The sequence below is a fragment of the Bidens hawaiensis genome, unplaced genomic scaffold (genome assembly GCF_021521415.1).
Source record: "Bidens hawaiensis isolate Kalapana, Puna unplaced genomic scaffold, B.hawaiensis_p1.1 tig00026190_1, whole genome shotgun sequence".
Lineage (NCBI taxonomy): Eukaryota > Viridiplantae > Streptophyta > Magnoliopsida > Asterales > Asteraceae > Bidens > Bidens hawaiensis.
The window spans coordinates 216,356-288,444 of NW_027494212.1; the positions used below are offsets into that span (position 1 = coordinate 216,356).

The 72,089-nt window shown below is 35.9% G+C and overlaps 2 protein-coding genes across 2 annotated transcripts; one reads left to right on the forward strand and one right to left on the reverse strand.

The window, feature by feature from the left end:
- The first annotated feature begins 32,007 nt into the window (after positions 1–32,007).
- On the forward strand, positions 32,008–32,394 carry LOC143573051 (uncharacterized). The gene has a single exon (XM_077058032.1). The coding sequence runs from the start codon at positions 32,008–32,010 to the stop codon at positions 32,392–32,394; it is 387 nt and encodes a 128-aa protein (XP_076914147.1).
- Positions 32,395–42,702: 10,308 nt separating this feature from the next.
- LOC143573052 (PWWP domain-containing protein 1-like) lies at positions 42,703–47,650 on the reverse strand. The gene is made up of 2 exons (XM_077058033.1): positions 46,524–47,650; positions 42,703–44,897 (listed from the first exon to the last, which is right to left on the reverse strand). The coding sequence occupies exons 1-2, from the start codon at positions 47,554–47,556 to the stop codon at positions 42,919–42,921; spliced, it is 3,012 nt and encodes a 1,003-aa protein (XP_076914148.1). The 5' UTR covers positions 47,557–47,650; the 3' UTR covers positions 42,703–42,918.
- Between the last annotated feature and the right edge of the window lie 24,439 nt (positions 47,651–72,089).

A 72,089-nucleotide genomic window follows, 5' to 3' on the forward strand; every position in this document is an offset into this window, starting at 1 on the left:
GTTTCTGGTCAAACCAGTAGCATACAAACAATTATTCAAATGAAAAACTAGGTCAGATGGACAAGTAAAATGAAATACTCCAGTTGCCAGAACTGGTACTCTCTTCTCATCTCCAACGATGAGTTCCATGCTGCCTTTATTCAGTTTCCTCCACTTCTCAGGCTCCTGCAAGACATTAACGATGTGGTAACCACATCCGGTATCAAATACCCATGTGTTGCTAGAGACAATGAAAAGTTTAATAACGTATATGGAAATACCTCGAGAAGAGCCTTCACATTGGCTTTCTTCATCTCGATCTCAGCAAGGTATTCAGGACAGTTTCGCATCCAGTGTCCCATTTGGTTGCATCGGTAGCACTTGCGCTCCTCAGGAGGCGGCGGTGGTATATTTGGAACCCCTTTGTTAGCATTGGTGGCACGACTGGCAGCAATAGTGACATTCTTCTTGCCTTTACCCTTATAACCCCGGTTCTTGGGATTAGGCTTCTTGACACCAGCAGATTGGATCATTAGAACTTGATTGGTCCTAGAAGGAATGTTCATCTCAGCCGTCTTGAGCATGTTGTGAAGCTCCGACACTGTCTTCACCCAACCATTCATGTTGAAATTCATTACGAACTGGTCGTATGAGCTGGGGAGAGAGTTGAGGATGAAATCAGCTGCCATCTCATCAGGCAGGGGATAATCAAGTTTCTTGAGCTGATCGATGTGCCCCTTCATCTTAAGAACATGCGCACTGACAGGAGACCCTTCTGCCATCTTGCAACTAATGAGTTGTTTCATGGTGTCAAATCGTTCTTGACGGGCTTGTTTCTGGAACATGCCCTTGAGTTGCTCAAGCATCTCATAGGCACCAAAGTCTTCTAAGCCTTTAGCAAGCTCAGAAGTCATTGTCACACCCTCAAAATCCACTAACGGAGTTTTACCGTCAGAGGGTGTGAACTAACAGGATCGGAATCATTAGTTATAATCAAACCATAAAAACGTTTAAATGAAAATAAGTGCGAAAGCGTAAAACCATAAAAACCAATGTTGCGTCACGCAGGACGACTTAAAAACCAATGATAACAGTTTAAAATAAGTTTGCATAATTAAAAGTGTTTCAAGCAATGCATGATCCTAAACCGCGCGCCCGCCTCGGCTACCTGAGAATAACATACTAAAAGTGTCAACACAAGGTTGGTGAGTTCACAGTTTATATAAAATAAAGCGTTTAGCGTTTGCGTTCAACGTTTTGCGTTACAGCGTTTTGCGTTACCAGATAGTGTTATGTCAATTATATATCTATAGGTAGCTAGCCTATAAAACAAGTATCACTAAGTGTTCGACACCGAAGCTGACTGTTTATCATTTGCCTTGCCACCAGGTCTATCCCGACCATGGTATGTGTTTAGCCAAGATTACACCCACTCGACCTCCAGTCGAGTTTAGCGTTGGGTGGGGTTTGTCAAACCCAGTAGTACTACTCAACAATGACTCGCTATTATCCAATATTAAACGGTTCGATGTGAATGAAGGACTTTAGTTAACGCGTTTGCCACTTAGTTTTACAAGTGATATATAATCTATCTTAACAAAATCTTAAATGCGTTTCGGAGTATGTTATCTCCCCCAAGTGAAAAGCGTTTAAAAAGTTTAAAAGGGGAAAGTGAAACTCACTGTTTGCGAAGTATTTCCAAAATAATTCACCAAGATGCGCGTCACAGAAAAACTCTCTCTAGCGTTCTAAAACAATAAAGTGATTTTTCTAAGTGTCGGAATATTATCGAGTCTCTAGACCCGGCACATAATACCTATGCACATAACATGTTTCGTGTTTTGTTTGTGAATCGTGTGTGACTTTAACAAATACATTTGTGATACGATACGTGTGTGAGCAATTATTTATGTGTCATGTATTAGTGTACATCACTAGCAATTTCTCCCCGTAAGGGCAATTTGGTCACACATAACAATTAACTAGCAATTATTCCCCACAAGGGCAATTTGGTCAAAACACGACAACTATTTAGCAAGTATTCCCCGCAGGGGCAATTTGGTCAAAACATAACAATTATATAGCAAGTATTCCCCACAGGGGCAATTTGGTCAAAACATAACAATTAACTAGCAATTATCATGTTTCATGCATTTTTACAAAATTCAGCAGCTAGTTTCACCGAGACAGAAATTCTACTTGAAAGATTGTACTATTCCACCGATCATAGCATCTCAATTAATTTACCAAAAATCATCACTAAAGCATGCATGTGTTAGGTTTCCAGAACATATTTTATTTTATTTTTATTCCACCTAGATTTCTCATAATGATCAAAACACTACAGCAAGCTCATAACAGTCAAATTCATGCGCAACAGAATGTTATTTGAAATTCCCGTTAAACGAAAAATCCAATAAATGCAAGACCACTTGGGTTAGGTTCCTAACTCAACAAGTCAACTTCCAAAAGTGGAACCAACCCATTTGGCTTTGTAGTTCATGAGATATAATATTTACAAAACAACCTAACAGCAGGTCTAACAGCTCAGCTTTGCACAACGTTTTTGTAAAATCATAAAAGTTAACTTTTACACGTCCAAAAATTGCAAATTTATATTCTTTAGAAACTAGACTCAACCTAGTTTACTGTAGTATCAATAATCTCAACCAATTTTCACATTTACACTTCGTTACAGTCAATTAAACATCAATAACACAATCTGTTCAGAAACTGTTTGCATCCAAACTCAACATATTAACTATCTATGGACCATCATTCATTCATATAACACTCTAGACTCCATAATCACTATCCATGCACATCAATTACACATTACATACATGATTAGGGTTTTTGTTTGAATTCAAATCAAAGACACAAGCAATTAACATGTAACAATATCCATTCTAGGTATCATATCATCATCCAATCAACAACAATCATATGAACTACATACACACATAAAATCGGCCCCTAGGGTTTACAATTAACCCATTAAACATCAAAATTAAGTATAAAGGATGCATAGGATAGTCGTTTATACCTTCCTAGCACCTTAATCTTCAATCAAAAGCTTGAAATCTTGGTTGTATATGTGTGTATGAGTGGCCGCAGCCAAGGGAGCCAAGGGAGAGGAGTCCGATCGGGATTGTGTGAGGAGAGAAAGAGTTAGGGTTTAACATATTATAAATAATAATATGTTACACTTTGGCCCCTCCACTTTCGATTGTTGCTTTTCTAGCTTAACTAACTAGTTCTAGTACATTGAGTTAACGTTTATAACGATGTTATCACACAACACATAAGTCTAACACATAATTATCACATAATTACTGATTTGAAGTTTTTCGTTTATTCACCAATCGTTTGCGTCAACTCGTTTGCGTTTCGGTGCAATTCCCGAAAGACTACACATGTAGTAAGTGTTAAGCGTCATTTAAACCCTAGTTTAAATGTAATGAGGTGTGCGTTATAGATTCAGTGATCTTAAGTTTGAATTGACGGAGTTGAGTTAACGGAGTTAACCTGAAATTGACGATTGTCACAGTCATGGTGGCTAGCATAATACAGGAGACCTCAGCCGAGTCATCCTTATGCTTGTTAAGAACTTTTCGAGCAGCGGCTGTGTTGTTTTCAGGCTCGGTGGAACAGGTCCATCGAGAACATACAGACGCTTTGCCATGGTGAGAACAAGTCTCAAGTTGCGGTGCCATTCGATGAAGTTGGTACCGTTCAGTTTATCCTTCTCAAGGATAGTCTTAAGGGTGTAGGGTGAGTTTTAGTTTGACGACATCTGATTAATTAAGCAAAAGTAAATTTAATTAGTATTTTCGACGTTGTAGTCCCATTATTAATGACCCAATAACATTAATGAAACAGAAACATGAGAATCCGACTTCCAGTTATTAAAGGCAGTTGTAGCACACAACATTAATAAGTGGTTAGGCAGATTGACAACGATTGCCAATTGTGAATAGAGCACAACTCTCGGTTATGAGACCTATAAAGACAATGATTGTCTATATAGATACGTTTAGCCTCATCTTTGCCCACTTTAAGTCTCCAGACAGCTTTAGCACGTAACAGGAGAATAAAGTAATAGTTGTCCTAGTACCGTGACGTGTGAAAGGGCCGGATGTGTCAACGAAACGCTTTCACCTTGATGGGATAGGCTAGAAAACAAGTGCGGTGCTGTAGCTCCAAACACTCGAAATTTCGCAGTATGCCTCAAGTGTGACTTGTAGTAGGATTGGCATAAACTATTGGTTTTAAATTGGGATTAATTTTAAAATTACCAAATAGAGTAAAAGTCAAATTTTACTGTATTTATTATCGGGACGAATTGATGAACCCTTTCATCTCTCAGGACACTTAATTTTAAATAACCTATTAAAAACTAAGTTTGTCGCGATACGGCTAACCAATTTTAAGTTAATAGAAATCTATTATGTTATTAGTTTTGGAAATCAAAACGCTTTTAATTTGCAAAACATTATTGGTTAATAAAATGTTTATTTTCAAATTTATTTGGTATTAGGTCGGTGATATTATAATCCTATTATAAACAATCCAAGCAACCACAATAGCAAATAATAATATGTAAATCCTTATGGCCAAAAGGTGATCGGTCTCGCTAGAGCCAATTAGGGAGACCGATCGGGTCAAGGGGTTCACAACACAAAACAACCACAAGGATGGACTTCTTCGTGCATCCCGTCATCTTGCCCGAACTCCCACTAACTCCAAGAAATCCTTGAGCTCGTCCTCGGTTATCTTCGCGTCTTCTTTATTACAAATTTATAAACTAACAACAATTTGCCCTATTACAAATTTGAACCATCTTTATGGCCAAAAGAAAACCGAAAATTAAATAATAACCGTTTACAACTTTTGAACCATCCATACGGCCAAAAACAAGCTCAACAACCAAACACAACCAAACAAACATAGGTCGGGGCCGGATTTACATATTCAAAATAAATAAAATTTCGGGTCGTTTTAACTTGGTCAAATAAAATAAACAAAACTTTAACCAAATCTAAAATTACCCGAAAATAAATCTAGATCAAAACTTTAAACAATTTAAAGTTAAGATGTAGATCCGGTTTAAACGAACCGGGATCGACTCATACGTTGTAACCGCGGCTTTGATACCACTGTTGGGTTTCAACGGTGGTTCGGAACGAAAACGGTCAAACATTTTAACCCGTTTTAGTTAAGTATATTCGTTTAAATAATTATTAATCACATTAATAAGTAAAACGAACCCAAAAACGCAGCGGAAAGTAAAAGATTAAATCGAACCATAAACCGAAACCCGAACCCGGATCTGGTTACAACAATATACGAGTACGATGAAATAAATAATAACCAAAGGTAAAGGTTTAGGCTTTTATACCTCGGTTATAAAAAACCGGATGAGACACCGAGAAACTAACGAACTTCACTAGATGAATGACACAACCAAGATCCGACAGCAAATCCGGCACTGAGGTGGTTCACGGCGGCGTCAGACTTATTCCGGGGCCGACAGAAACACGGCGGCGGCGAGTTTTGTGGCGGACAAGAGCTGAACAGAATCAGAACAATAACACGACAGCAACACAACAGCACTCAACAATAGAAACCTCCGGAACCTGGTTCGCCGGAAAAACGAGTTCGCCGGAGAAAGGGCAGCAACGCGGAAACAAGAAGTGTAGATGGTTTCCGGCGGTGGTGCGAGTTCCGTGGTGATGTGGTGGCTGGGGTGATGATGCCGGAACTGGTGGCAGCTGCCGGAGATGGCGACAACGGAAGTAGTGGCGGCAGTAGCTCGATAATATGGGAGCTTGGGTTTTGTGTTGGTGATGATTGATTAATATATAATAATATTATCATTATATATATATAGAGAGAGAGAGTTAAGTGCCATTTTCGTACCCGTGGTTTGTTCAATTATACAACTTTAGTACCGTTTTTGAATTTATTGCAACTGGCTACTTCAGGTTTCAAAAACATGCCATTTTAATACTTTTTTCTAACCCCGTCTATTTTGACCGTTAAGTCAGGGGTAAACCGGTACCTTTATTTTTTAATACTTTCTTTTCTTTTAATCTAATTCCTCCATTTTTTTTACCTTCATAACCTTAACATCACCCAGATCGTCAAATAATCGATCCTTCAAAGCCTAAATTACCACTGGATTCGCATAAGTCCTTTGTTCATGAGTTGTTCCTAGTCATCTTTGAAACACTATTATAGTAACAGACATGGTAAGAATCTTGGTTGCTCGAAGTGAAATGAAGATGAACAAGTTGCAAACTGATATAATCCGCCATTTTTGAAGTTGTCAATGTTAACTCAGGAGAACATATAGTCACATCCTAAACCAATAGTTCTAGTATTACAAGTCAATTGTTTACATATTGGGGGAAATCAGTTTGGGGCTTAGGGGGTTTCAATAACTGTAGGTTTAACAACTCTGCAACAAGACTAAAATTAACATAAATCTTACGGTTACAGTGTTGATTAGGAACGATTTGATTGTGATCTTCCTCTAAATTCGCAACGCTATGAGAATAGATCTAAGCGCCGTTATGTCTACGGTGCCCGCAAACGTTTAGTTCATGCTTGAACCTTTTGAAATCAAAGCCACACCTCGAGTTCAGATCATCTTCAACCAAATAGGTCTCTTAAAACTCCATTTATCCAGTTCGATTCGATTAAGTGTCCGAATTAGTTTACATGGTACTGAAAATAAGAGATTTAATTAAACGAATATGAAATAGATGAAGTGATGGATACAGCCGGCGAAGAGGACGACTTCTGGCGGAGCCCGTCGGAGTTAGACACCATTGATGAGCAGGGGTGATGTTCTGATTTAGGGTTATGAAGATAAACAAATGGGGCAATTAAATTAAAATAAAAGAAAATATTAAAAAATAAAGGGAAATTACCAGTTTACCTTTGACTTAACTGTCAAAATAGTCGGAGTTAGAAAAAAGTATTAAAATGACATGATTTTGAAACCTGAAGTAGCCAGTTGCAATAAATTCAAAAACGGTACTAAAGTTGCGTAATTAAACAAACCACAGGTACGAAAATGACACTTAACTCGTATATATAAAATATTTAGGGTGTAACCATTCTTTAACCCAATGGGCTTTGGGCCCAAATCACCAAAACAAAAGCCTATAATCACCATTAGCCAAATTCGACGTGTCAAGCCCAGTTAACAATTAAGTGGGTTCGGTATTCGTTATTCTCGGTGTAACTCTTACCGGATCATAATTGGGTCGGCCCGCGTTGACTTGACCCAAACCGACCATAAATTCCAACAAGTTGAACAAATTGAAAGGCTAAAAAGTAGTTACAAATATATGAGGCTTCCAACAACTAAACGAAAGGGGGGCTAAAAAGTAAATTAGTTCTATAAAACACATATTCATACCCCTTCTTCGAGTGATCTATAGACAGGAATTCCAAAAAAATTGAAAATATTCACTTGGGTTTAATTAATCAAATCTCTAGGAGCACTAAACTATTGCATAATGGAAATCTAAACTTCTAACCCATATTCGAGTGATCTCTTAGTATTTTAACACTTTTCACCTAAGGAGATGGATGATAGATTGCAAGAATAAGAGAATAAGAACAGGCGACATTTTCGATGAAGGCAGACTCTTGGTTCAAGACATAGAACTTGACGCCAGATGCATTTTTAGCATCACGGTTGTGATACTTGGAATGGATGGGAGGTAACATACATCACATGTGCCAGGTTATAAACTCATGGGTTGAATAAATCCAACTTGTTGTAAACCAACCGCGTCTATCAAGACTGCCATTGCTTAAAAAATAATAATGAAGATTTAACAATTATAAAGTTATATTTTAAGATCAGATATAACTGAAATTTTCTTATGATTTAGCAAGTTATAATAAACTTATAATAGATAATCAAGGGTTAAGTTATTTTACAAAATGGAACAAAAATGAGAAGGATTTTTAGTCACATAAAAAAAACCCTCAAGAAAAATTTTTAAAAAAAATTAATAAAAATATCATAACTCAAAATTTAACAAAAAAAAAAACGAAAAAGGTAAAAACACAAAAAAAATTTCACCGTCTTTCTCGTTCTAAAAAAAAAAACCAATGGTGAGTGAAAAAAGTCGTAGTGTCTTTTTGTTTATCATTGTGTTTTGAGTTTGTTTTCGTCATTGATTGTGTCTTTTTTTCTTGACATTGTGTTATTTTTTCTTTATATTGTGTTATATTACTCAACATTGTGTTATACTTTGTTCGGCATTGCGTTATATTTTGCGATTTATTGTGTCTTTTTTTAGTTATAATTGTGTCTTTTGTTCATTTTCGTCATTGTGTCTTTGATCCGTGTTTTTTCGTCATTTTTTTTAATTTTTTTTGTATATTTTTATTTTTTTTTGAACGAGAATGATGGCAGAAACATTTTAGTTTTTTAAATTTTTTCGTTTTTAATTATATTTTTAGTTATGATTTTTTTTTATTAATTTTTTTAAATTTGTGTTTAAGGGTTTTTTGTGTGATCACAAATCCTTATGACAATTTTCATTTTTGTTTCGCTTTGTATTTTAACATTACTCTCAATATCTAATTATTTAAAGTCATTATTATTTAATAGGAAAGATATAAAAAAAACAAAAACCTAGACTTCAAGAAGTCCGACATGTGGCAACCCAATTTACTTATTTGTTATAATAAGATTATCTAGCCCATTGACAATCTTGAAACCGTGTATTTGTAGCTTCAACCGGTGTCAGTTTGACCCGGTAGCTAGTGGTGAGAAGATGATTGTGGTGGAGTGTCACAATTTCTTGAAAACATTTTCGTGACAAAAGATGAGGCGGACACCAAAACTTCTAGGCCGTTACGTTTCTAGTACCAGTGAGGTTAGTTTTTGTGTCAATTTGTAAATATGCATATTCTATTAATAATGCTAATTTCCACAGTATATAACAACCATGGTTAGTGCTACCCAGGATACCTGATCTGGGACTGGACCGATTAAGCATATTTGGTTACCTTAACTTTGGGGTGAATACGGGTTCGGTTGATCTATGTAATAACCAAAATATAAAATCTTAACATAAATATCCATATTTGGTCTAGGCCTAAACTAAGACCAACCCAACCCCTAAATGACTGAGACCGGTCCACCCTCCGTCTTCGGTTTTCATTAGCCGACATTTTTGGGTTGGGTTTCAACCCGAAGCACCCGTGGTGATCATACTTCCATAATCAATGGAAGATATGGGATTCACAAAAGGTTTAAATTTGTGTTTTCAATTGGTACAGTCCCTTATATTGTTTTTGGCTGAAATTATTGCTTTAAATCTTTAGTTCGTGTTAAATTTTTATCTATTAAACATCTGGTGGTTGTAAAATGAATATTGATATTGACATAAAGTAAAAATTAAATGTGAAATCACATATGTTAAAGTTACACAATTGAAACACGAGCAACTTTATCAAATATTATAGGTTACATAAATAACAAAAAATAAATTTGAAAGAAAAACCTTTGTTTTTTTTCTGTTTTTTTTTTTTTTTGAAAATGCAAAGCTTTCATTCCACCAAAAAAGTACAAAGCAAAGAAAGCCCAGCACCCAAAGCAAAAACGCCCAAAAAGAAACACCAATATTACATCAACACACCATCTACATTAAACTCTAACCAACCTCTCCATTCCCCAGCAAAGCCATTTGAACGGTTAGACATCCATAGAAAAGCCAACTCTTTAACATCTTCCATCAATTTAAAAATTGTAAAGACCGTCCCGGAGAAAAGTCATCATTTCTATATAACCAAAGCATCCACAATGTAGCGAAAACCGTCACCAAAATAATCCTTTTCCTTTTCGGAGTGCATGCCCAGTTAACACAACAAGTAACAACGAGGGGACATCAACAAAGGAGCTATTAACCGGAATTTTGACCCAAGAGAAAAGTTGGGTCCAAATCAACCTCGCAAAAGAACAGTTCACTAAAATGTGATCCGCATCTTCTATTTCACACAGTTCAGACAAGTAATGTTACCAAAAAACACCCCTCTCTCATAAAGGGCCTTTTTAGAGGGAATCTTCCCTTCGATCGCTCACCAAATGAAAAATAAAACCTTACTAGGCACCAAATTTATCCAGATAAAAGGGTAAATAGGAAAATAAATGCCTTTGGCAACCTCCAAATCTAGACGGACCGACTTAACAACGAAAGTATTCTTCATCCCGTTCCTCCAATGCCATTTATCTTCGTCATTCGACACCCGTTGGGAAGATAAATGGTCATAAGTTGTTGAAGCTCTGCCCGTTCTTCGACAGTAGACGGATTCCTTTTCCAACCCCATCTCCAACTGACATCCAAACCGGTCTTTTCATAACAATCCCTAACCTTAGCTTTTTTGAACCTGCAACATTAAAAAGACTAGTGAAAATATCACAAAAAAGGCCCAGAACGGTATAGTTGTCGGCCCAAAAGAGAACCTTGCTACTCGAGCCCACTGAGCAGCGGAGACATGAGTGAATGTCCAGACCATATTTCGCGAATTCCTTGTCAAGATAAGCAATATTTTTCCAGACCCCAGTCAACGATTTCTTGACCGGGACCGTCTTATACCACCACACATTTCCATGAAGGGCAAAAATAACTAAAGGCCAAACTTGATCACTTTGAAATTTTAATCGCCACCACCATTTACTAAGTAAGGACACGCTCATATTTTTTAATGCCTAACTCCTAACCCTCCCCTACACTTGGCCTCCAATATACGGTCCCAAGAAACCCATTTTATTTTGATTTGGAGACCCGATCCACCCCACAGGAACCGCCTTCTTATTCCTTCCAATGTCTTTAAAACCCTCTCTGGAGCTTTGAAGAGAAAGAGATAGTAAGAAGGAAGGTTCCCGAGGACTGCTTTAAGGAGAGCGAGTCTCTCGGCAAAAGATAGAGTTTTAGCCTTCCAAGACGAAAGTTTAGACTGGAATCTATCTATTACCGGCTTCCAATTTGCAATCATGTTCATATTAGCCCCAACTGGGAGTCCCAAATAGAGAAAGGGAAAGGACCCGGGCTTACATAGAAGCATTGACGCCATTTGGGACACCTCCTGATCAGTCACACCAATCCCGAACACCCGACTTTTAGACATATTTACCTTAAGACCTGTGATAAGGAAGAAAATCCTCAAAATTCTGTTTAGATTTTAAAAAATTTCTTCTGACCAAGAACCCAAGAATATGGCGTCATCCGCAAAGAAAAAATGAGACAACAACGGGCCTTGACACGGCAGCGTCACTCCTTCAAAAGCACCAGTAGTGACGGCCCTCACCATAAGATTATTGAGAATCTTTCCCAAGCAGGAATAAGACCGGAGATATAGGATCTCCCTGCCTTAAACCCCTAAAAAGACCAAATTCAGCAGATGGTGAACCATTCAGGAGGACCGAAGCCTTGCAAGAAAAAAGAATCCCTAAGATCCAATTTTCCATCTTGACGGAAACCCCATGTGAGTCATAACCGAAAGGAGGCATTTCCAATTCAAGGTGTCATAAGCCATTTCAAAGTCCACTTTGAAAATCATAATCCGTTTCCCATACCCCACTAGACCACCTCGTTGAGAACAAGAGGGCCGTCCAAGATATGCCTTCCTTCGACAAAGGCTGTTTGGGCTGGGGAGATTAAATCACTCAAAATCGGTTTGAGGCAGTTCAGAAGGACCTTACTAACCACCTTATGAATTACCCCGATAAGCGAGATAGGTCGAAAATCCCCCAAGACTAACGATCTCGCTTCTTAGGAATGAGAGCCACGAAAGACGATCCACTGCAACTTGGAATAGACACGTGCATAAAGATGTGAGTGAAAAAAATCCTCAAACAATGGACGGCAAAAAGACCAATAATGTTCTTATAAATTTAAAGGAAAAACCATCTGGCCCGGGAGACTTATCTCCACCACAATCCCAAATCGCTCTCCGAATTTCACCTCCATCAAACGGATCGACAAGGGAAATAATTCTTCCCGGGTTAATGGTTTGGAACCCAATGTTACCAATTAGAGGCCTTGACGGAATCGGCTCTTTAAATTTTTCACTAAACTGAAAGGTGGCCTCAGACTTAAGAACAGTAGGATCCGTGACCCACTCACCCTCTACCAATAGCCCGTTTATTTTGTTCCCTGCTTTCTGACAACTAATCACCCCATGCAAAAATGTCGTGTTGGCATCCCCTTTAGATATCCAATTAATTTTAGCTCTTTGACAAAGATATTTACATTTCAAAGTGTAATCTTCCTTTTACTTTCCATCCTCAATATTTTCTCCTCATTAGACAAAGCCCGAAGATCTGCCAACTCCTCTAAAGAGGAGATAGAGTAGACAACTTGTTTGATTTCCCTCTCTTCCTCTTTAACCAGAATTCTCCAGCTTTTAACCCTTTTTAAGAATGAAACTTAAAGTTAAGTTGTGTTTAAGGTCACCTACGCCTTCAGAAAAAACAGAGGCTACAACATCATCGAGCGATCTATCTCCAAGCCACGAGTTGAAGATTCGAAAAGGTGACGCGCCAAAGTAACTACTCGACATGATCAACACAAGAGGACAATGATCCGAGAGCAGTATTGGAAACACTTTTAGAGAAGCGTCTGGCCACATATTCATAACCGCTTCATTAACTAGAAACCTATCGAGTTTACTTAATTTTCACCATTGTCCGACATATACGTAAACCTTCTCTCCCCCATAGAGTACTCCTCCAACCCCGCACGACTGACAAAAGTCGAATTGGCCCGTTCATCAAAATCCCCAAGAAAAATCCACAGCTCGTCGTGATTGCCCATAAGGTCCACACCCTCCGTCTTGAAGGCGGGTCGTGTAAACATTGACAATGTAACAAACCTCATTGATGCCTTTAATATTCCCCACTGTAAGAACGAAATTCCTATCGAACGAGATATGGTCCACCGAAAAAAGATCCGGGTTCCACAACGAGACTAGCCCACCTGACCTACCAGTTGCATTTACTATCGCCCACTCGAAATCATTGTTACCCCCAAAATCTCGACACATGGTTTCTTGAAATCGTAGATTGTAATGTTGAGTCTCTTGGATCCCAACAAAATTAACTCTGTTGTCTCTTAACAATTTTATTAATCCACGCCGCTTTACCAGCCACCCCAACGCCCCTGACGTTAACCGACATAAAATTCATTGAGAAAGATTTACCTCCAATTCGGCCCGAACCGCCTCTGTGACTAGGTTCTCGTGTTCCCTCAGATTAACCCTTAAAATGTCGCCTAATTGAATAGTTTTTTGGGTCTCGGTCTCAACACCCTCAAAGTTATATGGAACTTCCTTTTCCTTATCACCTGCCAGAACCCCCTTTTCAATTCCCATAAATGAAGGCAATCCACCCGTACATGACTCGTTCGAACCAGCCACCCAATCTGAACACCCACTATCTTCCCCTTCCCCTACTTCACTTCTGGGTCTCTTGTGAGTGACTTCAGAATAGACTTAGAACACCTTTTGGATCTTCGTTTCCTTCTAGACCGACTGTTTTGTGAAAAAAAATCCTCCTAATGGATATCCTCGGCGGAACCCACATTCAAATCAGGCAACGTTGATCAGGTTTCCTGTTTCTAATACTCGGGCCTTCTTTATCAAACCCAGACTCGACTCATTCAGAAAATAAAGGAACGTCACTGTAGGGTCCGCCGCCATTGGGTTATGTTCCCCCATGCAAAATGGAAACATCGTCCCTAGGAGCTACTGATGAGATGTTTTCATCTTCTCCAAGAGTTTTTTGAATTTTCTCCGACTCCGGACTACCGCCAACCATAGTCACCGGAGCAACAAAATTGACCATCGGACCATTTACATGCCGAGTATCAAGAAAACTTGGTGCCCACATTCCGTCTTCTTCCGAGACCCAGACCTTGGAAGAGATATCGTTCCATTCCAACAAAAACGAATCCCGAACTTTGTCACCCGAAGTAACTTTAACTGCCACCTGATCGTTCCCATGCATCACCTAACCCGGCCTCCCAACCGTATCTCCGAGCAATCTGATCAAAAGTAGCTTTATTCCATAACCCTGAATTCTAAGCCAAGCAATTCGATCTCTCAATAGCGATAGCTTGGTTAACCCAAAGATCTAAGGAGGCGCCCCCCAATCGGTCTTCCAGAAAGCTTTCAAACCCCAGAGATAACGGAGTTCCAAAGTACCGGTGACCCCGAGAGATTTAATTTTCTCTTTTAAACTGCCCAGGCTCTTTATTTCTCCATGAGAGAGATCAAACGTGCTATTATTGAAGACGAATTTCTCAACCAGATCTCTCTCTTTTCAAATCTCCATGTTGCTTAAGAAAATCCTTTGTACCTAGAATTAATAGCTATATATTTCACATAAACCAAAGTATATAAATAAACAACTTTAATCTATTTATATTACAATTTTTTCAGTACCTAGGAGCTTAACATTTGTTAAAAGAGTGCTTGTCCGTATATGCTAAAAGCACAATTTCCACATTTAATAACACACACACACACTAGTGGAAAATGAATATATGACAAAGTGTACAACTCTTAATAGTTTATGATTAAGATTATATACAATTGGGTGAATACTGTTTAGCGGAGACATCAATTGAGTAAAGCAAAATGGTGAGCAACAGCAATCGTTTTACAAACACATTAATTTTAAAATTCAATACACACATAGAAAAACCTTTTTTTTGCTTAATTAGGTGGAGTAGCGACAATGGTGTCTATAAGAAGTTATCGGTGTGCAACAGTTATTTTTATACAAATACGCATGAACCAAATGTTTTAATGTTATATGGACATTAAAAGTTACACAAACACAGTTTAAAAGTCAGTCAAATAAATACAATATCCCAACAATAGTAGAATGGCACATTATAACCCCAAATCCGTTTGAAACATCGAAGTAGTTTTCTTTCATAGTTTATACTACAAGATGCAGTTTTTATCCCTATTAACGATGAGATCGCACTTTCCATAATTGCCCATACGTCAGCAAAATCAACATTAATCAAGCCCGGTATCTGCAAATTTACAACAACTCGTTTAATCTGTAAAAAAATTAGCAAAATGATTGATAACTTTAAAAAAATTCTTACTATTATTATCTCTGAGATGCCACAAACACCTGGTGTTCTAAGAATATCATCAGGCAAACTAAAAGCTTTTGTTACAAGTTTAGACAGTGAAACTGCATTTGTCACATAAGAAAACATCAACGTCATTGCATTTCTTCCTGCACGTTCAAAAGCAATCAAATAACGTCAACATGTAAAACATCAAGCTAGCTCGTTTATTTAAAAAAATTGTACATTTTTGCACATACTGATGCATGTTGATTAAAAAAAGATAATACTTTTTAACATACACATAATGCATAATTAGTAGGCCATAAAATATATAAATTATATGTATTAAAATTTTGGTTATAGTTTAAATATATATATATATATATTATGATTTAAATTTAACAAAGCCAATGAGCAAGCCAGCTAAACAAGCCTAACAAGCGAGCCAGTCTACCGAGCTTACCTTGGCTTGTTACAAACGGAGCTAGCTTTAGTCACTTAGAAACTGATTGGCACGGCTCATTTATCTTAACAAGCTGAAATGTTGATCTAGAACTCGCTCGTGATAAGCTCAAGCCAAAAATATTTTTTTATTATAAAACGACTCGAACTCGAGCTGAGCTCACGCCATTAAAATAATGTTTGATACTCGAGCCTAGCAGAACCTCATGTTAAAGAAAGGTAAATATATTTGGGCATAAATGCATAACACCTATAATAAAAGAAACTTACATTGGCTATGCAGCGGTCAAAGCTCTAAGAATATCTGAAGTGCCCAACTGAAACACCATTTGACCAACATTAGCCACTTTATTCTCCTCGCCTTCACCGGCTGCAAAAACAAACCTTTAAAAACTTGAATGCTAACTAACATGCTAAACAATTGCATTAATGGAAAAAAAGCTAAGAAGTTGACCGGTAATTTCAACAATATGTAGATTATCAACATGAGGATCCCCCGATTCAGAAGCGCAAGCATATGCGTTTGGAATTTGTGATGAAAGTCTAGTCGTTTTCCGAACCTCTGTAAAACCATATGTATATGTATGTATATATATATATATGTGTGTGTGTGTGTGCGCGCGCGCATATAATGAGTATTTAAAATTAATAAAGGTTTAAACAATAAAGGTTGGGGTGTAGACATCATTGCTACAACCACATGCAATATTAAAATGCAGCCATTAACAATTTAACAAATGAAGCTTATAATGAAAATCGGAACGATTAACTGATTAAGTTCTTACCGAGAACTTCTCTGATTACTTTGATGGCTAACTCAAAGCCATCTCCAAGCATCTGAAGCAAAAAAAAACTTAATATCCATGTTTATAGTTTCAGCGGGTGTATTATGCAAAAACAACTCAGTATCCATGTTTATAATATCAGTATGTGTATTATTAACTGAATATGATTCTTATGATGAATAATAATATTATGAAACTACAAGAAAGATTAATGATCTACTTGTGTAGTTAAGAGTGATATCATTCTCCTTACAAAATTATCTCTCCATGAAAATCGTCTATTTCTTTTCATATCTTAATCATCTCTTCGTTTGAATCCTTATCTTTAATAACCCTGGCATGAAATACCTGTATTCCAAAAGCAAAAACAATTCAATAAAAATGTTGACTTTTAGAAATGACTAAAGTAGTAGAGTTTCATAACATTTCAATCATTTCAAGGTATGCAGGGGCTGTTTAACCATTTATGTGGTTTAAAACATACATAATCTTTCAACTGTCCTATTTTCAAACTGTCAAATGACATATTATGATACTTCATTACTCAAGTTACTATTTGGCTTAAAAATCATAAAATATGTCAAAAAGAGAGAAAGAACCATGATATCTATAGTATCAATTCTTCATAAGATAATAACAAACAAATGTAACTTATAATATTATGAAAAATATAAATGCTTTCATCCCTAGCTACAAACCCAAGTTTGCATATATCTGTCAATTTTAGGAAAAATATATGTTTCTAGCTTCAATGCAAATGCAGTCTTTAACAGTACTCTTTAATTATAATCAAAAATCACAGAAGAGGAAAACCTAAAATCAAATTATAATTTACAAATTATCTACATATGACTACGATTTAACAGAATCATAACCGAATTGAAATTGAGATCTAATAATACCTTCAGTTTGATGATATAATCTCCCTCTTTCTCAACAAAGAACAAATTGAATTTCTCAACTTCTTTAGACAGATAAGGCATGTGGGAATCGGAAATCAGAGCTAGAGATGAATAAACGACCTCAATTGGCTTGGAAAATGCCTGATCTGCTCATCCAAGGGTCTAATTTATGTAAGGTTTCGCTCCATTGTGATAATAACTGTGAATTGTTTTTTTAGTTACTCTACAATCTGGTTAATTTCCTTTAAAATATGAATTTTTTGTAAATTAAAAGATTAACTTGTTATGAACTATTTAATTCAATTTATATAACGTGTGAATAGTGATATGTGGTTCATTTATATAACATATGATAAATTGCTAAAACCTTACGACTAGATTTAGACAACATGGATATATTTTTGCATTGTCAGACAGAGTTAGGGCTATAAACGAGCTGAGCCCGAGCTTAACTAGGTTCGATGTCTACTTATTTCATGCCTCTTATTTTAAGCTTGAGCTTGGCTCTTTAATTATTTATTAAATATTTTATGAGTTAATTGATTGTTAAGTTTTGCTTGGTGTCTTAGTTTTATGATTATAATGATATGAGGTTTGAGTTGCGGGAGGCACATATAATGTGGAATAATCTTTAGTAGTTTCTCACCTATTATTGTTTTGGTTTAATATTTTTATTAACATTTTGAAAAACAGATTCCAAGGGTAACACTATGCACCTTCATGCAGATCAGGGGAGTTAAAACATCGTTTGCAAGTCACATTTGAGTCATAACTTTGGTGTGGTTACCAGACCCTTCACCCTTCAGGTACCACGTGCTTGCTATTCTGCAGAGTATGCGTTTACCCATTTTCACCTAGCTAACAAGTCGCCTATGATGCAATACAAGACCTATTGGATAAGAAGTTATTGGGATTGACTTGGGTACCTCAGATTCACCTGTTTCATTCATGGTGGGCAAGGTAAGATTTATCATTTGTGTCCGAGCTGCTCAAAGGGCCTATATGTTTTGATTTTGAAAACTTGTTATATGAATAATTATAATTTCTTACCTTTACTAATAAATGTAATAATACAAATTAGTTGCTAAATCATCATCAAGTGGATTGGTGGAAGTTCACATGAAAATGCACATGTCGAAACCTAAAAGAAGAGCATGCCCAGTCCTATGCAAGCTTGTCAAGTCTCCAAATGAAGATGCTTGTGTTGAGGCTAATTGACAATTTATTTTCCAAGCTAGATTAGTCCTTTTGTTAATTACTAAATGAAAGAAGTTGTTGAAACTTGTCTTGGAAAATTTTAAAAATGATATAAAAGCAATGTTAGTATTTCACCAAAACGCCCTGCTTGCGGTGCGCACATATAATGTATATATGTGTGAACCCTTGGGTGGGCAAAAGTAAATTTGCACTAATTTTGACGTTATTTTACTAATCACGTGAAAATAACGTTAAAAGTGGCGGAAGGTTAATCAGGCATCATGTGGTGGCGTTGATAGCCGAAAGACAAGGGCACATGCACCAATCAGCCGGTGTCCCGATGATTGAGTGTTATGTGTCTTATGTCCAAGGCTTGATTCAAAACTACTATCGAGCCGGGGGTCTCACCGGAAGCAGCCTCTCTATCCCTATGGGATAGAGGTAAGGCTGTCTACATCTTACCCTCCTCAGACCCTACCATAGCATTGCTATTGGTGGGATATACTGAGTACGATGATGATGATGATGATGATGTTAGTATTTCACCAAAAGCTTGTCATCGAATCAATAATAATGCACTAGCTAATGATAAATATATAATGGGTTCTTTTCTTCTTTTTTTTACTTTTTTTTTTCAATTTGCACGTTTATACCAAAACATATAACAGTTTGTTTTTTTGGATGAAACTTTAGGTGAAATAAGAATAATATAAAATCCTACTAGGGAATAATATGTTGATTTTAATCGTCATTAGGTCAAATGTTGTTAGAGCAAAGAAGGTGCTGCATAAAAATAAACTAAATGAGAAGAAAAACGAGCTACATCATTGACTGCTGGATTTGAGTGGCAAAGTGACGAATCAGATGATGAATCTCCCGTAGATAAATAATTTTATCAAATTCAATGAATTTTGAAAGTGTTATAAATTATGTTTTGCTTGTATCAGCTTCTTCGAGCTTTAAAGTATATATATACACAAGTCTCTCATATGAAGATATTGAATCCGATGACGACAAGGACGTCTAAGTAATATTTAGAAAAAGTTGCTGAACAAAAGTCGGAGATCGTAGGCACCACCATGTCCAAAACTTCAAGTCCCAACTCTATGAGGATTTTGAGGTAATTTTAACATTGCTTCAATCACTATTTTGCGTAATTAATTATTATTTCCTAAACGAATAAAATTCGTGTTGAATATGGGTGCCAAATTGATGTAAGTTTAATTGTCGCAACTTACCACAGTGAATTGCTTTCAAAAAGGTTGTGACACACCAAAAGTCAAAACCTGTATTTTTTTCAAAACTATAGGTTCATCGTGACGAAGAAGTCAATGTTGACCTTTTGAGAGTCAGTTGGCACACGAATAGTGTTTCGATATAATGATATAATGGAGAAAGTGATGTCATTAGATCGTTGGCACACGAAAGGAACTGAAGTTTGTTTTTTAAGGTATGTTTTAATTATGCTTGTGATCAGTACATTTAACACCACTCTAGCATTGTGATTTGTTTTTTATTACTTGTTGATGGTGATAATTTGTCCCATGCTTTATTTACATTGGATTGAAACTGTTTTAGAAAGTTTCAAAATATTAATAGCCTGGGTCGGGTAGGTTCTTGATATTTTACAATGATATATTTTGGGAAAAGGTACATAATTTCAAACAAATAATTTTTTTTTCAGCAGATGTTTGTTTAGCAAGATGTATATTTTGGCTAGGTTTTAGTTCCGTCAGCTAAGTTTTAGGTCATTTTTGAAACAAAGGGATGTCACTTTACTAAACAGGCGGATTCGACTATTTTTAAAGGTAATTAAATAGTTGGACAAACTGTTGTTTAATAAATGGTCGGTTTTTGTAAAATTCGGTTGTTTTTTTAAACCGCTCGGACCCGACCGTTTATGATACACGTGTATGGATGTGGGTGGCCGCAAAAACGAGTGGGTGGTAGTTCTAAACGGTTGGAACCAAGCGTTCAAGGAAATGGACATTTTAGGTATTTGAAAACAAGAGGGCCAGTGAAGGAATTTAGTGGGGGGTCAAAGAGGCTATTTTGGTCATTTTCCCTTAATTAATTTTTTGGTCCAGAATCACCTGTATTGGTTACCTCTATGGGAATTTTTTTAGATCTTATGCCCGGGTCGGATTGTTTCTTGATATATTTTCTGGTGTTTGAGCAAATTTTAGATAAATCTTAACTTGGCAAGTTATAAATTTTTGTGATTATTAAATGTGAGAATATGTAAGTAGAATGTTAATTGGGTCATTTTATAGTTAAAATGAAGATTTAATATGCTCTTGGTCTCCATGATAGTTTATGATTTGTTTATAATTTAGTGATTTGTTTATAAATTGATGACATTTCATAACCAAGTTTAGTGGTACTACCTATGTTGCACGGGAACTGATACGGGAACGGGAAACAGGCACGGGAAACAACAAAACTCAAAAATCAAGAAACGGGTACGACAAAAAATACATATAAAAAATAAATATATATATTACATAGGTAATTAATTATTAGTAACAAATAAATAAATATATAATTTCTATTTATATATAATGTCATCTAAACATTTTATGTATAAATTTATAAGTTGAGGACCAAATGTAAGCTAGTCTAGATAGTGAGGGTTAAATGTTAAAATGCATAACCTAATTTAATACTATTTATGTAAATATTAACAAAGTTTAGGGACTAAATGTAAACAATTAAAATATCAAGGGGTTTATTGTTTAAACCCTAAACTTATATTAATAAAGCAGCCGCCTTCTTCTTCTTCCTCCATCTTCTTCTTTTTCCTCCATCTTCTTCATCTGTTTTCTGGCGTCGGAAACTGTATGTGGCGCCAGAAACGTTTAAAAATCGTCCCCAAAGTCCTGGAAACGTATCGAAACACTATTGGTATTTTCGAAACGGTCAACGGCCGTCCCTAACATTACAGAAACGGTCAAGAAACGTTTCCTCCATGTCGAAATACCTAAACTGGTTGGTTCGTGTATGCTCTTAACTGTTAAGGATGAGTTTATGAAGAAATATGAATTCTATTCAATAAGTGATCTTTGTAGCATTTTGGAGGTATATAACCATTTCTATCTACAAAAAGTCATCTTAAGTATGATTTTTACAAAAACCTCCTTTATTTTTTTGTTTGTAGGCTAAAAACGTCATCATAATTGGTACCGTTAAGGCAATAGTAGGAAACAAGGAATGGTACTACAACGGTTGCAAACGTTGTAGTCGTAAGGTTTCTGAGGTTTTTGTTGATGGACAGAAGGTTTACGAGTGTAAGATTGCAAGTTGTAATTCTCAAGGGGTATTCGCTGGACCAAAGTAACATTTTAAACGTTTAAAATGTATTCTAATTTATTTTGCTTAAATAATATTACTGTTATACATTGTTTTAATGGACTTTCTGAAACAATTTTCATTATGTTTCAGATTCCGTATTCCTATTCGTGTCCAAGATACCACCGGTGTCGTTTCGCTTACTTTGTTTAATCGTGATGCAAGACAGTTGTTTAGTAAGGCTGCAGATTATTTTGTGACAACTGATGTTTAGGTATGATAATAATATACACAATTGAGTACACAGCTGACTTTAATATTTTGCTGGTGTCTTTTGTTTTATTTGTATCTTTTGTTTTTGTAATATACAAATTGTCCAGCATTTAATTTTTGGCTTTTGTCTTAATTTTATTGCTTTTGTGTTTCATTTTTAAAAACCATCATAGACAATTTCACATGATTCTCAAATTCTTTCAGTAAACATAAACTTACTTTAAATATAATATCTTAACTTCCTTTAATGATTTCTTATTATGTTAACTTACAATCATTTCCTACTGTTTTGTTGAAGCTTGATCCCATGCACACATTTCTGGAAGAACTCAGTATTATACTAGAAAAAATGTTTGCTTTCGTTGTAGAGGTTAGTGACTACAATATAAGAAACTCATATGATGTGTACGGTGTCATCAAGTTAACGGACGACGAGGACGTTCTTAATGACCTTGATAAGCGGCTTGGTCAAGGTCAAGTATTATGTATTAGTTCAATTTCTAATATTGTGAAAATCTACATAATCCATTTGTTTATTAAACACATTATTACCTACTAAATTTGAACTTCATGTGCAGCCTAACGACAATCAGCCTTTAACAATTGGCTCAACCTCTGGCCTTAAGTCAACCGAAAAGGTAAGACATTAAAAATAATAATTGAAAAAGTATCCGTTTCAATTTAGTAAAATATTTCACTAATTATAAATGTGTACACTCAAAACATTTTTCTAAACTTTTATGTAGGATATGTGTACGCCTTCATCCAACCAGTTTACTCCTAATTCAATTTCCGAAGATGTTATTCCTGATCGTCTTGCATCGCTTGACGAAAAGGTTAATTCTAATCCCATCGTTGATGTAAAACTCAAGCGCAAGTTGGATGAAGAACAAGACGAAGGTTGATGAAGAACAAATTGTTGATGCTAATGTTGGTGAGGGAGATATCGTTGGAGTGCAAAAGATATAAAATGGAAGGATTTGGAATTTTCGTAATAAATTAAACATTTTGCATGCATGTATGGATTCTATTTTCTTTTGGTTTTTAGTTTGGATGTTTTTTTGAGTTTATAATCCTTTATTTGACATTGTCAGTTTGGTTTTATTTGTCATATTTGAACTTTATATGGATATAAATTAATTTGTGTTTTCCTTATCTTATATGTTGTTTTATCAATTATATTCAAATGGATATAAATGATTTTGTGTTTTCCTTTGTATTCTATATTCTACTTGGATTATAGTTTTCACCAACTAATATGTTCCTCCTTTATAAAGTTGGTTTAAAAATAACTTATTTTTTATAAAACTTCAAATTAGGGAATCTTTGTCAATGTGATCCTACTAGCATTACTACATACATTGGTACTACCAACATGCAATTTGAATAATCATACACCTATATTGGACATGTAAATCTTTGACAATCATCATCACAAATCTCTTGAGTTGATTATTTTTCTTACTAAAAAAAATTAATAATATAGTTTACATGTTACAAAAAAATACAAAGGAAATGATATGTTTCCCATACCACTATGTATTAGTTACCAAATAATAAGAAAGGAAATGAAAGTAAATCAAAGAATATTTATTACAATACTTATACGCAACACGAACGTATAAGTACAAGATACTACTATTTTATTTATTTATTTATTTTAAAACTTATTAATATTAATATAAGTATAAGTTTATTAAATAATGTTAACTTTAAAAAAATTCAGTATAATCAAATATCAATATTCAAACATCTATGCTTCGTTGTAAATATGAAACATTTAGATTTTTTAACCGTTATTAGTTTAAACGGTAAACAAGCATCTAACTATACCGACAATTATATAAATAGTTTCATAAAAACAAACTATTTAATTTTAAAAACGTAATTTTAAATAAAATATAAGATGCTATACCATATTCTACTTGGATTATATATTCTAAAAAAGTAAATTTATATTTAACCGTATTTTATGTTTCAATTTAAGATTCAATAGTTACTTATCATTTATTAATTTCTTACATATTAATATTATAATCGGTATTTAATAAAATAAAGTAAAATATAGAATCTATATTTGTAATTCATATTAAACAATTTCTTACAAATAAAACTCTAGAAACTTAACAAAATAATATTATAATCTTACTATAATAAAATATGTTAATTATTTGATGATATAAACTCCTCAAACTTCCAAACCCTTTCGTCTTCTTCATCGCTCAAGTTAACAACCATTACGATCAGGTATGTTATTCACCAAACTCATTGCTTCGTCTTCGATTGATGTTCACCGATTTTGTTAGTCTCCTTTTTTTTATCATAGAGACATTACTTACCTCCGATTTCAGTGTATAGTTAACTTTGATGTTTCTGTTAAATAATGTTGTTTTCTGAATAGTAACATATATATTTGTATCCATTATTGACTGCTCTTTGTTATTATCTATACTATATATAATGAGGGAAAGATGGGCAAATTAAGACGGTGGATTTTAAGGGAATTACAAATTTTTAAGCACATGGTACAACCTAAAATGAGGGCAAAGTGGTCATTCTAACATTAAATCTCACGTGTGTTTCATTTTTCTCCAAAATAGTTACAAGAATGGCCCTTTAACTTTAATAATATTTTACAAATTTAAGAAATAGTTATAACTTTGGTCCTTTATCTTTTAACTATTTATTCTTCATAATTTCATTTTTAACCCAAATACCCCCACTATTTTTAAACGGTTATAACTTTTTCATACGTTAATATTATTTTTTAAAAATTGCACCATAAAAACGGGCATTTAATTATCTTTAATTTAAGTATGATATTGTCATAGTTTCTTTTCAGTTAAAAAAAAATAAAAATTTACATATAGCCGTTTGTCGTCTGGTTTTAATGGTCTTAAATTAAACAATGAGCCAAGCCATTATTAACGGCTTTTGGTCGCCAAAAATTGAAACTAAACCGTTGAAAATTACCCAACAAAATCCATTAACAATTGTTAGGTCTCGTTGTGTTTGTACTTCGATATTAATAAGTTTTAAATTAGAACTATGAATCTACATATATATATATACCAATAAATGATTTCACAGTTACAAACGAAACGACGAACAACCCATAAATCTATAATGTAATTACCAATGTCCATATTCTCCGCTGCATCGCGAGGACACCAGTCTAGTATGTCTATATATGAAACTATGATTTCGAAATACATTATTCGTAAGTAGGTGTTACTGAGGTTTTGAGTTTGTGTTAAGTTGATTTTTATAACATATGTTTTATTGATTTGTGTATTTGAAGTTTGTCTCTATGTTATAACAACTTGTACTCAATGTTCTGTTTTACAGATAGCCATAATGGAGATACCTTCGGTTATAAAATTTTATGATCCGTCACTAATGCAAATGGTATGTATTAGTAATTAGATTCACATATGTTCATTTACTATTTTTTTGTTATACATAGACGTTTCTTTTACAAGTAACGATTATTTTAAATTCAGGTTCTTCCAGCTCAGATATGTCAACACTTATTTGACAATGAACCTGAGGATCGGTTTTTTATGTTGTATCATAATAACGACAATGGCCAAGTCATAGATATTGATTACATTTATAATCAATATGTTTTAACGGAAGGATGGAATAATTTTCTTGAAAGAAATGAATTTATGTTTGGTGATGTTTTTGTGTTCGAACCTGTTAGCGATCGTGAATGGAGATTCTTTTGCATCCCTGATCACCCGACTTCTGATTTAAAGAATTTCGAGGCTTCTATCAAATTTCCAACTCTAAGTTATCTTGTATATATATATATTTTTAATTCCATTTCAATATTTCTTACATCCTAATATGTTGATATTAAATTAATTTGTAAACTGATTTTCAATGTTTACTAGCCATTAAGGACTGATCAGGTCATTGCTTACTTTCGAGATCGTGCTGATGAAGTAGTTGTGCATGTTATTACCGCTGATGGAGAGGCATGGGATTTACCGATTGTTAAGGTCAACAACGGTGCACCAACTTTTGGTGTTGGCGGTGATTGGGTTGAACTTGCTGAACATGTCAATCTTATGATCAATGACCATATTGTTCTAAGACATATTCATGATCGCTCATTCACACTTTATGTTTATGACATAAACAGAATTGAACGCATCAACTTTGATCCATTTGTGGTCTATTATGGTCCTCTCCTGAGTACGGATATCGATTTTATGCAATTACTTTTCGGAGATGACGAACATGAAGGTTTGCTTTTACATGTTTTTATTTTCTTTTGAAAAATTATATGTATTATTAATAATATTATAATCCTATATACATAACGTTTTCAGAAAATGATGAACAAGTGCAAGTTGAGGATGACAATGTTGAACACATGGATGAAGATGAATTTGATGATCACCAAAACAACTTTCTAGAGATTGTGGTTGCTGATAGATTGGTAAGTTATATCACATTTTAAAACCTTTTAAGTTTAGTAATATTTATTATGGAAAGGAAATGAAAGTATTAGTTACCAAATAATAAGAAAGGAAATGAAAGTAAATCAAAGAATATTTATTACAATACTTATACGCAACACGAACGTATAAGTACAAGATACTACTATTTTATTTATTTATTTATTTTAAAACTTATTAACATTAATATAAGTATAAGTTTATTAAATAATGTTAACTTTAAAAAAATTCAGTATAATCAAATATCAATATTCAAACATCTATACTTGGTTGTAAATATGAAACATTTAGATTTTTGAACTGTTATTAGTTTAAACGGTAAACAAGCATCTAACTACCGACAATTATATAAATAGTTTCATAAAAACAAACTATTTAATTTTAAAAACGTAATTTCAAATAAAATATAAGATGCTATACCATATTCTACATGGATTATATATTCTAAAAAAGTAAATTTATATTTAACCGTATTTTATGTTTCAATTTAAGATTCAGTAGTTACTTATCATTTATTAATTTCTTACAAATTAATATTATAATCGGTATTTAATAAAATAAAGTAAAATATATAATCTATATTTGTAATTCATATTAAACAATTTCTTACAAATAAAACTCTAGAAACTTAACAAAATAATATTATAATCTTACTATAATAAAATATGTTAATTATTTGATGATATAAACTCCTCAAACTTCCAAACCCTTTCGTCTTCTTCATCGCTCAAGTTAACAACCATTACGATCAGGTATGTTCTTCACCAAACTCATTGCTTCGTCTTCGATTGATGTTCACCGATTTTGTTAGTCTCCTTTTTTTTTTTTATCATAGAGACATTACTTACCTCCGATTTCAGTGTATAGTTAACTTTGATGTTTCTGTTAAATAATGTTGTTTTATGAATAGTAGACATATATTACTAAAAATAATATTTTATTTAGGTAACTAGGTTGGTTTTCCCTTATCTTTAGACATTTCTAAAAATTACTACCAATTAAATTTAGGAATGTTTTTTCGGTTTCGATAAACTTTTGGGAGGTTGTAATAATTTTCATATAATCTAATAAATTATATTTACGAGGTTGAATATGTTTTTGTAGATAATGGAGGTAGTAGATTAAACAAAATCATACCATCAACTAATTCCATTACTTCACAAATGGGGCAACAACATCAAACATCGCGACCTTTATTGACATTTAATGGTACCGGTGAAAGTTCCATAGGTTAGTTAATATATTTTGTTTTTATTTCCATCTGATTTTTTATTGGTTTTCTCTTTTTGTATTTTACTTATTGTTTTTATTTACTGACGTTCTAATTATTATTGATTATGTAGTTTGTCCTATAAACACATTGCAAGATTGCTTAGTGTATAACGAAAGATATCAGAGGATGTTTTTAAATGGAAGACTTAACACCAATAGTCCTCAAACTCCCTATCGACAACAAGGTTTTATATCATCGGGTAAGTCAGTTAAAAATCATGTTTTATTAAAACATCTTAAATTATATTTTAGATGTTCATACATAATTTTGTATGTTCTTTTGTATATTAATATCCACTTTTATATTTTAGGTATCAATGGCTCATCTACTTATCATTTGACACCACTGTCTGATATTACCAACCAACATTTTACTTCTTCATCGAATATATCAAGAGCTGGATGTTCTTCCTCATCTACAATGTTTCCAGGTCCATCCTCATCAACGCATCATGCATCTAACAGAAGCTTCAATATTGATGAACCCATACGCATGGCAAACTTAGATCAATTTGAGTTGTTTAACGTTGAAAACGAGTCTATCCATCCATACAAATCGATATCTTCAGGTACGTGAATTAAAATAGATTTTCTTTTGTTTGTTAATATATTTTAAATTTTAGTTAAATTTAATTCATTTAATTATTTGTAATCATGTTTTATTTTTGCACTAATATTTTCATAAGTTTTCTTTTATATTTTATTGAATTATTTACAATTGATTGTTTAATTAGCAATTTGTATCTCAAACAACGTTATTCAAAGTTAATATATTTATAATTTTTAGTATTCACTTTTGAACAGATTATTTAGATCATGGTGATCAAAATGTCATGTGTGAAGTTTGCAAAGCATTATTATGGGATTTCGATAGCAAGAAAGAAAAAACAAACAACGACGTTACAAGTTACTCACTTTGTTGTGGTACCGGTGACGTGCAACTTCCGGATATCAAGCCGCCACCAATGAGTTACGTAAATTTGTTCCTTGGTCATGATAGTACCAGCAAGTATTTTCTTCAAAACATTAGACGATATAATTCCATGTTTTCTTTTACGTCTCTTGGTGGGAAGATTGATAATTCTATTAATAGAGGAGGTGCGCCATATACTTTTAGACTTGGTGGAGAGAATTATCATTCGTTGGGAAGTCTTCTTCCGATGCCCGGAGATAAACCACAGTTTTCTCAACTATACATTTACGATACTGAAAATGAAATATCAAACAGACGAGACATATTTCGGTACGTAAGTTAAGTCTTTCAATTTTGACATACACTAACTAATAAACAAAATTACTTTTATAAATTTGACGTCATTTTATTTTTACACGTATTCATTTTGAAATGTAGGGAGACGGATTCAAATAATGAATTATTGGAGAACAAAATTATTAGTTACCTGAAACACATGTTGGATTCTCATAATCCGTTGGTTAAAAGTTATCGGATTGCAAGGGATTGTTTTCAACAAAATCCAGATTTGGATTTAAAGTTGAGAATAATTGGAACACGCCGAGGAGATGCAAGGACGTACAACGTCCCAACAACTTCAGAAGTTGCGGCCTTAATCGTTGGTGATATTGGTGATGCAGTTGATAAAAGAGATACTATTGTCACAACTCAAAGTGGGTCTTTGAAACGTATTAGTGAATTGCATCCGTCGTATGTTCCTCTTCAGTATCCTATATTTTTTTATATGGTGATGATGGTTATAGTATTGACATACTTCATCGTGATCTTCTTGGTTCGACAAAAAGCAAACGCAAGAAGTGTACGATGCGTGAATTCTTTGCTTACAGATTTCAAGATAGGCCAGATACCTACTCATTGATTTTAAATGGTGGAAGACTCACTCATCAACTGTTTGTAGATGCGTACAAAATGATAGAGACTCAAAGGTTGCATTATGTACGCACACAACAAAAAAAATCTTAGGTCTGAAACTTATGAAAACCTAAGAAACATACATTCGTCTGGAACATCGGATGTATCTTCAGTGGGACAACATATTATTTTACCTTCTTCATTTACCAGAGGTGCTAGATATATGATGCAGAATTATCTTGATGCAATGACTATATGCAGATGGTTTGGTTATCCTGATTTCTTTATAACCATAACATGCAACCCAAATTGGCCAGAAATCAAACGATTTTTACGAAATAAAATCGAAAGTCCGAAGACAGGCTTGATATTTTATGTAGGGTATTCAAAATGAAGCTTGATTTATTAATGAAATGGACCTGAAAGATAAATCTTTATTTGGGAAGCTTCAAGCAGGTGGCTTATATTTTGTATTTCATGATAACACTATTTTGAAAACTTATTGTTGACTATCATTGTGAAAATTAGGTTATTACATTAATATGTTGTTAACAGATCTTATATTTGTATTCAATAAGTTATCTAATCCATGAGTACTTCTGTTGTGCAGGTGTTTACACCATTGAATTTCATAAACGTGGATTACCCCATGCACATATTTGCATGTTTTTGCATTCTGATCACAAAATTCATAATTCGGAGTCTATAGACAACTTTATCTCCGCAGAAATTCCAGATAAGAATGAAGATCCGGAGTTGTACTCCCTTGTAAGCGACCACATGATGCATGGTCCATGTGGTGTTACTCACCCTAAATGCTCTTGCATGGTAGATAACTCATGTTCTAAAAATTTCCCAAAGAAACTTCAAAATGAGACGTCAATTGATTCTAATGGGTTTTCTGTTTATCGAAGAAGAGATTTGGGTAATGTCGTTGTGAAGTCTGGGGTAAATTTAGACAATAGACATGTTGTTCCGTATAACAAGAAATTGTTGAAAAAATATCGAGCCCATATCAATGTTGAATGGTGTAATCAAGAGGGTTCCATAAAGTATTTGTTTAAGTACATTAATAAAAGTCCCGATCGTGCTACTGTATCACTTGTACAAAACAATGCGGGTAATGAAGATGAAGTTGTAGACGAAGTGAAGGCGTTTTATGATTGCAGATACCTATCTGCATGTGAGGCGGCATGGAGAATTTTTTCTTTTGATGTCCATTATCGATTTCCTTCAGTTACTCGCCTTCCGTTTCATTTACCGGGACAACAAACAGTTGTGTTTGCAGATGATGATGATGTGGAAGATTTTTTTAAACAAGCCGACTGTTGGTTCATCAAGATTTACTGCTTGGATGGAGTGTAATAAAAATTGTGCTATTGCACAAACCCTAACGTACGCTGAGTTTCCAACAAAATTTGTTTGGAAACAACAGGAAAGGCTTTGGGTGCTACGGAAACTAGGTTTTTCTATTGGTCGAATTCATCATGTTCCTCCGTCTTTTAATGCAGCATACTATCTAAGAATTCTGTTAAACAAGGTTAGAGGTCCTAAGTGATTTGAAGATATTCGTATTGTTGATGGTGAAGTGTGTGCTACATATAGAGATGCGTGTTATAAAAGAGGCATTCTAGATGATGACAACGAGTATATAGAAGCAATTGAAGAAGCAAGTCATACTGCAAGTGGTTATTATTTACGCAGTTTATTTGCAACCATGTTAATCACATACAGTTTATCTAGGCCGGATGATGTTTGGGAAAAGACTTGGGAGTATTTAATTGATGGCATTCTATACAAACAACAAATTGAGCAGAAAAATAAAGGTATCAAATTATTTTCTTTTATTTTTTTTAAATTGTTAATACATTAGGAAATATGTTAATAAAAAAACAACTTTGTAACATGTTTTTTATTCGATACAGATTTGTTACTTTCAGAGGCCCAACTAAAGAACCTGGCTTTACTTGAAATTCAAAACTTCCTCTTACAAAATAATTGTAGTCTGCGTTGTTTTTCTACAATGCCTTTCCCTGATGATGATTCTATAACAGCATCAACAAATCGTTTTATGAACGAGGAGTTGTCGTACGATACAGAAGTCATGACAAGTGAGTTTGAACGACTTTATAATTCATTAACAGATGAGCAACGCAATGTGTTTAATGAAATAATGGAAGCAGTTGATGAAAAGAAGGGGGTGTTTTCTTTGTGTATGGTTATGGAGGGACTGGAAAAACGTTTTTATGGAAGACGTTATCTGCTTCCATAAGATCGAAAGCGAAAATCGTTTTAAATGTTGCCTCAAGCGGCATAGCATCTTTGTTACTTGAGGGAGGTAGAACCGCTCACTCTAGATTTCTAATTCCTATAAATCTAACTGAGGATTCTACCTGTTCAATAACAAAAAATCCAGATATTTGCAACTTAATGAAGCAAACTGATTTGATTATCTGGGACGAGGCTCCTATGATACATAAACATGCATTTGAAGCCTTGGATAGGATTTTAAAAGATGTTTTAAAAGTTGGTAACCGTAATAGTTGTCAACATCCATTTGGGGGGAAAGTTGTTGTTTTCGGGGGTGATTTTCGTCAGATCCTACCTGTAGTCCAAAATGGATCACGTAGTGATATTGTTAATGCTTCACTCAGTTCCTCCCATATATGGTCCAAGTGCAAGGTTCTTAGGTTAACCAAAAACATGAGGTTAACCATCGGTTGTGATCCATCAAATTTTGAAGAGACTGCCCAATTTGCAGATTGGTTGTTAGAACTTGGGGAAGGTAAACTTGGTGGTGAAAATGATGGTAATTGATGTATATAAAAATATACATCTTTTTAGCATCAAATAATCTTTAAAAACTGCAACTTCTATCGTATAATATTGTTAAAATAACTACTTATCATGTTAAAATATATTTTCAGGTGAATCCAAGCCTCAAACGAAGAAACGAATGAAAAACCGAAGAAAAACCAAAGAAAACAGCAAAACATGGGGCTGTGCTTCAGGAAACATGGGGCTGTGCTTTCAGGTAACACGGGGCTGTGCTTTTGGAAACACAGGGCTATGCTTTCAGGAAACACGAGGCCATGCTCACCTTTCAGAAACGACAAAAAGAATTAGCACATGTCACTAAAAAGCACGGGGGCGTGCCTTAGGAAGCACGGGGCCGTGCTTACCTTCCAGAAACGACAAAAAGAATTAGCACATGTCACTAAAAAGCACGGGGCCGTGGCCACGTCACAGAAAAGACAAAACAAATCTGACACATGTCTTAAAAATGCATGGGGGCGTGCTCATCAAGCACGGGGACATGCTTCACACTTCAGATTGCCTATAAATAGTGGCTCTTGTGCCATTTGAAGAGTGTGCCTTGAAAAGAAATCTATTCGATTCTCTCTTATAAAAACACACACTAACACTCACTTTGAAGATCTAGTGAAGAGTTTGAAGGCTTGGAGGTCATCACCATCAACCATCATCATCATCCATCATCATCATCATTAAGAAGGAAGATTCATCTACATTTGGTTAGATTGTTCCAAGTTTAATCATGTATTTGTTATTATCATTCATCTTAATGTTTATCATCATGCTCATAATGAGCTAACTCCTTTTATCATCTAAAATCTACGAAGAAGCTTTGTTTTACTTGATAATTATATAAAATATGTGGTGTAGTCTAGTAAAGTACATGGTTATATTACAATTATCTTTTGATGAGAAATGTTTCACCATCTTAAATCACTAATTCAAAGTTGGTGGTTGTCAATTTCATTGGCAATCGTTCATGATCGATTCATGTTCTTGAAAGATAGAAATACTTTGATACATTATCTAAACATGGATCCTTATATTGTACTTAGAAATGATGAGATATAAGTTATGATGTATTTTTCTAAACCTTGGTAATCCAAAAATGGCTTTGCTTAGGATATCAAATTAGTTAAAGAAATCATATGTTAATGGAATGTGTAATTATAACCTTCATAAATCAACCAAAGGGAGGTTGTGTGACTAAACTACAACCACCCGAAGTTGTTAGAATTGGTATTTGAGAAATCGAAGTCAATCCTAATCTTTCTACTTTACGAAACTACTTTCCAAATTAAATTGACATCATTGAGATGGCATGACATTAGGGAAGGGTGGACTTTAAAATGCGCATGCTATCTCCTTAGTGCCAAAGATACTCACTTAAGGTTTAACGAGCTATCTATCATATATTATTATGGCAAGTTTAACACATGTTCAAATATTATTTATCAATGCTAAAATGAAGTGGATTCTTGATCTTAGATGGTAACCTTCGCATAATTGAACAACTCGTTTAGAATTTCTTTTCTTGGTCACCTATATATAATATATATATATATATAAGTATTTATATTTTATAAAAAGTTAAAAATTAGCCCCAAAATGATAAAAACCTCCGATTAATGCAAAACAACGATTTATTATTAGAAACCTTTGTGTCCACGGATCGATACTTGGTTCTTACCAATACTATTCTACCTATACGATAGGTACACTTGCCTGTTTTGTGTGTGTTTAGTCTTTGTAGAAATCACTTTTATAAATTTAAAACACGATCTTTTGCAAAAGCAAATCATCCAACCTCTTATAATTTTAAGACACACGCGCACATACATCAGTAATTCCATTATTGAAATACCAGATGATCTTTTGATCGGTGATTCATCCGATCCTCTTTATGATCTTATTGATTTTATATATCCAGCATTACTAGATAATTTTAATGAAATTTCATATTTTCAAGAAAGGGCTATACTTGCACCTTTAAACGAGGTTGTCGAAGACATTAATGATCGATTTTTAAGTTTCTTTCCGGCAGAAGAAGTTGAATATCTAAGTTCAGATAGTATCGATAACTCTGAACGTGTTGGGCCTGGTTTCGATCCAGCATTTCACTCACCAGATTTTCTAAATGGTTTAAAGATGTCTGGTATGCCTAATCATAAACTGATTCTGAAAGTTGGTATTCCTATAATGTTACTAAGGAATATTGATCAGAAAAATGGTTTATGTAACGGATGTCGATTATAGGTTATTCAATTGGGGAGGCGTTTTATCGAAGTAAAGGTTATTTCAGGTACTAACATTGGTCATCGTACTTATGTAACCCGTAGTACTCTAACTCCTACAGATAAAAAATTGCCAATCAAGTTGAAACGAAGACAGTGTCCTGTATCGGTTTGTTTTGCAATAACAATTAACAAAAGTCAAGGCCATTCGTTAGCAAGAGTTGGAATATATCTTCGACAGCCCGTGTTTACACATGGTCAGCTATATGTGACTTTATCCCGAGTGAAGAGTAGAGCCGGAGTTAAAATGCTTATCTTAGATAATGAGGGTAAAGTTACAAATAAAACTACAAATGTCGTTTATAAGGAACTGTTTAGTAATATATGAATTTATTTATGAAATTTTAGTTTTTGAGTTTTTGTTATCTATAAAAGAATTGTAAAACGAATGTTATTTTGTTGTTTATGAAATTATCATTTTCAATTTTGTATTATGTAAATAGTAGATGTACAAACAATGTTATTATGGTTGTACGTATGTTGAAGTATCTTTTTTTTTAGAATATGTTATATTAACAACTATATATCATGTTATTGTCTCCTCGAGTGTTGTTGTTTAACGATTTATATATTTCCACACGTGTCGTACACGGGTCAATAACCTAGTTATATTTTATAAAAAACGAAACAACTGTAAAAATGAATCTATGATGGTAATCTAATTTAATTCATGCAATAAACTTAAAAACAAGCTTTTATTTTGAAGAACTATCATTTTTAATTAATTAACATTTACAAAATGTGTAAGAAATTTAACTTAAAGGTTACAATATAACATAAATAATTTAAAGTAGACACGTAACAAGATCTTAAAGCAGCCTGCACACCCAATGCAAGTAGTTGAGACGTAAACTTTTATGCTTACTTGATAATTTCTTATTTGTTTGTTCGTATATTGGTACGTGGAAGTAGTTGATAATTATAATGAAAAATTTTATTTAATTGATAGTAGGGCGCTTATCATAGATAAACTACACTAATGTTACGGATAAAAAAAATAATAGCAGACGTGATATCCCACACATCACGAGAGACTTGATATAAACTAATTAACTAATGGAAAATGATTACCGTGCTGTAATTGTTGCCGCCGCCGCATCACGCGGGTCCCTACTAGTCTAATGATATGAATATAGAATAGGCGGGATAGTGGGTTTGAGGTCATACGCATTACATGTTGTATATTGTGAATCAAAAATGGTAAATTTCTTAAAATTTCAACATTACAAATTCTCTCTCCAATATCTATTATATACAGTGGTAAGTAGTAGATATTTTTTGTCAAAACCTTTTGTTTTGTAATATTTGTAACTTTGAGAGGGAGGGAGTAAAAGGAGGATCTTTGTAACCATTGTATGTTCCACCTTATCTGTCTCATATTCACAACCTTGTCCTATTTATCTCAACAAATTAGTCTAACTAAAAGTCTAAATGGTTGTCTAGAGGTAGACACCATGGCTCATGAAGCCCCTAATAATGATAAAGTGGCTCAGCCACCCCCACAAAACGCTTACCCGCCATCCGGACCATATCCTAACCAACCAACACCACCCGGCTCGTACCCTGTGAACCAACCATATCCACAAGGGCAGCCGGCTTACGGCAATGAGTACCAAATGCCACATGATGGAAAGGAGAAAAAGAAGGATAAGGAACATAAGGACAAGGAACATAAAGACAAAGACAAGGACAAAGAAAAGAAGAAGAAGAAAAAGAAAAAGAAAAAGGAAAAGGAAAAACGCGAAGGCGTAGTTGGAGCTTTGCTCGACATTGGAGCTGGAGTCGGGGCCGCCTTACTTGGGGTAGCACTAGGTGAAGAAGTTGGTGGAGGTAGCTCGGATTCGGACTAGGGTAGGGTGGTTTCAAAAATGCATTGTGACTGATACCCGCTACTACACCATAGTTTTATACTTTGTACATGTACACAACGAGATTGAAAAGAGTTGCAATATGTCTCTGTCTATATTGTTTGTACAAAACCTATGAATTCATAGTGCCTTCTTAAATTGATTTAAAGTACAATCAAATCACTATATATATTGATTACGTTTCCAAAAATATCTAAACGTTTAAAAATAAGAAAAAAAGTTGTATTAGGTATCATATTTGAGGAAACAAAAGACATGTCTTTCTGATGATTCGGGATAAAAATTGTTATAAATAACTATTTAGACATTGTTTTTTTTTTAAAAAAGGAAAAAGGCACCTATATAAATCATCTAAGACCGTGTGTAGTGGATGGAGCCCCTATGAGGGTGTTTTGCGTCATATGACGCATGTAACATTCGTTATTTTCGATCTTTTTTGTATTTGTATTTGTATTTGTATCAAAACCCGACCCGATTTGTAAACCAAATCTTTCACTAATATAAGATGTTGGATTTTTATGTTTCATAATCATCTCTTACCTTTTGGATTTGTTTCTAGATTGTATTATTTAAACCTTTTTAAAAAAAAACACATGCAATTATTGATATAGAACAAGGAAAACAAGTTTGACTCCTTCCCTATATAAACAACCCCATCCTCTTCATTATTCTTTGCTCATTCATCTTCTTTCTCTCCCAAATAAAGTTCATATCTCTAACCTCTAAGGTTCTTAATAATCAAGCAATAACCTTCTTTAATTCTTGTCTGTTACTTATTAATTCATATCTTGTGGCACAACATATATATAATATACACCCCTTGTTTCCTTCGGCTTTCATCTTCTTCGGGAGGTGATATGCTACAAGGCAAGGCTACATGGAGAACTCTTTGTAGTTCTTGTTTATACTATTTTCCTTTAATGCTTTCCTAGTCTTGTTCATATTGTAAGTAGTTTAGCTTTTAATTCATGTTTAAAGAGTTTCATGGTATTGGTTATAAAGTCACTAGTCTCGGTTTTATCCCGAGATTAGACCTGAATCAAGACCGAACCAAGACCAAACTCTTGTTTACTAGTCTTGTTTATACTATTTCCCTTTAATGCTTTTGTTTATATTGTAAGTAGTTTAGTTTTAATTCATGTTTAAAGAGTTCCATGGTGTTGGGTATGAAGTCACTAGTCTCGGTTTCATCCCGAGATTAGACCCGAATCAAGACCGAACCAAGACCGAACTCTTGTTTACTAGCTTTTGTTTTAAATAGTTTTGTTTACTAGTTTTGTTTAAAATAGTTAAATAAACATGTTTATGAAATATTTGAACCTTGTAACTTCTAAAACCATTTTGATAGTTCTATGGTATTTGGGTATGTGGCAACCATCCTCGGTATCATTCCGAGTCAAGGACCGAACCAAAACCGAACTAAACCGAGTTCACTTGCCTAAGACACACAAGTGTATTTTCTTGGCCATCGAAACTCATATTTTCTTCAAGAATGTATTTTAAACTAATTTTAAGTATTTTATCAACTTACTTGGTGTGTCGGTATCCAACTTGATCTTATAACAAGCTTGGACCAGTGATACCAAATACACACTTAACGGACGTTAAGGTTATTCATAATAGAACTATATACTTGGTTAAGTCTTTCGATTTTATTGAGTTATCTCAAAACATTTTGGAAAGTTAACTTTGAGTTTAGATAATTATCTAGACCCAAGTTAACAAATCCGAACACTCGATTAAAACCTTGTTTTGGTGTTCATATACCCAAAGGGTCTTGCATTAGTGCATTATAACCCACATAAGTTACTTAACTTAGGTTGAGTAATAATTATGAATGAAATACCAAGACCCGGTTTCGAGTAAACTTACTTTTTAGAACATGTCTTTAATTTCCCAAGTATTTACATTTTTAAACCATAAACTTCATTTATTTACTTTACTTGTCATATTTTATTTTAAACCCTTCCAAGACTACCTACTAACTTAAGACCCGTTTAATCTAGGTCTTGCTCGTTAAACCCGATCTCCGATTATTCACGAATCAATCTTTCAAGTTACTTAGTTAACGTGAGTACACTTCATCCCCCGTTTTCACTTTTATCTTTTGGGGGTAACATGCATACTTATTCAAACAAAAATGATTTATATTTTACTCATTTCTCAAACCACAAACTTTAGGGTATATGATGCTAGAATACTTGCTCTATTGTGTTTTATATGTCTCATATGCTTTACGTGCGCGAGTGTTTATTTTTATGTTGTTGTTGAGCCTCATTAAGTATGATCATACGCTCCCCTAACTACTTAGCCTTGTGCTAGTAGAATAGGGCCTCATTATCCAAGTATGTCGGTATTCTTACTGGTTAGAAAGGATCCTCATTTACATATGTTTTATATACCATGATTGATGCTTTTATTTATAGTCTCATATACGTTTGTGGATTTCACTCATATTATATATACTCAAAACTATGAAATTGCTCACCAACATACGTGTTGACAAATGTTATTTTATGCATGTTACAGGTTTGATTATTACTTGAGTTGGAGTTTGAAGACGTCATTCTATTTTGATACCGCTAGGTAATTAGAAGAATGAACAATATCTATTTCTTATGTTTTGATGTTATTTGTATGAACAATATGTGTTACTTTGGTGATTGAATGAAATTAATGAGTTGATTAAATATTGTCACTTTAATAGTGTCCTGTGTATTTGTCCAATCACGTTGCACCCCGGCATGTTCCGCCGCCTTTGGTCGGGGTGTGACAGATTGGTATCAGAGCCAAGACTATAAGATAGGTGGTTAGACGTAACGGCCTAGTATAGTTTTGCTTTAGGGTCCTTATACGTGTTGCTTATACGTGTTACCCTACTTGATTGTCCATTACACTTATACATTTAATTGCTTATTTATTTCATTTAATCTTCAAAAATATACACATGCACACACTCTCATAGTATTCCAAGGTATCCTTACCTTAAAACGCAAAAACATTAGTTTTCATAATGTGTTTTATGGATCACAAACTTAATTTGGATCCCGTTATTTAAGATCTCCTTAAAGGTTGCATTTATATCGGGTTTGTAGCCATCATGGAACGCGAAACACTATGAAACGACCATTTAACAAAAAGATTCCAAGAATCGAAGGTGATATACTTACCTAGGATGGTTGAATTATAGTGTGCGTTTTCTAGGCTTACAAATCGTGTTATATATGTCAATACTTTAAGTTGTCGAATGCAAGCGTTCCGGTTGCCTCCTTATATTTTTTGGTGTTAAAAATACAAGTTGTTTTTAACATCTCGTTGTATCTCCGTTTTTATTATATGTTATTATCGTTATTTGAGTCACAACAACATAATTAAGACGCGGTGGTACGTGCACATATTCGACTCCACCTATTATTTTATACAACTTTATTTGTCGGGATATCAAACCCTGGTGATTTCATGTACGATTTTCCCGACTATATATATATAAATTTCAAAATCTCAAAACCTCCAATTTTTGAATGGCAAAAGTTTGAAACTTATAAATATATATACATTTTTATCTTTTGATGTAAGTATAAAATGGTTTTTACTAACATTCCCATTCTCATAACTCTAGGATTCACAATCATTAAACCCTACATTTACTCTTTTTCCCTCATACTTATATCAATTACCCCAAACTTATACCATTTCTCTTTTATTATTTTAGAATGCCTCCAATCCGTCGCCAACTACGCAAGCCGAGCTCCGGTCGTCGGATGGCCGCAATGGTAGCAAAAGAAATCGCCGCTGTGATTCCCGGAATCATAACTCAAATCCAAGCCACCCAACCCACCGTTACTCAAACCACACCCAACCCCATACCTTTCGCTTTGAAAAACTTCACTAGTGCCAACCCATCCCAATACTATGAAATTGCTCACCAACATACGTGTTGACAAATGTTATTTTATGCATGTTACAGGTTTGATTATTACTTGAGTTGGAGTTTGAAGACGTCATTCTATTTTGATACCGCTAGGTTATTAGAAGAATGAACAATATCTATTTCTTATGTTTTGATGTTATTTGTATGAACAATATGTGTTACTTTGGTGATTGAATGAAATTAATGAGTTGATTAAATATTGTCACTTTAATAGTGTCCTGTGTATTTGTCCAATCACGTTGCACCCCGGCATGTTCCGCCGCCTTTGGTCGGGGTGTGACAACGCACGTCACGACATGAGCATTTTGACAAAAAAAAGTTGTAGTGGATGAAGCCATAACCAATCATTACCTTATTATTATTTTTATTATTATTATTATTAATTATGAAGAAACAAAAACAAATAAAAACCCACCAATCACATTCCCCCCTCTTCCTCCCATCCAGCGCTTTCCACATAACGCCCATCACCAAACTTCAACCCAAAGCGCCCTGGGAACAGTGTTTTCCCAGACGCTTTGGGGTTTTGGGTGAGTAAGATGCCCCACTACACCCGGTCTAAAATGAGGTGTCACATCTAAAGTAACACATGTATTACCTTTGTTCATATAACCTAATTGCTACAAAACACCTTAAATTCTTGTACATAATAGTTGTCAATATTAACAGAATCTTCTATAGGTCTTTCATATGAACGCCCAAAATATCTTGTAAAGTTACCACCGTGATGTGATAGAATATAGATGAGCGAAACCAACTACATTTGAATTTTTTTTAATAAAAAGTGCACCGGAACCTAAAATGTTCTAAATTACTTCACAATCGATATACAAAAATGGCAACTTATTGGTAGAACACTTCAATCTCTTCTTGATAAAATATAGGGCAAATTACCTTCATGCCCTCACGTTCAAAGCACCTGTGATGACTTAACGAACAAAGTGGATGAGCGTTAGACTAAATGACAAAAAATAAAAGATTTTTTTCCAAATAAAAGACACTAAATGAGAAAGTTAAAATAAATAATCCGTTTTCAATTTTATAAAATAAAAATAAAAATAAAACGATTAAATGTTATGGTTATTGTTTTTCGCTCATATCTTAATTTTTTTTAAGTGAACAACATAATTTATGCCCTACACATGTGTATGTGATAATACAAAATTAAACATAGATGAACAATTTAAATGATATTCGTATTTACATAACTTATGGATCCGCATGTAAGAAGCACAAATTTACATTGAAAAAATTATGAACCATTGATAACAAATAGTTAAAGGGACTAGTTTTCTTTTTTGTATTCTCGTGATTATTTTAAAAGGATCAAAATGCAAAAAAGCGAGAGGAGCAACCATGAAGAGTCATGAATACCAAGGGTTGATCGTTGAAAGGAATCCAAAAATATTTTAACGTAAACATCTAGGCTACAAACTAAAACAAATTCTAACGCGCTATATATATAACTGCATTATGTTCCGGGTGGTTGTGAAAGTTGGATCAATCATTGCAAGACACTTAGTTCAACATTTGTTAATTTTCAAAAAAAAAAAATATAGCAATGATATACACGAATGAAGATTAAAAAAAAACTTGATTTTATAGTATAACATTTTGGAAAAAAAAAATAACGTATATAAAAGTTATATGTGTTTATTAAATGATAGAAGTAAATAAAATTATCAGTGATGATCTTTACTCATTTTGTCTCTCTCAGTCACACAATTCAGTTGAATTCACGTGACACTGGCCCACAATTTAAGAAAATTTCTTTGTTAGTTTTCATAAACGGAGATTTTTTAAATCCTTGCATCTCAAATGGCTCAAAAACCAGTTTTGTTTATTCGAACATAACAAGTTTGAAATGTGTTAAAAGTGTTTAATACATTTTTGAACGAGCTTGATTAAGCTTGCTCGATTTGAATATTGACTAGCTAATTGCAACTCAATCAAGGTAATTAGGTCTGGTTGAAACCACCATCATCTCAGACAAGTTACAAAAAGTTCAAAGTACCCCAAAAGTTATCATGGGAATAGCTTTTGGTTAGTTTTACAAAACTGATGTTAATAACTCAAAATTAGCTAAGCAAAGTTATAACGTTCACCATTCACAATTTGCAATTGCACGTAATAACCTATAAAGAAAGAGAGAAAAAAAAGAGAAGGATACATATAGTCATAGCTTATTAGCTAGCAAGCTTCAAAATATACAAAATCACATTACACTATCATCGAAAAACAACAATACCATAAGAAAAAAAAAGGCCACAACATGAGGCACCAAAACATAATAACAAGATAAAAAACATACTAATGGTCTCATCGATTTTTCTTTCCCTCATTTGGTTGGTCTAATATTCACTCCATTTCCTTGTAAACTTTCCATTTATTTCAATCAAAAACTCGATGATTCTTTTATTCTTTTTTTGTTGTTTTAAAGAGGACGGTAAGGCACGTAGCCAAACATGTTTGTCACATTTGTAACCACTTCATTGCACTTTGTCAAAAGGCTTAACATTTGATGCGATATATCCACCTTAGGCACCACCACCGGAGGTGGTGTTTTTGTAACCATTATTTCACCGCCCCCATAACTTAAAGAAGGCGGTGGAGGCAATCGTGGAGGTGGTGCCAGCGGCAGTGTAGCATAATGCTTAGGTTGTTGCGGCGGAGGCGGTAGTGGTGGTCTAGTGAATTGAGTGGTTGAACTAATAATAATAGGAGGACTAAAAGTAGGAAGAGGAAGAAGAGGAGGCAATGGATTAGAAGATTGAAGAACAGCCTTTTGAAAATTCTTACTATTAACATCCATTGTTGAATGAGAAGAAGAAGATTTAGAAGAAAAAGAAGATGCACCATTCTTGTTCTTCATTTCATTCTCTTCTCCACTTAACATAAACTTTACCCGCCCCCTGCCGCCACTACCCGCTGCCTCTTCCCAGCCAGATTTCTTCAAAATCGACTTCAGCTGAACATTTGACGCCGCTCCAACCATAGACGCTGGCGCTCGCTCCTCCGGGTGCTCGTCTTTCACGGCTTTAACCGGTTCAGCATCGGACCCAACCTCCTTTAATGAGCACTTTACACCCGTGTTCCCAAACAGACTGCTACTTCCTACCACGAATTTATACGCCGCTAGCGCGTGAGCCTTGTGTCGGTAAACCACCCGACACGCATACGTGTTCCAGTATATCCGTGTACCCGAATGGTCCATCGGTCCGAACCGCGCAAACCGAGCTTTGAGTTCGTTGGTGGACGGTAAAGATCCGCCTTGTGGGAACTTTATCATTAACGAGGTTGGTTCCAGTGGGGCCCGCTGCTCGGTTCTTTTTAACATCTCGGGTCCCAGTTTCTTTAACGTCTTTTCAACCGGCTGCTTGACAGTTGGTTCATCGATTTTCTTAATTACCTTTTTGTCCTTGGTCAAGGTTCTGATTTCACCTACCTTTTTCTTCTTTCTTGCAGCCATTTCTTCTTGGCGGTCAGACAGCCCCCGTTTTCGCCCGCCTAATGACGGGTCATCAGGTCTAACTGAAGAAACAGGTTGCGATTTGACAGGTGTCACCCCTGTTGCATTCTCAGAAGATTTATTAGATCGGTTATCATTTCCGTTACTGTCATCGTCATCGGGTGTTTGGGATGAGGTTAAGCTTTTTTGAAACACGAGCGACCTGAACTTTATAAAAACCTGTCGGGTTTTAATGAGTCTTCCTCGGTTCATAGCATGGAACGGGTCGAGTGCAAGTAATAGCAAATCACCGAGCGCAAGTGGAAGCTCGGGTTCATTATTGGAAGCATGTGAAGTAATGGGCTTATTATCATCAGGCCCATAAGGGCCTGGGCCCACCAAAGAAGCCTTGTTTGTACCATCTGATATCAACTGTTCTTTCTTTATCTTCTTTTTTTTCTTCTCACTAGAGCTCGTTTCAACAGGTCGTTTAGCAATCTTCTTCACCTTTTTCGGCCCGTTAACTGCATTTTCAGCCTGTTTATCAGTTGCTGACCTGTCAACTACTGGATCAGAGCTTGTCGTTTTGTCCTCCATTTGCGATTCAATCGTTTTGTCATCATTATTAATGGTTTGAAAACCGGGGTCTTCACCAACAACAGGCTTGTCTTCCATATTTGCATCTGAATCTTTTGAAACCGATTCATCATGTGTTGTTGAGGGTCTCTTTTGAAGAACATAGTCACCGGTAGGAACTGCCACATCATCCTCGATATGCTCAAGCTGGGACGAGGGTGTTACTTTGTTTTTGTTCTTTTTTGTGTGCGGTTTTAGCTCTTTAGGGTCGTCTCTTCGTTTGAACAGATACTTATCTTTCTTTGATTGGTCTTTGGGCTTATTGGGCTTTGCAGAAGTCTTTCCTTTGCCTGATGTGTCAGCAAATACCTGACGACCACTTAATGGGGCTGTTGAAATAATAACAGATGTGAATTAGAGACATATATTGAAACTCAAAATTTTATAAATACTGGCAAGTGTATTGCAACAATAATTAACCAAGTAGGGACGCTTAAGCCGCATATAACTATACAAGGAATATAATCTGTTGGAGATAACGATGTACTTTTCTAGTGTGCCTAGTATCCTAGGTTATTTAGTTTCCTTTTTATGGTCTTGTACTGTAAATTTTGGTGGCATGTGATGTAATAAGATATTTAAGCCATAACTCCATCTGTATTAGGTTTAAGTAACTTGTTAAAGGATAGGCCTTGGTTTTAAAGATAGTGAGGCGCTTAGGATCCTACAAACCGAAACAGGAGGTGAAAGCCTTAGCCTCGAGTATGCCAGTCGCCCGATATTCATATAACGATTATAACTACATCAAGATAACATTTCTACTTGCATAAACCTTAAACACCCACGAGTATAACAAAATAATCAACAAATGAAATTTACATTCCTTCTCTCTCGCTACATTCGACAAAAAAACCCTACTTACAACTATAATGCACAAGAAAACAAGATGTGCAGTTTAAATGCCAAAACTCACAAAATGTCAACTTCTATATTTTTCAACTCCCCTCTCTCTCTCTCTAAACCCTAACAAAGTTCCTGGACACAAAGACCTGATCTAGCGACTCAGGTAAAAAGCAACCGCCTCAAGCCGCTTAACGAGACCAAAGACACTTCATGTCCTCTGAAACGATTTCCAGATCGCTTCCAACAAAACCATACTTTATATAACACGCCTGAAGAATTTTTTTTTAAACTAATCCGTCATTATGCAAATAAGAGACTATTAGACTCCTCTCTGGTCGTATTAATTTCACAAAACTGTAGAGTTTGTACATAACTTAATACACATTAATTGTAAAAGACTATACTACCGTTGTATTAATTTGTTTTTGTTTTAGTTTTAGTTTTAGAGGAGAGTAAGGCATGAATTTGTGTTAAAAAATGTATCAATTCCTAAAATTAACCAACATCTGTTATCTTGTATAGATTACCACCAAAAGATAAAACTATATCACGAAAAATTTCTTTGTTGTAAGATATAGCCACTTTTACATACACAAAAACATGATATAATACTTAAGAATCTAGTAAACAAACAACAAACAGAATCAATCAATTTAATCATGCTTTTAGTTTTAAATTGCGTGATGCGCTTCAAAGCATTTGGTCCCAAAATCTGAAAAATACTAAAATTCCAAAACAGGCGTAAATGTTTGCACATTCTTGTTGTCCCGACAAACTAAATTCAAAACTAAGGCATATTCATATATGATAGGAAGCTAAAATTCACACTTTACCCCTTCTAGATCATGTTGCTTGCATCATAGCGCATTAACACGACAAGTGGGCCAAAGCGCTCTCATCAACAAAACAAGCACATCACGCATAAAAAGCACATTTTAAGACCAAGATCAATGATCATGTCATTCATTGCTTTTAAGATCCAAAAGAACAAGTAATTTGTTAAGAGCGAAAATGGATCAGCCGTTTGCAATAAACCGAGAAAAAAGAATGTACATGAAAAGGAAAAACACAAACACACAGCTTATTGTCTCATATAGTATATGCATCAATACCTTTAGATGGCGTTTTCCGATGATCCTGTTCTTGAACTGATCCAGATGACGGACGAGCAGAATCATATCCAAACGCCTGCGCATACGTCTCATCAAACTCCTCGTAAACCGCCAGTCTGTAAGAAATAACCTTAGCCTTGTTCTTTACAAAATCAATACCACCATTCACACCACCCATCGGCTCCAAAGCCAACCGCCTTACAAAATCAAGAGCCGAGCTGGGCTGAAAACTTTCCCTAGCTTTCCCAATCGCATCAATCGAGTACACAGCTCCCGGCTCATAATCAGCCACATCAACAGCATAGTACCCTTGAACATCAGTCTCCCTAAAATTCTGCTTACTTCTACACATACAAGACAACCCAAGCGCACTTCTTCTACTAACCTCATCGATCGCCTCCTCCACAGCCTTGACAAAAGTTTTCGAGTTAGTTTGTTTGGACTTGTCTGCATAATTAGCATCAAACGGTATAAGCTCTGAAGGATGAAACCATCCGTAACTACTATCACCAAAGAACGCAACCAACAAAAGACCATCTCGCTTCAATCTCCTTACCGACGGTGTCGCAAACTCCTCACTGAAAATATGACCCGGCCACCAAGGATGCGACTTCACTTTTCCCCAAACCATGTCCCCAACTTCAAATCCATGACCCGGTGACGCTTCCACCAACGAACTATCCTCATTCGCCACATTACCACCACCATTCGCCGCAAACTCATCAAACTCTGAAATCATAGAATCATACACGGTCGATTTCGATTTCAATTTCAATTCTTTCTTCTTCTTTTGGACTTTCTTCTTCTTCTTCTTCTCAGTTTTCACAAGACTCGTATCGCTGGACACCTCATTGTTCCTACTATCTACATCGCTAACATTTCCTCCAGCACTATCCACACTAACAGACCGATTAACAGGCTCCGGAGCTGTGGAGCTAGGGTTTGTAGTGTCTAAATCGTCAACTGATGCATTATCTAGTGTAGGTTCTGAGCCTAGGCTAGGGTTCGTAGCGTCTAAATGGCCGTCCATCATCACAACACAAGCCCTAGAAATTGAAATTAAACGTTGATTGAATTCATGTATGTACCTTGCTTAGAATCGATAATGACTGAAGATCGCCACAGGCTAGCTAACCAACCAAAAATGATGATGATGATGTGTGTGAGTTTGTGGTTATTGAAACCCTAATTACGAGAGAGGATTAAATTTCACGCTCTAGAAGCAGACAGTGATGTATATCTGATTTGAACATATTACATTTTTGGTACCTCCACTTATTCAAATCTACTATTTTTATTGTTTAGGAACAATTCCCTCTACATCTACGATCGACTATTCGGTACCGACACCTATACCAAGATTTTAAGGTTTCGGTATTCAGTACTTACGGGTATTTCGGTACTCAGTAACTGTTTGGATTATGGTTTTCATTGGGATATCCCACACTCAAACCGTGCGTATCACCTTCAAGTGGTATCCGCTTGTACCCGTCGCGTACCGGTTCAAGACTTCAAGCAATTACTGTTTGAGTATTATAGTTATTGAATGCCGGTACCGTACCGGTACCAAATTAGCCATTTGGTACTCGGCGAGTACCGGTACCTAGACCGATTCAGTTTATTTACTACTCGCACCGGTATCGATACAAAGTTCAGATGAGAATTAAAAAACAAAGGGGTACCAAAATGAGTAAAGAAAATCGTGTAAAAAAAACTTTGTTTGTTGATTATATATCAACTTTGTTTGCAAATTGATTGCTTTTGGATTATTGTTTATTATGGAATCATATACTTTTGGGTTATTTTGAGATAAAGTTGAATTTACATGGAATTACAGTTTAAATTATTCGACCTAGTTGAACCTCCCCATTCTTAGCCTAGTATAGTACGAGTAAAAAGCTGGTTTTTTAAATTATTGATTGGCACCGGAGATACAAAACTAATTTGATCATCAAGAAGTAGACCCGGTAGATGAGCTGCAAATGGGCTAGATTCTGTTAAATTAAACCATCTGGCATGATAGAAGCCAAATTCGAGATTGGCTATCTCCGATGGAAATTAATAAACTAAATAAAAATATAAAGATACTTGTTGCAATTTTCTCTTCTTTTCATTACTAAATTGAAATGCCTTTTTATAGGCTACAATGCAAATGAAATAAATTACACGCACTACTCCACTACTCTACCTAAGTTAAAGGAAATGTGCATTTAGGAAAAACAAAATAACAAACATGCATGCAAAGAAATGGAAACATGGATAAAATTAACGTGGGTGCAATAGGCTACAGGTGGTTATGGACTGGTCATGGAGGATGGATCGTATCAATACCCACCCCATTAAAACGTGTCGTGTCCTCACGACCCACTTCTGCTGGAATTACATTGGGCCTTGGCGGTTCAAACAACAGATGCTGAGGGGTTTTACAACGATGAACCGGGTGGAACTTTTCATCACAATGAAAACAAATGCCGGCGGCTTTCTTGGGTTGCATTTTCGCTTGTGTTAGGCGCTTTAGTGCAGGGGAAGCTGGTTGCACAATGTTTTGAGTGGAACTTGGTACAACGGTTGGAGCATTATTGATCACAACATTAAGTTTGTCTTCAAGCAAAGAAGCAAGCCCATATGCTTGTGGAAGGGTGGTAGGCTTAAGGATGGCCATTTCAGTTTGAATGTCATGTTTAAGGCAAGAAACAAAGAAATTTTTTAAGGCCTCTTGAGACAATTGTTAACGTGATTGCTAATCATCTCAAACTTGGTTTTGTATGCCTTCACAATGGACGTTTGAATGAGCTTAAAAAGAGTGGCTTCATGGTTCTCATATGTTGACGGGCCGAAACAGAGTTCCAATGCACGCGAAAATTCCGATCATGTTCCCAAAAGTCGATTGGCTGATAAGTGCTTGTACCAACTAAGCGCCTTACCGACGAAGTAGAAGACGAAAAGGGATAGGCGGTGGTTCATTGGGATGTTATAGTAGGTGAAGTAATTGTCTGCTTGAAAGAGCCAATCTAATGGGTTATGTTTTGGATAAAAATTGACTAAGGATAATATATCCAAATCTGTTTAGTGAGGTATAGTGCTAACACGACAATAGCGAGTATATAATCGTAATATTGATGAACACAATGATTTGATCACGAGGGAAAAAACCCTTGATTATGATAATCTTACCTCGGTCAAAAACTAGCAAGGTAATCTTTGGTCGAATTGCTTCGGTCAAAGATTAACAATGTAATCTTTGGTCGGATGGTACGTGATTATTATAACCTCCGGCACAAAAAACCCCCGGACGGTGAAAACTATCACCGTCGACTTTATTAATGATAAAAGGTGGTTACAAGTGTTGTGGAGTTGTCGATCAACGAATGCTATGTGTGAATACAAAATATCTTAGCAGCTAGAATACGTGAGTTTGTGTGTGTTCTAATGTTGATCCCAACTCAGTTTATAAAAAAATATTATTAACAACAATTCCTAATAATCCGCAAGTCCTCCACTAGCCGCTCCCCATTACTTTGACCACGTGCCATAAGAGTCCAGTAGCGAAATAAGTGGAAGAACAAGTCTAAGAGCCGTTGTTGACAATTAAACATCAATCTTCACGAAGTCGTCCTTTACTAGCTAAGTTCAATGACGATCCTGGATCCATACTCCAGCTAGAGAATACTCCATGAGGATAATTGATGCAAGCACGCCTTAAAATTGTTATACTTGTCTAACACATCACCATACTAAACGCAATCATTAGTAAACAAATAATACCGAGGATCATTGATCCTTTATAACCTATTACATATCTCAAGGATAATCTATCCATAAGATAGTTAAGGATTAAGGATCCTCAAAATAAAATTCATGCCCTAACAATTGCCCCCAAAATGGCGGGTGATTGTGTAAAACAGCTGTCATTTTGAATTTCAAAATCCCTGCAAAAACTGATAGACGGGACGGTTTTGCCAGAAATATTTACCATTTAGCCCCCGAGTTAATAATAACCGTCTATATATGCCGCCCTATATCTTGGTTATAATCATATCTCCAGCCGACGCATCAGGTATCCTTCCTATTCCTTTCTTATTTTCTTTAACGATGTCTATTGCTTCAACTTCTTCTTCTCTGTCTCCCTCTAATCCTTCTAAACAATTTTCTGATGACTCCGAGTTGTCGGAAATGGAACCACAATGCCACATAGCCAACCCGTCTACTGAGATTTGTAAACTCACAGATCCCGAGATAGATGAGTTCCGCTCGTTGTTCCCTCCGAAAACCCTATTCCGACTTTATGAATCCAGCGTCCGCTGCGATGTATATTCCAAAGTCTTGGTGTGTTTTCCGGCGACTCCGTTCTTGATCGGCTACAAGTATCCTTTTCCTCCTTTCACTCAGAGTTTCTTCAATTCCACCGGCATATCTTATATACAGGCTATGCCTATGGTTTGGAGGGTCCTTATCACTATCGAGAGAATCATCGAAGAGCAAGAGATTGATTTTGGTCTTCCAGAGTTATCACACCTGTACACCCTTACTACCCACGGTCCTGCTTGATTTATCTTCAAATCCAAGCCTCGACAACCTCACCCAATACTAAAAGCCACTTTAAATGATTCCTTATGGAGGAATCAGTTTTTCTTTGTAAAACGTGACTTAATACCAGGAGGGGTTGAACTTCCTTCAGAATGGGTTAGAAAGGGTAGGATCCTGGATCCTTAAGAAATAGTAGGATATTTGATGCTTTAACTTTAATTCTGAATTTTCCTTTTTGTTCGCAGTTGACAACTTTGCTTCTTTGGACAAGTTACCTAGCACAGAAGAAAAGACAAAACGGTTCCTAGCACTGGATACCGAGGTTAGAACTTTTCAAGCACAATTTGTGGAAGCTTTTTGTGATATCTCTTCAAGTTCCAACATGTCAAGTAAGTCAATAATTTTAAGATAAATAAAATTAGAATAAGAAAACTTATCTGTTAACTTTTACCTTTTCAGGCGCCAAGAAATCTCAGAAGTCAGCTAGCAGGTTTTCCTTGGAAGATATTGATTGCATGGTCACCTCTCCGGATATCAAGAAAGAAGCCTCGAAAGCAGCAACAAGTTCCGAGCCTAAGACTGCTACGACCAGAGCCAATTTTGCCGCATCTAAGAGGAAAAGGTCCTCCGATCCCGAGACTCACTACGACACGGTCCTGAATGTAAGTATCCCTTATCCTATATTATCGCTTTTAAGGATCCAATATCCTTGTAACTTATACTTCTTTGTTGATGATAGGCTATATATGTGTTTCAAAGAGCATTATGAAAAGATTATTAGTCAGATGAATGAGAAGCTGTCAGGACTAGGGAAGGCCGTGGTTGCCAAGGATAAGGCCATGATCCAACTTTCCAAGGACAAAAAGCAGTTGGAGGACCAGCTATCCTTAGCGGAGACCCAACACCAAGAAGCTGTGAAGCAGGCTACTAAGGAGGCCAAGATGTGGGCCGCTAGGTCGGTCTTCCAAGCACGGATCAAGATGGCAAAGGAGGCCAGCGACTCTGCTTTCGATAAGGCGACCTGGGATGTGAACAAATGGAAGTCTGCTCTGGAAGCTCTTGGTGTCAAAGAAGATGAAGAGATGGCTGAGGAAAATGAGGCTAGGACTAGTGGCGTCAAGGAGGTGGTTGAAGATGGTGAGGGAGAAGGTGCTGCAGAGGGTGAAGATGCAGCGTAGGTGGGCGATGAAGGATAAAGAAGACAAGGCCTGAGCCCACATTTTATTTTGTGTTGATGTTTTTCTGAACAATTATCTTGGTTTGTAATAAACAATAGTAACTAGGGTAAAGGATCCATGATCCTTAAGACAAATTGCGGGGGTGACAAAGGTGGAGGGATCCTCTGTTTGTGGGGATGAAGCCTTTGTTGCCCCTGTTTTTAATTTTCCTTCACTCATGAATAGTTAGTAGTACTCCCTTAACCCGGATGGATGGTCCATCTTTTGCATGGTGAAGTCCGGGTTAAGAATTTTGGATAAGTCCTGGCGGCTTATTTTAATTAATATAAATCTTTTAGCTATTTACCTGTAATTTATTGTAAAAGTTTGTTTGAAATAACTTTATCATTATTGGTAATTTTGAAAAATGAACTTAAGTAAGAAATTTTAAGATAAATGATCCTTAGGAAAATAATTAAGATAAAGTATTCTTAGAGAACAAACTTTAGGATAAGATATCCTTAAAAATCGGTAAAAGCTTTTATAACGGATTATCTTTAAAGAAGTGACCCTAAAAATGTTTAACATTATTGCAATTGTGACAATACAAATTTATTAATAGAAATCATACCAGAAGGTCTAGGTAGACCTGAGTTACCATAAGAACTGAACATTTAGTGATCTTTTTAGGACTTTGGATCCTTAGAACTTTGTCTTCATGAAAAACTTAGTAAATCTGTTGCAAACAATTCATAATATTAATTGGGATTAAACCCATCAAGCTGGGGACAAGCCCGTGCAACTAGGGACAAGCTCTTGTACTGGGGACAAGCCCGTGAAACTGGGGACAATCCCAAAACTGGGGACAAGCCCAAACTGGGGACAAGCCCAAAACTGGGATAACGTGAAAACGTTATAAACCTAAGCTAACATGAAAACGTTAGAAACCTTTGTCTTGAGATAACGTGAAAACGTTATAAACCCGTGGTATGGTAGGTCTACCATAAATCGTAGGATCCTCCATATAGCTGAAGACAACGAAATTGTCAGCCACTAAGCGTGTACTGGTCCTGCTGCCCCAGACAATACGTTGGACAACATGCGCTCCAGGCGAGAGTGTAGACACTCTATTTATATGAAAGGTAAAAACCTTTAAACCTTAGAGGATATGAACATCGGGGATCATATCCAAACGTGGGCTATGCCAAAGGTAATAGTATAGTGCCTTGAATGTAAAGGAGAGGTGGCCAACCTCTTGATCATTACACGTCTTAATAATATCCTGCATTGATATTTAAAACTTAGAAGGAACAAAATATTAAGAATACGTTATCCTTAAATTAATAATAAGAAATTGAAAAGGATAAGTAATCAGATAGATATTACCAATTTTAGGGATCCTTGATCCTTTAAGGATAATATATCCTCTCAGGATACTGGATTCTAATCAGAAAAAGTACTTCTTGAGGTGGACAGCATTCCATGCTCTTGGTAATCTATTGCCCTCCATTGTGAGAAAATGATATGCCCCCTTTCCTGCCTCCGACTCGATCTGATAAGGTCCTTCCCATTTGGGTGCTAACTTCCCATCAGCCGGATTGGTAGTATTTTGGAAGGCTTTCCTCAAAACTAAATCTCCTTCTTGAAATCTTCTGATCCTTATATTCTTGTTGTATGCCCCAGCTACCTTTTGTTGATAAGCTCCCATTCTGATCTTGGCTAGGTCTCTGAGTTCTTCAATAGTATCCAAGTCTTCAAGAAGGATTTCTTTATTGGCTTCAGGATCACGAATGCTCGTTCTTGCTGTAGGAACCACCATCTCTGTTGGGATCACTGCTTCAGATCCAAATACCAACGAAAAAGGTGTTTGGCCTGTTGCATTCTTGGGTGTTGTCCTGTCGGCCCAAAGAACATATGGTAGTTCCTCGGCCCACTTTCCCTTCTTGGATCCTAGCTTATTCTTTAAATTGTTGATGATGATTTTGTTGCTAGACTCTGCTTGACCATTAGCTTGAGGATGCACTGGTGTTGAAGTAATCATCTTTATGCCCCAGCTGTCACAAAAGTTAGTTGTTCTTTTCCCCAATAAATTGGGAACCATTATCACATATAATCTCAGAAGGAATACCAAATCTAGTTATAATATTCCTTTTGATAAAAGATATAACTTCCCTTTCTCGGACTTGTACTAATGCTTCTGCTTCAATCCATTTAGAGAAGTAGTCTGTCATGGCGAGCATAAAGACCTTTCCACCTGGTGCCTTTGGCAGCTTCCCAACAATGTCCATTCCCCATTTCATGAAAGACCATGATGAGGATATAGGATACATTGGTTCTGCTGGTTGATGAAGGATATTTGCATGCCTTTGGCAGGCATCACACTTCTTCGAATACTCTACTGCATCCTTCTTCATTGTTGGCCAGAAGTACCCAGTTCTAAGTAACCTGGAGAATAATGTCCTTCCTCCTGTGTGTTTGCCGCAATCTCCTTCGTTAAAGTCTTTAAGTACTTCTTGGATTTCAGGATCCTCGATGCACCTCAAGTATGGACCTGCAAGAGATTTTCTGTATAGCATATCATCTAATAAAATATATTGTGATACCTTGAGTTTTAAGGATTTCGGATTCTTCGTAGCTGGGATCTCTCCAGTTTGGATGTACTTTTTGATTGGAAGGATCCAGGATCCTTGATTGTCTGAGGATAATGGATCCCATAGTACAATCTGCTTATCACTTGTTATATCCCCAACTTCTTGCTCTCCTATTGCTGGCGAGAGTATGTGAATAATTGGGATCTTCGTATCTTCTGAGATTTTTAGGGATGAGGCTAAATTTGTTAAGGCGTCTGCCCCAGCATTTCCCTCTCTTTGTACCTGTACTATACTAAACATTTCGAAGGATTTTGCTAATTCCTTCACAATTTCTAAATATTTGATCATATTTTCACCTTTTACGGTATAAGAACCGTTAAAGTGGTTAGTAATGAGTAAAGAATCCATATAAACTTGAAGATACCTGATGTAACGATTCCGACTAAACCAGGTATACCCTAACCGGTAGACCATCGTTACGTCATATTTAATGTCTGGTACATGAATTACCACAGTAATTATACGAGGATACATGGTTCACTATATTGATTGTACGTGAATATATAATTCATCGTATTGAATATGCGATCAATCGATCGATAGTTATTGAAACCCGAACGAATCGAGGGTTCAATTATAGACGATATCTATAATATTTAGTGATTCTACGAAGCATTAATGCTTCGGGATAAGTAAAGTACGGCACAGAAAAAGAATTTTCGATTTAATGGTACGTCGGTACGTTAAACGAAACCTTTAATACCAAACCGAGCAAGAGACAATCGATCAAGCCGAAAAAGATGCGCAATTATTAATAACATGGTATTTTAAGTTAATGGAAGTCATGGTTTAAGTTTTTTAAAGTGGTTTTATATAAATTCCATTTTTAGCCGAAAAACGACCGTTTTAGCCTCGTTTTAAGCCGAATTAAACATTTAACCGAAAAACGAACTGAACCAGATTATCCAAAACATTATCCAGATCTCCGATATCCGAATGTGTGGCTAGAAATGAAGAGGTGGGTCCCACCCCACCCCCTATCAAGTTCCGATCGGACTCAAGTCCATTTCCCCTTATCATTTTCTTTTTTTCTAAACAAACAATCAACAATCCATCAATTCTCTCAACTCCATGGACTAAAAACCGAGATATTTAGCAAGAGAAACAAGGTAAAAACCGAGTTATATACGTTTCCATCTTCGTTTATTGAGTTTATTTGCAAGAAAATGAGGTTTCAAAGATGAAAACCGATTCTTGCATGATCAAGTGATGTATACGGGTTATACAAGGGATCTTGGTCCAAGAAAGGAGTTAAACGGACCAAAAACGAATTTTTACGGTTTAAATCTTTGTTTTTGAATCATAACCGAAACTATAGTGTAAGAGGCTTGATCGTGAGTGTAACTTGCTTGGTATTGTGGTATGTTGGTTGTAGGTTCTGTATTTAGTGGTAGATAAGGCGGAAAGACGAGTTTGTAGTTTGTAGTGGCGGAAAACGAAAGGTATATTCGGTTATGTTCGGTGTATGTGTTTTGGGACAGATTGTTGATGGTTTAGAGTTAGGTCATGAAATTTTACAGGGATGTTCTACACATGAAAATAAGAGTTCTGTGAAGTTTTGGTAATTTTTGGACAAAGGATGAATATTTGGTGAATTTAATGCTCGGTTTTGGCCAAAAATGGTGAAAAATAGTTAAATATCATGAAAAATTCTAGAAAATTGTAGATAAGCTTTTTATATCATGTATAAGTCACACACAAAATTTGAGGTCATTTGGAGAAGTCTAAGTATGCTTTTCGGTTAAACGAGTTCTAGGGTTTTCTAGCTCGGTTTTAGTGAAAATGGCATGTAAAAGAATATTTTGGTTCTGGAAAAATTACAGGGGACTATGTGGATGGCAGGGGACATCCAGGAAAAATTTGGGATTTTTCTAAGGTCGTTTGGTATTTACGACATATTTAGTGTTTAAATGGTGTTTAAAAATAGATAAATAAATTTTAAATATAAAATTTATTTCTGGAAATATTTTTATTAAATTCCCCACTGTCAAAAAGTGAATTGTGCAAAATTTCAAGATCCGAGACTAAACGGATAATTATTTGTGCTAATTATCAAACTTTTAAAGTTAAAACGCGTAAACCGGTGAAGTTCGCTTAAGCGAGCTGACTGGTGTATAAAAACCCTAAAAATGGACTATTTTCATATAAATGAGTTAAACAAGTAAAAATAAATCATCCGAAAATAATTCGGATGATTTGGGTAATTTTTGTCCGATTTAACAGTTTCCGGTACGTTAAAGACAGAAACGGGTCCCGCGGCCAATCGGGGCGTCTAAACCGAGCTATAATTTCACAACTTAAACTAAATTATCAGTCAACCACTGTTTTCGGGTCGTGTGTGACCAAACTCATTTTTGAAACATAAAAACGGGTAACCGTGCTAGGCACGCAAAACGGGGAAAACAAGCTATTAGAAAGTTTGAATGTTGAACTCTAAACGACATCACAATCTGAGTCCGGAGAAGTGTTTCTGGGTTAACATTGCCCCCGGAATGGGTACAGTACTGGGTGGACAGTGTCCCCAGATGTACCGGTTGATACGGTTAAAGATTTTATAAACAATAATTGTATAATAACGATCGTAGGGATCATATTACAGATTGGACGTGTTAATTGATAATGATTGTTGTTACCTGCTTGCATGTGCTAAGGTGAGTTTTCACGAGCCCCATTTTCTGAATTGTTTTAAATATTTTCTCGGGGCGGAAGCATGTTACTATTGAAATGTTTAAGTACATACTGAACGCATGGATTTGCGTGGATTTATATATGTTTTATTGTACGGGAATCGTACGGAAATGTACTAAGATGGTAATTTTCTGAGTTGCTAACATTCTAAGGCCCCGGAACACGAGTGATTAACTGAAAGCCGGTAGAGTGTGGATAGTACTATTGGTCTGACAAACCCAACTGGTCCGGCATGGATTTGCTGATGTTTCCCAGCCAGTTGCACATGTCTATATTGGGTGTTATATATATTTTGCTATGTAATGTTAGACATAGCGGTTTGGGGCAGTTCCGTGGGCGGGGGATATGCCACGGGTCCGTGGGCGGGGGATATGCCACGTGGGTTGTGTGTGATAGTCAGAGGTTTCACTTGTGGGCTCAGCATAATTACATCGATAATAATATTATTTTATGATAATGATTTATCATGGTTTACTCGAATTGTGAAACTCACCAACTATTCGTAGTTGACCCGTTTTCTCACATGTTTTTCAGGTACAATTAAGATGAAGTAATTGCTTACGTGCTAAGTGCTTGATGTGTGTAAGAATTGCGTGCGGGATGTTAGGATACATTATAACAAATAGAATTATGTATCGTATTGTATGATGTGTGTATCACCTAGACGTTAATAAAATACGAGATAATGTAATTTCGAAGTATATTAATGCATTCAGTTTTCTTTATAAACAATGTGGTTGATATCAGAGGTGTCTGTTGCATCCCGTTTACGTTTCCGCTGCGGTTTCGGGGTGTTACAGAAGTTGGTATCAGAGCCATTGGTTATAAAGATTTAGGATGTCTTTAAAAGATACCTAAAATATAACCAGTAGCTCAAGTATTATAGGATCTGAATATCAACTAATAAGTTATAGTGACGAGGTCTGGATGAACTTGGATGGACAAGTGAGTTATTATGGTCCGGAACATAATAACATACTTGTCCGCACGAGAGAATTCAGGGGAAGTCACGGGGAACATTAATAGGTAAAAATGGCAACATATGTGTAAAGTATATAATATTATTTATGCGTGCTAATGTGTATATATATATATGTGCATATCTTGTGGGTACCAGTATTGAGAAACAAGACCCGGATAAGGAACCGGGGGATGAAATAATAAAAGTACCGAGGATGCTGAAATTCCTAGAGCATCGGTTGATGATAAGTCTGACTTATCGGGCCATAGTTATGATAGTACCAAATTAGATCTCCCGTTTGACATTAACCAGAAATATCTAGTAACCGTCACTCCCAACCAAAATTGATAAATCCCTTACCCTACCAACACCGGTACCGTATATCCTAATAACCCCTATGTTCACCCGAACCACCGACCCTCACGTACGGACGGACCCGTACATGAACCCATTCTTATTCCATTAAGGTAAATAAATAAATAAATAAGATAAAATAAAATAAAATACAATAATAATGATAATAAATTTGAGAATAAATGAGCAGATAAAATAATATATAGAAATATATATATATGTATTTCTCACTCTCAAACGTATGAGACATACCACCTCCAGATCGAGAATTACCGATTTTAGCGAACCTAGAACGCTTGAGGACATTGACTGAGCAAGTGATAGAGTTTCCCATAATAGTAATTAATAATATTTGAAGGCAACCCATGTTGCGCGATTACCTTAAACCTTGCAACTCCCTATGTTATCCTTACATCCGTTAGATGCCTATACCCATGTATGCTCGAATAGAATGATTACCCGTACATAAAGAGGTGTTGGAATCATTATAGCATAGATGGTTGTTCGTTCGTAGGTGGTATACCGTGTATGCCGGGTATACAAATAGACACGGATATTATAACTCCGTGGTACGTAATCGGTTGGTGCTCACGGTGAGCATGTATCGGTTATGCCGACATGCAGAAGGATATTGAAATCAAGCATATTAAACATTGATCTTTGTTGAGAAAGATCTATATGTCAGTTGGTGACAAGGGTTATGAAACATACTTAAACGTTAACCGACGTCAGGTTAAGTCCTTATGATATTATATTTGTGGGACATATATACTAGATACTGGTATGTGTAATATGTATGATAATATTTGGTGTGTATGTGTACCTGCTGTTATGATTGAGCTGGTAACGAGTTATACGGTGAGATTAGTATTGGTTACTGCGTACGGGATGAGTACGGCAGAATGACATAAAAAGAGTAACTCCAATGATGGAGATTGATATGATTCAGTTGATTGCTCAAAGATAGCAGATGATGATACCGAATGTTGTATCACAGATCACTGCTAGTGTTGATGCAAATGTGAACGCAGAATTATAGATCGAGCAATCAAATGATTATGAATATTTCAATTCTTAGTGTTATTACTAAGAGTGTTAATGTCCACCGAATACTATTATGACTACAAGTATTAGTTATAAACTAAACATGAATAGTAGTCGTAATGAATTAGATCCGGTATGAAGGATATGTTTGTTGGTTGTGTTAAGGAAATTATTAATAGTTTACTGATGGTAAAGGGAGGAATAGATTAGCGAGTGAATAGAAAAGATCGAAATGGTTAAGGATATTGGTAAGAGTCTAGAACATTGTGTAGTGAAATATGCTACAGATATGTTGGTAGATTATGTTGTATCGTGATGGGACACGATGGTACAAAATTATAGTTAGAAAATTTTTACTCAAATGATATGGTCGGAATTTAAAATTCTTGTGCTAGAGCACTTTTATTCGAGTAATTAAGTTCAGAGATTGGAAACTGAGCTATGGAAGATAGAAATGTTGGGTGCTGATCACTTAGAACACGCTAATTGTTTGAAGGAATTGTCATGTCTGGTAACGTGGCTAATTACTCCTGAAACTAAGCGAAGTGAGCGCTATATTGGGGACTAACTCCATCGATAAGGAGTATAGTCAATCCTGTAAAATATACAACCTTCGGAAGGGTTGTGTCACAAGCCAACATTGATATACTTGACTCTATGAGAAGCGGAATGGAAGGACGTTAGGTGAGACGTCGAGTGTTAAAGAAGAGAAATGATAAAGGAATAGTGCAAGATGGGCTTTTGAATAAGTAGGTATGTCCTACAACCCAGAATTATACTAAGACTAGTTCTGGTGTGAAAACATGAACCGCATGAAGGGTCCTTCCCTAAATGTGGAAAATATGGTTATCGGTAGGAAGAAGAATGTCGAGTGATAGTAGGCCACAGGTGTGGTAAAGATGGACGTAATGCCCCAATTGTAGAACCAATTGAAGCCATGTGAACCGGCAACCCCAACCCATTCGTGTACAACCACTCCGAACCCAACAACTTCAATAACAATCCATCCAAGGAAATCAAATTATGCCAAACAGTTGTACTTGCTATGAATGTGGCAGTACAGAACGTTTCAAGAGAAACTGCCCAAAGTTGAACCAAGGTGTCGTTGGAAGATGAACTTCATGACAAGCATCAACCTCTGATCAAGCGAGGAGCCGTGCTTTTGTGAGTAATCCGAATAAAGCACGTCATGATCCAAAGGTGGTATTAAGTATGTTGTAGTTTTAAATCAATAGGCTTCAGTGATATTTTTGCGGTCGTCGATAGAAGTTAGTTCCTGCTGACCTCCTACCATTTGGAAAGATACCGATTGGTGAAACTATAGAACCCTATACTGTAGAATCGCTAACGGTAAATCCCTAATGGTTAACTAAATTGTTCGGAATTGTCCTATTATTCTGAACGATTAACCTTTCCTTATTGATCTACGACCAGTAAAGTAAGAAGTTTTGACGTAATAGTTAACATGGATTGGCTAACTCAACATGAAGCTGAAATCAAATATGAAAAGAAGATGATTAGAAGCTCTCTTTCGGACGATGAAGCGATTAGATACAGAGAAAAGTGTACGGTATTATGTTACCACTCTAATCTCATCTTGAGATGGTATAATATTTACGTCAAGAAGACGTGGTGCATTTAACAAACGTGATTGCCACAGATTTAAAAGAAAACATATAGAAGATATCCCGGTGGTACGCGAGTTTCCACAAGTTTTCCCAGAAGAACTTCCTGGATTACCGCCAACCCGACAGGTCGAATTCAGAATCGATTTATTACCTCAAGCTGGCCCTATTGCTAAAGCACCCTACCGACTTGCACCGTCCGAGATGCAAGAATTATCCAATCAGTTGCAAGAATTGTTGGATAAGGTTTTATACGACCTAGTTAGTCACCATGGGGTGCACCAGTGTTATTTGGGAAATGAAGGACGGAAGGGTTAGGATATGTATTGATTAGGGAGAATTGAATAAAGTGACGATCAAGAATAGGTATTCACTTCTTCGAAGTAAATGATCTGTTTAACCAACTGCAAGGGGCGATTTATTTTTAGAAAATTGATCGTAGATATAGTTATCACCAAATGAAAAATCCAAGAGGAGGACGTTGCAACAACGGCGTTCCGGACTCGCTACGGCCATTATGAATTCTTATTCATGCCGTTCGGGCTAACAAACGCGCCGGCAGTGTTCATGGAACTCATGAACCGAGTCTGTAAACCTTATCTTGACAAATTTGTCATAGCATTCATTGATGATATTTTGATATATTTGCAACGTAAAGAAGAGCACGAACGACGGTTAAGGAAAATTGTGGAAGTGTTAAAGCAAGAGGAGTTGTACGCGAAGTTTTCGAGATGTGACTTTGAATACAGAAAGCATAATCCCTTGGTCATGTTGTAAAGCAACAAGGATTTCACATAGATCCAAATAAGATAGAAACCATTAAAATTGGCAGTCACCCAAGGCGCCCAAGGAAATGCGCCAATTTTTTTAGGGCTAGCCGGAGACTATCAGCGGTTTATTGAAGAACTTTTAACATTACCCAACTCATAATCCTTTGTACGACGCAAATGTACAAATTTTATAGATGATAAGAGACCGCAGTCTCATATTCATCAAAGATGGGTCGAGTTGTTAAGCGATTATGACTGTGACATCCGTTATCACCCCGGCAAGGCTAACGTCGTAGCCGATGCCTTGAATAGGAAGATCGGGTTAAGCCAGTGCGAGCACTGGAGATGATAGTCCAGTCGAACCTTTCTGAACTGATTCGAGTCGCTCAACGTGAGGCGTTGAAAGAGGAACAATTGGAAAAGGAGGAACTTTACGGCAATGAGAAGAATTTCGAACAACGCGTGGACGAAATTCTCTACTTCAAAAATTGGGTTTGGATCCCGACCCTCCATGACCTTCGTGAATTAATCATGGACGAAGCGCATAGATCGAAATATTCCATACATCCGGGATCGGATTAGACTATTGATGATACGAATATTCGAAAGGATTTTATTGATGGCTGAGTTTGGAGAAAGATATGGTTACGTATGTTGGTGAATATTTAAGTTATGCAAGAGATAAGGCTGCATACCGAAAACCCTTGGGAACGCCACAACGACAGAAAATTCGCCAATGATAATGGGAATAAATTACAATGGATTTCGGGACGCAAATTCCCAAGATATATCAAAGGCATGAGGTAAATTGGGTAATCGCGGATCGATTAACCAATCCTCGCATTTCATCCCAATCCATGTCGATTACCACAATGAATTCTCGCCCAAATTCATGATGGTGAAATGGTATCTCGTCGTGGAGTACCATTTTCAATGATCTCAGATCGAAATAGTCATCCTACTTCCATTATTGGAAGGCGGGGAAGGAAGCATCGAGAGCTTGAAGCTTTCTATAGGTGAAGTAATTATCACCAATTTGTTGAATTGAAAATGGGCGCCAATCAAGCCATAAGATTTGAATTGATTCGAAAAACAACCAATTTGATTTATAATATTTAAGATGAGTTGAAAGCAGCGCGTGATTGACAAAGGATTGATGCCAACATTCAAAGGAAACCATTGTCACTGGAAAGAGGTGACAAGGCATTTTAAGGAATCACCTTAGAGAGGTGATATGAGGTTTGGCAAAACCAAAAATAGCTCCTTAATATATTGGACCTCATGAGACTATCTCCATGATTGGTCATTTAGTTTATCGATTAGAGTACTCCAGGGGCTAAGTATTATACATGATGTTTTGCCATGTATACGGATTGAAAAATACCTAGGCGATGAGGCAACGAAAGTACCGGTAATGGAGGTACTCATAGAAGACGTGCTTGATATCATAAATAATCCCGTAAAGTTAGTAGACAGGAAAACTAAACAGTTTGGACACACCAAGCTTTATTGATTAAGATTAAGTGGAATTCACAGCGAGGACCAGATTATACCTGGTAACGCGAGGGTAAATCCTAAAGGAAAAACCCCCACCTTTCTCTGGAAAGGGGATAGTGGGCGTGTAAAATTTCGAGGACGAAATTTCTTAACGGGGGGAGAATGTAACGATTCCGACTAAACCAGGTATACCCTAACCGGTAGACCATCGTTACGTCATATTTAATGTCTGGTACATGAATTACCACAGTAATTATACGAGGATACATGGTTCACTGTATTGATTGTACATGAATATATAATTCATCGTATTGAATATGCGATCAATCGATCGATAGTTATTGAAACCCGAACGAATCGAGGGTTCAATTATAGACGATATCTATATAGACGATATCTATAATATTTAGTGATTCTACGAAGCATTAATGCTTCGGGATAAGTAAAGTACGGCACAGAAAAAGAATTTTCGATTTAATGGTACGTCGGTACGTTAAACGAAACCTTTAATACCAAACCGAGCAAGAGACAATCGATCAAGCCGAAAAAGATGCGCAATTATTAATAACATGGTATTTTAAGTTAATGGAAGTCATGGTTTAAGTTTTTTAAAGTGGTTTTATATAAATTCCATTTTTAGCCGAAAAACGACCGTTTTAGCCTCGTTTTAGGCCGAATTAAACATTTAACCGAAAAACGAACTGAACCAGATTATCCAAAACATTATCCAGATCTCCGATATCCGAATGTGTGGCTAGAAATGAAGAGGTGGGTCCCACCCCACCCCCTATCAAGTTCCGATCGGACTCAAGTCCATTTCCCCTTATTATTTTCTTTTTTTCTAAACAAACAATCAACAATCCATCAATTCTCTCAACTCCATGGACTAAAAACCGAGATATTTAGCAAGAGAAACAAGGTAAAAACCGAGTTATATACGTTTCCATCTTCGTTTCTTGAGTTTATTTGCAAGAAAATGAGGTTTCAAAGATGAAAACCGATTCTTGCATGATCAAGTGACGTATACTGGTTATACAAGGGATCTTGGTCCAAGAAAGGAGTTAAACGGACCAAAAACGAATTTTTACGGTTTAAATCTTTGTTTTTGAATCATAACCGAAACTATAGTGTAAGAGGCTTGATCGTGAGTGTAACTTGCTTGGTATTGTGGTATGTTGGTTGTAGGTTCTGTATTTAGTGGTAGATAAGGCGGAAAGACGAGTTTGTAGCTTGTAGTGGCGGAAAACGAAAGGTATATTCGGTTATGTTCGGTGTATGTGTTTTGGGACAGATTGTTGATGGTTTAGAGTTAGGTCATGAAATTTTACAGGGATGTTCTACACATGCAAATAAGAGTTCTGTAAAGTTTTGGTAATTTTTGGACAAAGGATGAATATTTGGTGAATTTAACGCTCGGTTTTGGCCAAAAATGGTGAAAAATAGTTAAATATCATGAAAAATTCTGGAAAATTTCAGATAAGCTTTTTATATCATGTATAAGTCACACACAAAATTTGAGGTCAGTTGGAGAAGTCTAAGTATGCTTTTCGGTTAAACGAGTTCTAGGGTTTTCTAGCTCGGTTTTAGTGAAAATGGCATGTAAAAGAATATTTTGGTTCTGGAAAAATTACAGGGGACTATTTTGATGGCAGGAGACATCCAGGAAAAATTTGGGATTTTTCTAAGGTCGTTTGGTATTTACGACATATTTAGTGTTTAAATGGTGTTTAAAAATAGATAAATAAATTTTAAATATTAAATTTATTTCTGGAAATATTTTTATTAAATTCCCCACTGTCAAAAAGTGATTTGTACAAAATTTCAAGATCCGAGACTAAACGGATAATTATTTGTGCTAATTATCAAACTTTTAAAGTTAAAACGCGTAAACCGGTGAAGTTCGCTTAAGCGAGCTGACTGGTGTATAAAAACCCTAAAAATGGACTATTTTCATATAAATGAGTTAAACAAGTAAAAATAAATCATCCGAAAATAATTCGGATGATTTGGGTAATTTTTGTCCGATTTAACAGTTTCCGGTACGTTAAAGACAGAAACGGGTCCCGCGGCCAATCGGGGCGTCTAAACCGAGCTATAATTTCACAACTTAAACTAAATTATCAGTCAACCACTGTTTTCGGGTCGTGTGTGACCAAACTCATTTTTGAAACATAAAAACGGGTAACCGTGCTAGGCACGCAAAACGGGGAAAACAAGCTATTAGAAAGTTTGACTGTTGAACTCTAAACGACATCACAATCTGAGTCCGGAGAAGTGTTTCTGGGTTAACATTGCCCCCGGAATGGGTACAGTACTGGGTGGATAGTGTCCCCAGATGTACCGGTTGATACGGTTAAAGATTTTATAAACAATAATTGTATAATAACGATCGTAGGGATCATATTACAGATTGGACGTGTTAATTGATAATGATTGTTGTTACCTGCTTGCATGTGCTAAGGTGAGTTTTCACGAGCCCCATTTTCTGAATTGTTTTTAAATATTTTCTCGGGGCGGAAGCATGTTACTATTGAAATGTTTAAGTACATACTGAACGCATGGATTTGCGTGGATTTATATATGTTTTATTGTACGGGAATCGTACGGAAATGTACTAAGATGGTAATTGTCTGAGTTGCTAACATTCTAAGGCCCCGGAACACGAGTGATTAACTGAAAGCCGGTAAAGTGTGGATAGTACTATTGGTCTGACAAACCTAACTGGTCCGGCATGGATTTGCTGATGTTTCCCAGCCAGTTGCACATGTCTATTTTGGGTGTTATATATATTTTGCTATGTAATGTTAGACTGGTGTATAAAAACCCTAAAAATGGACTATTTTCATATAAATGAGTTAAACAAGTAAAAATAAATCATCCGAAAATAATTCTGATGATTTGGGTAATTTTTGTCCGATTTAATAGTTTCCGGTACGCTAAAGACGGAAACGGGTCCCGCGGCCAATCGGGGCGTCTAAACCGAGCTATAATTTCACAACTTAAACTAAATTATCAGTCAACCACTATTTTCGGGTCGTGTGTGACCAAACTCATTTTTGAAACATAAAAACGGGTAACCGTGCTAGGCACGCAAAACGGGGAAAACAAGCTATTAGAAAGTTTGACTGTTGAACTCTAAACGACATCACAATCTGAGTCCGGAGAAGTGTTTTTGGGTTAACATCTCCCCCGGAATGGGTACAGTACTGGGTGGACAGTGTCCCCAGATGTACCGGTTGATACGGTTAAAGATTTTATAAACAATAATTGTATAATAACGATCATAGGGATCATATTACAGATTGGACGTGTTAATTGATAATGATTGTTGTTACCTGCTTGCATGTGCTAAGGTGAGTTTTCACGAGCCCCATTTTCTGAATTGTTTTTAAATATTTTCTCGGGGCGGAAGCATGTTACTATTGAAATGTTTAAGTACATTCTGAACGCATGGATTTGCGTGGATTTATATATGTTTTATTGTACGGGAATCGTACGGAAATGTACTAAGATGGTAATTGTCTGAGTTGCTAACATTCTAAGGCCCCGGAACACGAGTGATTAACTGAAAGCCGGTAGAGTGTGGATAGTACTATTGGTCTGACAAGCCCAACTGGTCCGGCATGGATTTGCTGATGTTTCCCAGCCAGTTGCACATGTCTATTTTGGGTGTTATATATATTTTGCTATGTAATGTTAGACATAGCGGTTTGGGGCAGTTCCGTGGGCGGGGGATATGCCACGGGTCCGTGGGTGGGGGATATGCCACGGGGGTTGTGTGTGATAGTTAGAGGTTTCACTTGTGGGCTCAGCATAATTACATCGATAATAATATTATTTTATGATAATGATTTATCATGGTTTACTCGAATTGTTAAACTCACCAACTATTCGTAGTTGACCCGTTTTCTCACATGCTTTTCAGGTACAATTAAGATGAAGTAATTGCTTACGTGCTAAGTGCTTGATGTGTGTAAGAATTGCTTGCGGGATGTTAGGATACATTATAACAAATAGAATTATGTATCGTATTGTATGATGTGTGTATCACCTAGACGTTAATGATATACGAGATAATGTAATTTCGAAGTATATTAATGCATTCAGTTTTCTTTATAAACAATGTGGTTGATATCAGAGGTGTCTGTTGCATCCCGTTTACGTTTCCGCTGCGGTTTCGGGGTGTTACACCTGATCCTCATACTTTTGGCTAAAAGTAAACATGGTATGAGTGCTTCATATTCTGCCTCATTGTTGGTAGCTTGAAATGCACATGCAATGGACTGGGGTATTATGTCCCCCTGTGGCGATTTCAGTAGTATGCCCAATCCCGCTCCTCTTACGTTGGATGCTCCATTTGTGAAGAGGATCCAAGGATCCTTGGTTACATATAGTTGTTGAACCTATAGGTTGGCTTCTTTCTACATGTCACTGCTGAAATCAGCCACAAAGTCTGCGAGTGCCTGTGATTTGATAGTTGTCCTAGGCTCATACTGAATGTCGTATGCACTCAGTTTTACAGCCCACTTAGCCATTCTACGTGACAATTCTGGCTTTCTAAGAACATTCTTAACATGATAATTAGTTTTCAAAATAATAGTATGGGTCTCAAAATAATGTCTTAATTTAGTAGAAGCCATAATTAAAGCAAGAATTAATTTTTCAAGATGAGAGTACCTGGCTTCTGCATCTAACAGACTCTTACTTACATAATATACAGGGTGTTGTTCACCTTCATGATCCTTGAGGAGAACAGCACTCACTGCATTACCTGAAACTGCTAGGTATAAATATAAGGATTCTCCATCCACAAGCTTCATCAGGGATGGAGCTGAGGATAAGTAATCCTTCAAGGATTTAAGCGCAGTCTCATGCTTTTCTGTCTAATCAAACTTCTTATTCTTTATAAGAATATCATAGAAGTCTTTGCATTTCTCAGAGGATCTTGAGATGAATCGGTTGAGAGCAGCTATTCTTCCCGTTAGTCTTTATACATCCTTGGCGTTTGCAGGCGACTTTAGGTTGATGATGGCTTCAATCTGCTCTGGGCTTGCTTCAATTCCTTTTTTAGTCACCATATACCCCAGAAACTTTCCAGCCTTAACACCAAAGTGGCATTTTGACGGATTCAGTTTCATGTTATATTGGTCAAGGATATTGAAAGCTTCTTCAAGATCTCTGAGGTGATCCTCAGCCTTCTTTGATTTCACCACCATGTCGTCTATGTAGACTTCCATGGTTTTGCCTAGCTGATCCTTGAACATCATGTTGACCAGTATTTGGTATGTTGCCCCTGCATTCCTTAGTCCAAATGGCATAGCAATATAACAATATATGCCGGTAGGAGTCATGAATGTAGTATCCTCCTGATCAGATGGTTCCATCTGAATTTGTTGAAATCCAGAGGAAGCATCCATGAAGGTAAGCATTTCATGTCCTGCCATTGCATCCACCATGGAGTCTATATGTGGTAACGGGAAAGGATCCTTGGGACATGCCTTGTTTAAATCTGTAAAGTCAACGCATACCCTCCACTTTCCATTCTTTTCTGAAACTACAACCATGTTAGCCAACAATCAAGGCTCCTGAACCTCTCTGATCATACCGGCCTTAAGAATTTTTTCAACTTCTTCTTGTATGATCTTGTTCCTCTCAGGAGCGAATTTCCTTCGCTTCTGATGGACAGGTTTAATAGATAGATCAAGGCCGAGTTTATGAGTGATTACCTCCTTTGAAATACCTGTCATATCTGAATGTTTGAAGGCAAAGGTAGGTTTTCTTCGTGCTAAGAAGGATACCAAATCCTCCTCGATCTTACTGGGGATATTGGATCCTAGGAACACCTTTATATTTGGATCTTCGGGGTCCAAGGATACTTCCTTTAATTCTTTCTCCCGGGCTTCTAGCACGTCCCTAGGATGTTGCTGTGGTTGCTATGCTATAGTCTGCTTGGCTGTTGGTTTCATTGATGAGGAATAATAGTTCCTGGCCTCTGCTTGATCACCAACTATCTTCACAACTCCCCATGGGGTAGGTAGTTTGATGCATTGGTGGTAAGTTGAGGCCACCGCCTTCATTCCATGCAGCCAGGGCCTTCCTAAAATGACATTACAACAAGAATGGTTATCAATAACGCAGAATTTTTGATATATCAACAAGAGATATATTGATGCTGCTTATTAGAATAAAATCCAACTAAATCTAGATTGTTTATCATAAGACTACCCACGTAACAGGATGACATCCATCCTCTCAAACTTTCTCACATTAAAAAAAATATAATGTGAGAACCAGAGGGAGAAACATAGGTGGAAAACGAAGAAGATTAAAACATCGATTCAAAGAGAAGGAACATGCAGAAGATCGGAGGTAAGGATTTAGTCACCAACTACTACTTGGGAAATCTTCCAGAGGATATCTCAGCTAAGAATATTAGAGATGATAGTGAGAACCTTGGGCACATTGTTGATGTCTTTGTTCCTCGTAAAAGGGATAAAATGGGGGTAGATTTGGCTTTATCAAGTTTGTCAGGGTTGAAGACCCTGATAAACTATTGGAAGATCTGAGGAAGTTAACATTTGGAGGATTAAAGGTTCAAGCTAACCTTACAAGATATGATAGGTCTGAACGGAAGATTGATCCAACAACCTGTTCCTCTTTGCTGGAAACGTATATGGAAGACAAGGAGATCTCGAGGGGGTCTTGGTTGGGGGATTGTTTCCCCATATCATACAAAGAGGTATTAAAGGGTGTCAGTGGTCACATGAACCCGGAGTCGAGGTCTCTAGAGGAGGTTGTTTTTAGTATTAGTCCTTTCGACCTATCGGGATGTTCTTGGAGGAAGGTCTCGTTGGTAGGGGAGACAAAAAGTCTGGGTTTTTTATGTAGTTTGTGTAACACCCCGGCTAAAGCGGAAACGTCTGAGTGTAACGTACAGATTGCCCAAAACACATATGACACTATTAAGTGACAATATTATCATTAATTAATTTAAACATCAAGTACACAAGTTTGTAACAAGAAATACAAGGAAAATACAAGAACAATTAACAACTTGTCCGTTTATTAACATAACCTAAGTTCTGGTGTCTTCTCCAAGTCTCACCATCTAATGAATTGTACCTGTAGCATATATATAAAATAAAGTCAACTAAATAAATAGTTGGTGAGTTCACACAAGTTTTGATATAAGTACATAAAAATCTACAATTCCATGAACAAGTGTAAAAAAGCAAGTAAGGTCCTTTCCAGTTGAGATTGTGCACAAACGTACTCGGATAATGAGGCCATTTTCCACTCATAACAACAAATGTCTTGAGCGCAAATGGGGGCGTATGATCATACTATATTGAAGTAATCCATGAGTAAGTAATATTGAGCAAGTAAAAAGTAAGCACACAAGTCTATGTAGCGAATTGTAGTTTGCAAATAATGAATAAACAAAATTGAAATTTGGATAGGATATATATGCTACCCCCAAAATTATTAAAGAATAAAAATGGGGTGTGAGAAACTCACCTTGAAGTTGAAGACAAACTTGAAATTAAACCGAAAATGCGTAAATGAAACCAAAACAATTAAACTTCGCGAACTAAAATTAAAAGTACAAAATAAATATTAACTAACGACTTATAAAAGTAAGCAAACCGAAATTAGAAGGGTTGAATGTATATTTTATCATTATGTTTTTATTTTATATTTTATGGCAATTGGTATTATAGTATTATTTAAAATTGTAACGGTAATTTAACGATTGCATTTATTATAATATTATCTAAATATTAATTTAACGCGAGATTGAGGATTATCACGTTTGTAGAATATTGTTTTTAACGAGAATTTTACTTCAAAACTATTACATTAGCGTGTTATAAAGTTAACGAAATGATAGTTAGTAATATAATTTTTAATCGGATTTTCACGAAACTTTAATAAAAACAAAAGTCGATTTTTAGGTGGAAAGTGATAAACATGATTTATAACAAATTTTATCTAATCTTCAAATAATTTTATTTGATTTATAATATATATATATATTTTTTGATAAGTTAATTTGACTAATAAAAGAAAATGGTTAGAAAATAAAATACCAAAAGGAATCTGTCCTGACCCGGGTTTGACCCGGGTCCTTCTGTCTATACTCAACAGACTTAACCACTAGGCCAGCTTATTAGTTTTGCTATTTTACCAGAAGCAAATATATTTAACTCAACATAAAGGTTCATCATTTTCTCATAAACCCTAGGATTCCAAAACTGTAAATCCGTTCTATGTTTGATCAGATTGGGTTAG

Bases quoted from the DNA above. Each gene is read 5' to 3' on its own strand.
- LOC143573051 (XM_077058032.1), top strand. From the start codon at position 32,008: ATGAAGCAAACTGATTTGATTATCTGGGACGAGGCTCCTATGATACAT.
- LOC143573052 (XM_077058033.1), bottom strand. From the start codon at position 47,556: ATGATGGACGGCCATTTAGACGCTACGAACCCTAGCCTAGGCTCAGAA. The intron at 44,898-46,523 runs GTATTGATGCAT...TTATTTCAACAG, and splicing joins TCGGAAAACGCCATCTAAAG to CCCCATTAAGTGGTCGTCAG.